Source organism: Ornithodoros turicata, chromosome 7 (assembly GCF_037126465.1).
Source record: "Ornithodoros turicata isolate Travis chromosome 7, ASM3712646v1, whole genome shotgun sequence".
Taxonomy (NCBI): Eukaryota; Metazoa; Arthropoda; class Arachnida; order Ixodida; family Argasidae; genus Ornithodoros; species Ornithodoros turicata.
This window is the reverse complement of record NC_088207.1, coordinates 28,988,479-29,060,567: the sequence shown is the minus strand read 5'-3', so window position 1 is coordinate 29,060,567 and position 72,089 is coordinate 28,988,479. Positions and strand designations below refer to the sequence as shown.

The 72,089-nt window shown below is 48.3% G+C and overlaps 1 protein-coding gene and 1 long non-coding RNA gene across 3 annotated transcripts; one reads left to right on the top strand and one right to left on the bottom strand.

Annotated features, from left to right (window-relative positions):
- The first annotated feature begins 16,029 nt into the window (after positions 1–16,029).
- LOC135399759 (uncharacterized) lies at positions 16,030–21,091 on the top strand. Of its 2 annotated transcripts, none has more exons than XR_010424408.1 (3): positions 16,030–16,101; positions 20,726–20,895; positions 20,968–21,091. It is a non-coding gene; the product is annotated as an uncharacterized LOC135399759 (long non-coding RNA). The 2 variants fall into 2 exon arrangements; XR_010424409.1 differs by lacking the exon at positions 16,030–16,101 and adding an exon at positions 19,868–19,945.
- Positions 21,092–34,816: 13,725 nt separating this feature from the next.
- LOC135400548 (uncharacterized) lies at positions 34,817–57,847 on the bottom strand. The gene is made up of 3 exons (XM_064632385.1): positions 57,817–57,847; positions 55,317–55,652; positions 34,817–36,309 (listed from the first exon to the last, which is right to left on the bottom strand). The coding sequence occupies exons 1-3, from the start codon at positions 57,845–57,847 to the stop codon at positions 34,817–34,819; spliced, it is 1,860 nt and encodes a 619-aa protein (XP_064488455.1).
- Between the last annotated feature and the right edge of the window lie 14,242 nt (positions 57,848–72,089).

Here is a 72,089-nt window from a genome sequence, read left to right as displayed (position 1 = left end):
CCAGAGCGTCGAACCGAAATGTTTTTCGGTTTGTTTCGTGTTCGAGGTCGGCCAATAAAGGTTCGGTTCCAATTCAGCTCCTTAGTTCACATTTATCACTTCGATTAACCGGTTCAGAGACTGTAAACCGGTTCGGAACCGGTTCGAAGTTCTAATATGTTACAAAATTATAGGTAGCAACTAAAAATGATACAAGATTTCTTAGTTACGGTTTTTATGCATTAATTTCTGTTTTTCGACCAACAGAATATGATTTAAGTAAAAAAAAAAAAAAAATTGAAACGGTATACCTACGTTATAACGTTAACACGTCATCCGGAAGTGGAACGTCCATGTGACTACTGACTAGAGCATGAATTGCGTGTTGGTACTTATACTTCAGATGGAACAAAGGATGTCAGAGCCACACCTAGTTTATGGAATTTTTTAATGTCACATCTTCATAGGGCACACACGCACACATAAATAGGATGATGACATGGCGATGTGGCAAGTGAACTAGTCACTGTTGCTAAAATGAATCTTCCGACGCCCCATTGAAGTTTCAAAACTTGCCTTCTTGTGCGTCACTAGGTTGCTCCACTAACATAACAACTACATTCTTTCGTATTACCGTTGTGTCACTTAGAGTGAACGGCACTTCGAGGAATGTAGTTGCTGGTGGGAACGTCCCAGCGCAGAAGAGCTCTGGGTATTTGGTCTTGACTTCCTCAGGCTTCGTAGCCAGTCGTGATGCCGCTGGCTCCACGTTATTGAGTGTCGTATCTGTCGAAATATTATCGTTCCAGTATATATTTAAACGCAACCTTTTCATATCAGGACGGGCGAGGAGCATGTCGTACTGAATGTTTGGTATTACCAGAGCTTGTACTCTAATTCGTTGATTTTGATACTGTATGACAGTTTCAATCCAAGTGTCGTAAGACGTCTTCCGTCCGTCATATCCTTGCATATGTAGGTGGAGAAACTTCGCCCACCGAAACTTGCACTCAAAACCGTGTGCTTCCTTTCGGCTTCTTTGTGTCTGCGTTCTGACAGACTGGCACAACTTCGGCCAGCGTCTACACTCTACACCTCTAAAATTGAAACAACAGAAGCGCGCCGCATACGCCGTTGTCGGCGCCGGAGACGGTGCACTTGCAAGTCGCAAATGGAAGGACTGAACTGCTGTGACTGGCGAGTCGCGCCACACTTGCAGCACCAGTACAGTGCAGCCTTATTGAACATAGTGGTTCTTTGGCAACGTTTTTAATGTTCCACGTGATGTTGTTACAATGCACTGCTGCTGCAAACTTTCGAACGTAGGAATGACAAAGCATGTTTCTTCTTTAGGCGGCGGCGAGAGGACAACTTACTTCACCCTTTGCCTTGTATGTTCCGCGGTACCGAAAGGACCACCAGATCTCGAGTATTATGTCACATAAAACGGTTTTTCGCCACCAGACGATGGGATAGATAACAGGCGTGCACACACCAATCCGAACCGAACCGGTATCCCGAGCCAGTAACCGAAATTTTCAGGTCGGTTCGGTTCCGGTTCAACACCAAGATGGCGCAAGTATACGGTTCAGTTCCGGTTCAGTTCCAGCTAAAAATAACGGTCAATTCCGGTTCGGTTCGACACTCTGCATCCTTCAGAATCTGTCACATTTTGTGACATTTTTTCCTGATATAGCGCTTCCTGGCGTGACTCGAGTTTGAATGGTACAAAATAAAAAATAAAATAAAAGTTGAGTGTGGCATGGGTTGTCTTGGTACGAGTTGTCCTCGTATGAGTTCTCTCGGTATGAGATGTCTTGGTGCGAGTTGTCCTGGTATAAGTTGAGTGTGGTACGAGTTCTCTTGGTGTCAGCTTGGTCAGCTTAGTATCAGCTGACCCATCAAGGGGATACGGAGCATGTATCGATGACTAATGGAGCTCCACAGGGGAGCGTATTGAGCCCAATTATGTTTAACGTGGCCATGGCGGGTCTTCGGGGCTGCATTGAAAAGAAACTGTCGATTTCGATCTGCGCGGATGACATCTGCATTTGGACCAGCGGCAAATCCCGTCGAGACATCCAGCGGCGCCTCCAACACGCTTTGAACACTTTTGAGCACTACCTAGCAACGGCCGGCATGGACAGCTAGACTGAAAAGTCCGTAGTACTCCCGTTTACGAGAAGGAACATGCACCCCTTCTCTCTTTCAGTTGCTGGTGTACAGCTGAGAAGTGCATCTTTTCATCGTTTCCTAGGTGTCAGGGTAGACGCCAGGCTGTCTTGGGTGAAGCACATAGCGAGCTTGGAAGCCAAGGTCCACCGGTGGATTGCGATGTTCAGGCATCTGGCAGGCATGAAGTGGGGCAGTGTCGTGGCGCCGCTTTTGGCCGTGCACCGAGCTTTGGTTCGCGGGTCACTTGCATACACCTTGCCTGTGTTGAATGGCCTTCCACTTTCCTCAGTCCATAAGCTTCAATGCCTCCTGGTGCGCAGTCTCCGAGTGTGCTTGGGAGTCCTTCGGGCGGCAGAAACCCATATGGTCACTGCTGAGGCTAAGGAAGCCCCGCATGAAGTGCCTCGCTACGGAGAGACGTGTCGGCAGTAACTCCGCCTTCTAGCTCATCATCGGCGGCATCCGCTAGTTTGGCAGCTCAGGACCCGCAAGCACAGCAGCGTACACTCATGTGTCTCTGAACTGAAGACTAGCCTACCTGACTTTGTGGTCGCACCCACAGCTCCCAGCACTCCTCCTTGGACTTTTCCGACGCCCTGCATCTCCCTGTCGGTGCCTAAGCTAACAGGGAAGAAAGGCAACATCTCTGCATGCGTGACGAAGCAGCTCACTCTCGATATGATGAGCTCGTGTTATCGCCGCAGTTTTCACGGACGGCTCAACCACGAGGGGATGTTCGCCGTCTGCCCTTTGTCATTCCCTCCGAGACAATTTCAGATGACCATCATCTCTCACATAAAACATCGTCAACCTGCGCTGAGCTCTATGCTATTCTTTTCGCCTTGAGGAAACTTACTGGCAGCCCCGTTCGCTCCTGGGTCGTCTTGACGGATTCCACATCTGCGCTGCAATGTGTGGCAACTATGGGACTTCGCGGCTTCCTCAGTTCAGTGGGCATTGAAATTCTACAAGTATACAAGAAAGTAAGCGCACAGGGCCACTCTATCGTCTTCCAGTGGATTCCAGGTCATGTGAGGCATCAGCGGAAACGATGACGCAGATCGAACAGCCGCACGCGCGCACCAGTACACCCCCGGGGGGGGGGGAATCGCCATTACGTCGTCTCAAGCCTCACTGGCCCCATGATGCAGACTCAATGGCAACGTTACATCACCACCCACTCACTGCTTTACTCCGTTGACCCCACATTGTCCCTTACTCTCCCCCGCCGAATGCCGCGTTCCTTTACCACAGTATTCTACCGCATTAGACTTAATGTGGCTTTTACACCGGCTTTCAAACACCTCCTCGGTGTCGGCGCGTCAAGCCTGTGTTCCACATGTGGTGTGCGCGGTGACCATCACGTCCTCCGGATCTGCGGACAGTACGCTGCTCTCAGTATCTGCTCTCCCACGTGTCGATCAACGCCAGTTCGACTTAGCCAAAAATATCGGGCCATGGTCGGACCGCTCACATATGATGCAAGGCCTTCGAGCAATTGATGAGTCCCTCTGCATCACTGGATTAATGGACGAACTATAATAGGACACCTTTCCATCATCATCACTTCCTCATCCCTTCCACAAACGCAATGGGGCAGTGTACCACCATAACGGCGGAGAATGACCCACCACATCATCATCCCATTTATGTGTGTGTGTGTGTGTGTGTGTGTGGTATCAGCTGGGGTAGAGATAAAAAAGGAATCCCCTTTCAGTGGAGGTCAGCAGGAGTGCAAGGCCATTTCGCAGGAGAATGCCGCGCAGTCGCAGCGGAACCAAATAGCCGGATGTGGCCGAATGCGAAGACGGCAGCTTCCGTTCATTTGGAAATGAGCCATTACGTCACAGAACAGGTTGCCTACAGCGGAGAGAACGCGTGCTTTTGCATAATTGGGAGTGGTTTCAAAACGTGTTCGCGTCTACTAAATGGGACGACACTTTGCAGAGTCCTCCTTCGGGGACATCAGACGCGTGCAACAGAAGCAGTGTTCCGGACTGTGCAGAACTCCTTTAATAGGTCAGGAGACATAACAACGTCACCGGTTTTCGAGTGGCGCTTGACTCCGAGCAGTGTCATATGATGAAGTGCTGTTTAAGCAGCGTACATCATCAGCGAGGGGTTAAACACCCCGTACTAACGTCGTCATACCTTTGTTGCTTCCCAGCTGCTAGCTACCGTTTCGCCCTGACATATGTTCATTGTGCAGATGCACAGCGCAGGGACGTGACACGATTTAGGGCCGGCGCGAACAGTGCGTCTGGGCGGGATACCAGTGCTCCGCGACGTATGCAACATCTGTGGGAGAAGCTGTGTACGAATCCATAAACTAAGCGAACACGTAGGATGTTTCACCTAACGTTTGTCATAAAATATTCTATTACACAAAAGGTACTTGTCGGAATATTATGGGGTCTGCGATGTTTATCTTCCACGAACCTTTGCGATGATTCACGGACACTTTGATCAATTTTCTGAATTCAACTTCGAGATCTGACAGGTCAACGTAGTTATACTTTTTCTGTTGCCAGAAAAATGGTACTTACCCCGCTTTGTTACACATTCCTTACTACAATCGTCAGAGCTGGAAAAGCAAGTACCGTGGTTTTGGGAGGCACAAATAGTCGGTCCCCCTCAGTTCACCGTCAAGCCAATGCAAGAAGCGATGGAAGCAAACGGTGACCAGGCTGGTTCCTTCTCACTGTTGTTTCAGATAGGTGTAACGTCGTGTGCCTTTATCGGCAGATGCATCGACAAGGAAGCAGAAGTGGAGGTCCGTGTCCTTTCGCGTCGCAACTTGAGTACACTTTGAATCACGAGACTTTGAATGATAACAACTCAATTTCAAAATGACGGTTTTCGTATTCAACCCCCCCCCCTACCCGCAGCAATTCCGATTGTAGTAGCAAGTGTAGTTTGTTATGAAATGAAGTAAATACGACGTGCGCTTTCCCCTTCTAGCACAAGAAAAAAAGTAAGAAAGAAAACACAATAACGTTACGTTGACTATAAACACGTTTTGAAGTACAACCATAGGAATTCAATTTCTCGTGGCCGAATATTGACCGAAATGCTCTTAAGAAAGACCCCGGGACAATTCGAAATTCTTATAGTGACTAGGATAGAATAGAAGTAGACATTCTTATAGTGACTGTGTAAAAAAGTTTGGTACATCCTTCAGAAATGAGAAACAAAGTTGGTTTGACGGTCGGGGTCTCGTTAGTCACCAAGAGAGCTGGAAAGCGTATATCAGAACCGAAACTCCTGAAGGCTCTGTCTTTGACCTCCTGGACCATGCGTGACGTCACAGGTAGTGTCGTGCGGGCCGTCGGCTGTTTACTTCTGGTGAATTCGGGTGATCATTTCATGGCAACACGGCCTGGCGCTCGGAAATTGCTCGGAAATTGCCCGCACTGGATTACGTGACCGTCGCAACCCGAACATGAGGTCAGGAATCTAGTGGTTTGGGCCGCTTGGATCACGGTAGGGGCATCGTGATCGCTCGCCTTCGCGTTTCGTCGTCTGCCAACCCTCATGAACTTCGATGTGCTAGCCAATGCGGGCCCTCGCCACCCTTGCAGTGCGGATGTGACGACACCGGATATAGTTAGGCATCCCACTGCTCGAGACCGGGCGAAAAAAAGTGCTGGCTGGTAAATTCCGGGCGCTCGGAGAGCGCCACGCGAACATACGAGATTGCTTAGCTTTGACTAAACGGACATGACTGCTCGGGATCTGGCAAAAAAAGTTGCCGTGAAATGACCACCCGAATTCGCCATTAGTTTCGGGCACGTACTCGATAACTTCTTCGTGCTACCTGGATGACGAGTCATGAGCTACCTCGGCTTCGTTGTAAAGTACTCGCCACTGCTAGAAAGGAACCTATAGAAAGACGCACGCGAAGAATACCTGTGAGGTGAAGCCAGGGGCGGATCCAGACCCTTGGTTGGGGGGGGGGGCGGTGTTTTCGTCGGACATCGTAGTGGGGGAGGGGGAGAGGAAAATCCAATGTATAAACTGACGTTTTGGGGGCGATCGCCCCCCCCCCCCCTTGAATTCGCCACTGGGTGAAGCCAAATGTTGCTGGGCCGCTTTTCCGTGGAGGAGTGCCGAATCACTCAAACGAAAATATTCGTTTTTTAATTATCCGTGCCAGATGTTATTGACAAATTGTTTCCACTGAAACATCGTACGGCGCGGATTGATGTCGCACTGTTACTTCAACACACTTCTGTGCGGAGTCTCCCTTTATGTCATGGTAAAAGCGCCGAACATAAATACCGTTGACTCCGTAGTTTTTAGAGAAGTATATTTTTTAACACAATATTAAGTGAAACACCCTTTATAGACGGCCGAGGACGTCACGGAAGGAACCGGTTCGAGTTTACATTTTGCTTTGTTTTGCAGGAACCAGGAAGCATGGCGCGCGTTTTGTGGTATGCATTGTCTCAAGTGGGAAAGCAGCGCTGCAATGACAAACAGAGAACCTTTCGTGCTTTGATCCATTTCGAGAACAGTGCGAGCGAACAAGTAGTACGAGACAACTACCGACGGTGGCGTAAGGCCGGGGTGCCATAGCCCCAATTTCAGCTGCAGCGCCAGAGCGGCAGCTGCAGGAGCGGTCCCATAGCTTTGGCGGCAGTGCCGGAGAGGCAGGGATTCCCGGGCGCTCCCGGATCCAAAAACTAGGTTGCTCTGACGCTTGTCTTTCCAGCCAATCAGATGTAGTGTTTACGGCGACGGCGAGCCATAATGGTGGTGGTGTATGGGGTGTAGGCGTTTAGGGTTCATCGAGCTCTGTGGTGGTGACATCGGTAGACCTGGATGTGTTTCTTTTTCTTTTTTTGGCGTTTCACGACGAATAACGCTGAATTCAAGCTGAGCCGTTCGACGATACAGGCAAGCGATCTTCTCATGAGCTTTGCAATTCTGGTCATTCTCATCGTGACCATCCACATAAAATCAATGCAATATACGCCAGGACTGATTTATTCAAGTACCCTTTCTTTACAGAATCAGTTAATGACTCGAAACTGACTGACTTCCACTATCGTGTGGAGGTCGTCCAAGGAAGTGATTTCCAGAGCTTTGTAATGTCACGCTGTAGGTGTCTTGTATTGCGCTGTTTGATGTGATTGCCTTTTATCTTCTTGTGGATGACATCAACTATCTGTATTTCCATACCTCATTTCTTTACAGGGCAATAGAAATAGAAATAGGAAGAAAAAAATGGACACGTAGGTCGCACTGGTGCCACCAGCTGTTCCAGGACGCTTGATGTGTGAAAGCGTTGAATGATTTAAAATATTATTTCAGCACGTATGTCCTTGAGGTAGTTCGTCAGTGCACACAGCGCAGGTTGCTGGTGCTGCCTTGGTCAGCTCCCCAGTACCTTCTCAAAACTAAAAGGTCGGTTGTCAAGTTTCGCGAGGGCGTTCTTCAGTGTTCGCCGACTAGAGTCGAAGCGTCGGCAGGTCACCAGCACGTGCTCCGTGTTCTCCACAGTTCCGCAAGTTTACAGCGCAAATGTGCTTGCGGTATGTGTAGTTCGTGTTTGTAGTGTGCTTGTGTGTAGTGTGTAGTTTGTGTATGTGTATGTTTTTGTGTTATTTCATATGTTTTCACAGCTATTTTGTAAATGAATAAATAACGATTTGTAAGGATGCTTCTGCTACGCATGACGAAAGAAATGTGCCGACCAAAGAACCTGGTAAGCACTTGCTTTGCCCCGGGTGCATGTCGGCCTATGCCTGACTAACCTTTCCCCGCTGTTTTTTCTCCAATAAACATATTCGCCTCCCGCCCTTTGGGTGCATGTCATAAACCTCCTCATTCCTGATGTAACCACCTTTATTTCATTGATGCATGCATGAATTACGTATGATTGAGGGTTGCAGGACAGTCATGCAGTTGTATCAATTTCTTGTAACAAGGTGACATTCACATAACAAAAGCCCGTGAGAAATCTATACCGTGTATCGAGGCACACCTATGCACATTCAGGTCCACAATACAACATTCACTATCACACTGTGTCAGACGTCCTCGGCCTGTAAACATCAACGAACGATCAGCGTAGAGGCACGGAGCACATTGCTATTGTTATATGGAAGTTCAGTACTTGTTCGAATGCACACGGCAATAAGGACCTCGGTTCCCTGTATTGCGTACAGCTACCGCGCCATGATTCTATACATAAACAACACAAGAGTTGCCACTGCTGCTGCTGAAGCTATGGGATGTCTCAAGCTCCTGCATTCTCCTGGCTGTACGACGCTGACGCTAGTGGCGCTCTGGCGCTGCAGCTCAAGAAAACCTATGGGACCATGACATCTTTTTAGGAACGGCTTTCCCAAGAGAGAGAGAGAGAAACAAAGAAGAAACACAAAGGAAATTCCGAAGGATAAGTTGGTGGATGACATCAGTGAATAACGATGGACACTTTTTAATATGTACAAGTACGCGTCCTACTGCGCCGAAACATACGCTACATTGTTGAAACGCTTCTTCAGATTAGTAAAAAGGTAAAGTTTATTTTATTTTGTATTTTTTTCGGAAGATTCCGTATGCAAAATATAAACTCCGTGAGTGCACGTCACGCGCGCTTCCACGAATTTTCGAAAGAAGCTGCAGAACTCCATATGGCGCATTTCATTGGCAGAGCTGCGGCAAAGTTTTGCCCCTGGGCGATTCCACGCGAAATGATCCAGCGGACCTGCTCGGCCCCCACAAAACGATCCCAAATTTTTACGAAAATTTTTTTAGCAGTCCCTAATAATGCAAAACGACACACCACGAAACATTTCTTCCCAAATCTCGATGTGGCGGGTGCTACACACGAGCAAAGTTCGCAGCGCTGGCGAAAACCGTGCCTGGCGTGAACGGCAACTGCGGCTCATAGATAGCACCTAGAACTGTGCGGTTTTCTTTTGTGTATAGAGGTAGCTATGCTCTACACAGCGTCCAAATCCCGGTTGTCGTGCTGTAATAGGTGCAGGTATACAAAGGCCGGAAGTTTCGCAATTTTCCTCCTACTTTGCGATTTTTTTGTGGAAAATCCAACCATTAAATTTTAATGAATATTTTTTTCCTGCCAAAGTCCCAACGAATACTTCAACAGGAAAAATCGCCAGACACGTAACTTTCATAGTAATTGCAGGAAAAAAAGAGGGAGTATGCGATTTTTCCAAAATTCCCTACAATCGAGCGTAAAACACGCAATGAAGAGGTCGGAAGAGACGCCTGAAACCAACGCAGTTTTATAGAACGAGCCTTCCTCTACAACATATTAAAAAATCTCGAGGGTGTTTTTTCGTATACAGGAGAAAATAATTTTTTTGTAGTAGAGGGTATTACGACCACAGTGACCCACGTTGCATGTGTCCAGTGGGGTGCTATATTTGTTTCTTGGGCTCCTGTTTTAATTCTATTGATTTTCAATTTTTCTCTGGTCTGGTTGGGTTTTAATGAGCAAGCAATATGCTGTGGCACAGACTTCTGCAAGGTTATCATAGCCTTTGCTTCTGTAGCATAACACGCGTACTGCAATCCTGGGTGGTTAAGTTTATGGCATTGTTTCCGGTGTGCACGGTGCCGGCAACGGAGATTGGGGATTAGCGTTGATGAACAGGTCTAAGTAATACTTTTTGTCGTGTGAGCTAAAGCCCTGCGCGGGTGAGCTTTTTCACATCCGCATCCTATCCGAAAAATCCGCGTCTCCCACGGCACGCAGCAATAGTTCAGTTTCTATGCTCGATATATCAGGCCAATTTTCCAGGAAATAACCGTTATTTCCCGTCAGCACAAAACAGCAAAAAAAAAAAAGAGGGAGGGGGGGCAACAAAAAAACTGTCACCAAACTTCATCCACACAGGCGACTTCCTCTCTCTCGTTCCGACAGTGAAAACCCCGGAGCGGCATAGCTTTTGTAGCGAGTCCTGAGCGTCCATGATGCAACCAAAGGATACACGACAGCAAGTACAGATTTAGCTTCCACGAAAGATTATACGGCACCAAGCACAGCAGCACATTTTGCACCAAACGGGATAAGTAGAGTTTATTACAAGTGAAACGCAAGATCGGCGCTGAACGCGCACCTCGACTCGAGACGCCAGCGCCAGAGATCTCTCTCCGATGCGCGAGTGGCTTTCATACACCTTGTACTCTATCTTCTGTACCTAGTGTGAAGCAAACTGATGGCGCAATCTCGCGGTTTATCCGAGTCTGACCTGCTCCTGATCCGGCGCCATCCACGTCCGATCCGCAGATCACAACAAGCGTCCATATTTCATCCGAACCCAGAAGTTTCTTGCGGATATCCGCGGGTATACGCTTCCAAAGGCGAGTGGTGCAAGGCTTTATATAGCTGTGAGCCTCACTGGAACCTAGGACAGCATGGACGATGAACCACCACCACCACGAGATTCCGTCGTTTCCAGTACTGCCATGTAAATGACTTTTTTGCACGTTCGTCTTTTCCTCTAGCGTTATAATTTGTTAGACTTTTCGTGATTAATATTTTTGCTGAATTGTTCAGCATTTAAATGTGACAGTTAAAGGAACGTTTCCTCAACTGAACCTGCATCCACGCGACTATAATATTCATACTGGTGAATTGGAACTCCACAGAGCTCAACTGGAGCCATGTTCCTTTGGTCCGGCTGGCTGTCATATTGAAAACCAACCAGAAAAAAAATCGGAAATACGCAGAATTAAAACGGGAGCCCAAGAAACAAATATAACACCCCACCGGATACATGCAACGTGAGTCTGTGTGGCCGTAATACCCTCTACTACAAAAAAAAAAAAATATTTTCTCCCGTATACGAAAAAACACCCTCGAGATTTTTTAATATGTTGTAGAGGAAGGCTCGTTCCGTAAAACTGCGTTGGTTTCAGGGGTCTCTTCGGACCTCTTCATTGCGTGTTTTACGCTCGATTGTAGCGAATTTTCGAAAAATCGCATACTTCCTTTTTTTTCCTGCAATGACTACAAGAATTACGTGTCTTGCGATTTTTCCTGTTGAAGTATTCCACGAGGGCTTCTCAGAGAAAAATATTCATTAAAATTTAATCATTTCAGTTTCCACAAAAAAATCGCGAAGTAGGAGGAAAATTGCGAAACTTCCGGCCTTTGTATACCAGGACTGACAACAGCACGACAACCGGGATTTGAACGCTGTGTAAAGCATTGTCTCCTCTATACGCAAAAGAAAACCGCGCAGTTCTAGGTGCTTTCTATGAGCCGCAGCTGCCGTTGACGCCAGGCACGGTTTTCGCCAGCGCTGCGAACCTTGCTCGGGTGTAGCACCCGCCACATTGAGATTTGGGAAGAAATGTCTCGTGGTGTGTCGTTTTGCACTATTAGGGACTGCTAAAAAAAATTTTCGTAAAAATTCGCGATAGTTTTGTGAGGGACGAGCAGGTCCGCTGGATCATTTCGCGTGGAATCGCCCCCCTGGAATGTGCAAAAACTGTTCCATTGGCAGAATCATGGCATGCTTTGAATGTTCCACTGGCGGAGCAGGGGCAGAAAAATTTTCTCCAAGGAGCAATACTTTTTGACCCAGCGATTACCCCAGTGGAACACGACCAATACACACACACACATACATGGGATGATGATGAGGTGGACGATTCACTGCCGCTGAGGTGGTACACTGCCCTATTGCGCGTTGGGAAATGATGAGGTGATGATGATGGGGGCTTTCAGAGAGCCGTCACCAGACCGATGGAACACGACCGAGAAAACCAGGCATGCGCGCGAGAAGTGTGGCTGTAAAGGAACCACGACGGAAGAGTTTTTTAGTCCTAGCGGTAACCGCATACGACAATTTTTCGACGGAAAACCGGCCACCTGCACAGATTTCCCGACGACATTGGCCGCTCGACTGCAGCCAATAGGACTGCTCCACGTCTGGACGTGGCAAGCATTTCGGATGCCCGTATTACGAACCTGGGAAGTATGCTGTCGCCCGCCGGCTGCTGTCTGCGCTGTCTGAGGGCGCTTTTGTAGCACTTCGAACATGCTTTGACCGCGATAACTTCTTCTGTGTGCCACTACAATGTTACTAAGTGTAGCAAAATATTTATCAGCTAATTGTTAGTCAGTGTTTAACGAAACGCCCACTAGGGCGCCACCATCCGCCGCAGTGGAAATCTGTGCATGCGGTTCGTCCCGCTGTTTCTCCGTCGCGTTGTCGTGCCGGTGAGAAAGTTGGCCGGTTTCCCGTCGAGAAATCGTCGTATGCGGTTACCGCTTAAAGCGGGAACCGCATACGACGATTTTTCGACGGAAAACTAGCCACCGTCACCGGTTTCCCGCTGAGCTGACGCGAACGATGGGAACGTCATCGATTTCCGGACAACGGCGATGGACAGAAATATCCCGCGAAAGGCGGAAGCGGCCGCTCCGCGTGCGGGCGTGCTGTGCATTTCGGATGCCCGTATGACCAACATTGAAGCATGCTGTCACCCGCTAGCTGCTCTCTGAGGGCGCTTTTGTAGCGCTTGCTTTGCGAATATGCTTTGACCGCAATAACTTCTTCTGTGTGCATTGCAACTTTTCTGTGTGTAGCAAAATATTTATCAGTTAATTTGCAGTCAATATTTAACACAGACTGACGTAACGTCCGCTAGGGAGCCACCGTCCAACGTAGTGGAAATCTGTGCTTGCGGTTCGTCCCGTCGTTTCTCCGTCGAGTTATCGTGCCGGTGAGAAGGATGTGATGGCCGGTTTCTCGTCGAGAAATCGTCGGATGCCGTTACCGCTTTTAAAGTTCTTAGCGTTAAAACCTTTAAGCCTTTTAATCCCTTAGTTTTAGCGTACTTAACGTTGTCCCGTTCATAGCCATACCCGCATCATGCTACGTTCACACTACGTCAGCACTACGTCAGTGAACGCCGCGAATGTCGCGAACGACGGAGATGCCAGTGAACTTGTCACGTTCACACAGCAATCCGTGAATCCCGCGGACGCCGCGAAGGTGCCGAAAGCCGCAGCGCGAGAGTAAAGATTGCTTCTACTTTTGACTTTTTAACGACTTCACGGGAGTGCCGGGAAAGACGCGAGTCTGGACCAAGCAGCGCGCTCCGCGAGCGAGAATGCTGGGACGGGAGAACAGCGGCGTAAACAGCAAGCATGGCGGATGCGTGACCTGGTCTACAAAATTCTAATCAACACTCTAAGGCAGCGCTAAATGTTGTACGACAGCAAACGCAAGAGGAGCGGAAACGTAGATATGAAGACCGCATCATAGCAGCTGAGGAAAGAAGACGAAGAAGTAAGCGTGCCAAGTGTGTCGATGTGTCGTGACATGTGTAGATGCACGTCGTCTGCTCCTCGAAGCGGGCGTCGCTTTACAGGTTGCTGTATAAAACGCAATAAATACGTATTTGGCAATTGTTATTCTCATTTATCACAACTAGACTTTACGTATTACACGTGTGGAGCTTGAGTACAGTTCGAAAAATGAAATGGGTCAGTTTTTGTAGCGGAGTACGGTAGTGCCAGTATAGTGCCGGCATTCCCGGCGTTCGGAGCACAGTCTGAACGAGAGGGTCGCGAGTGCTGTAAAAGCGGGGAATGAACTCTCCACGTTCGCGTCTTTCGATGATGTAGTGTGAACGTAGCATCACTCTCTACGCCGACGACATCTGCATATGGACTTCTGCTGCACGCCGCGATGCTCTTCAGCGTCGTTTGCAGCACGGCCTGAACGCCACGTTCTCCTATCTCGCTGACTACGGCCCCTCCATCTCGCCAAGTAAGACCATAGCGATGGCGTTTACGTGCCGCTCTTCCCGCAAATACATAATTCCGCGAAATTCGTAGAGGGCCCTGCTCGGCAGTTCGTCTCCCATGTCCGCTACCTCGGCTTGATAATTGACCGCGGGCTCACATGGACACGGAAAATTAGGGCGATTGGTGCAACCAGCAAGAAGTTTGACAATGTCATCCGACATCTTTGGGGATCATCCTTGGGGTCCGCGCGCTGACCTCCGTCAGATCCATTCTTCGTCGGTGCTCGTAAGATATAGCCTCCCAGTGTTACACTAGCTCTGTACTTCCGGAGACAGGGCATTACTCAATGCTAAAACTATAGAAGCATTCGCCTTTCCTCTGGTGTGCTCAAGACAGCAGAGACGTCCGTTTTGGCAGAGTCGCGAGAACCTGCAGCCCAGGGTCTGCGCGACAAACAAATCATTGGTGCTTACAACCGCTTCGTCAGCCGACACACCCATCATTACTGCGGAGATATCTGTGTGATTACCCGTCGTCAGCATTTAGTCTCCCTCGTCTAAATAGCTACATCCCTCACATTACCACCTCTGCTACGTATGCCTCGCACCGACGTGGACACTGAGTCGCTGCATGTCAACTTGCCCTGAGCCACGTTCGTACCTTCCATAGGCATAGAACGGCAGTGTTCACTGACGGATCAGTACAGCAAGGTGGCGTACTAAGTCCCTAACGACGCCCTCGCGCATGCGTCTCTGCTTCCCTATGAAACATCTCCTGTAGAAGCTGAGCTGTTCGCTGTTATGCCGCCTTGAAGTATGTGTCCGCTTCTCTGCCTAGAGCGTGGACGGTACTCACTGACAGTAAAGCAGCCCTAGCTGTAATGGGATTGTAGCGACCGCAGCGCCATCGCCCCGGCCTCACAGCGCGCGACCCGTGGAATTTAACACCCGGCCTCCGTGCCGGTATTCTTCAGTTGGTAGCCAGACGGCTTCAATAAACATCTTCGTTTCCTAACACGCTGTCTGCTACAGGATCTTACTCTGTCGAGATCGTCTGCGATGTGCAGTACATGATCCTTGCAATGTACAATGAAGTTCCTGTCCTCGGGTCACACTGTGTGGTTTCAATGGGTCCCGAGCCATGTCGACCTCCACGGGAACACCCGCTAGATGCCGCGGCAAAATTCTTCTCCTCTTTGCCCGACGTGTCATGTAGAAGAAGATGTGCAACACATCCTTGTCGCCTGCAAGCGGAACGTCGGCCACCGGTGCAGTCTCCGGCGCCGTGTCGCTCATCTGGGCAACCCAGAGCTTTCCTTCCCGGTACTACTTGGCCCTACTGGACAATTTGCTTGAGAATGCGCAGCGCATGCGCAGCTCTCGTTCTGGCTGAAAACAGCCGGAACCATTACTACGCCGCAGCCCCTCGATCGCTCGGAGCCGAGAGGAGCGGTCAAGGGACCGTGACTACGCCATTTTCCCGTTCCTGGAATCCTTCCATCAATGATTCAGGCTACGCTTCCCGGGTTTCGGCACCAAAAATCTAGGATGAAAGGCTCAGAAACGATGGCGAACAGCTTTAATGCTGCACTACTCAACAAGCGCAAGAATCTTCCTCTTCTCCTTCTTCGAAACAGTGGTGCACAGCTTATTGGTCTGGCATGGAATGGCACTGCGGGGTCCTTTTGCATACATCAAACGTAGACTCAAACTTCATACAAAGAGAAACTGCACAGCGCCTTGTGCTGGAGCTGTCTTCGCCTATATTTCAATATGCTTCCCTGTGTACTATGTTTATTTTTCTTCCTTCTTTTTTTTTAGAATACCGAGCCCGGTGTATGGCTAGCCCTTCCGTTTTCCCTTTTTTCGACCATTAAACATATCTCTCTTCTTTAGGAATTGCAAGCCGTCTTTTCTGGCTGACTTTTCTTTTCAGAATAAGTAGACGCTCCCCTCAGCCCCCTCCCAATAAGGAGAGCTGTCTTCCTACAACGCACTCATCCTAACGAATCTACAAATTCTTGACAAATATGTTCAATCAGGATGGCCGGAGCATAAAGCACAACTATACTTTCACTAGTAACATTATCGCTATCGAGATGATATCCACGTGAAGGACGACATCATTATGCGGTGGAATAGAGTTGTGGCCCCGCTTGTGATGCGCGAAAACTGTACTCAACAACATCCATGCAGCACACATCGGTAAGAATAGGATAATGAGCAGAATAATAATTAATCCACCGTATCTTGGCCTAGCCCGGTTCACACCACTGAGTTTTACTGATCTCTACTGTAAATGGCTGGATCGCGGATAGGGGCCACCGGCCGCCATCTTGCTGTATACCCAAAACAGTCGCCGCAGCGATCATGCCAGCTTGCTGCAATTACTGCTCTACCAACCGTAAGGGCAAAAATGTAGGGCTTACCTTTTCACGGATGGGTCATTCGTTATCAAGGAATAACTTGGCTTCATTCTGTACATTCATTTGAAGATTCAGAAATGTCTTTTGCACGAAACCAGCACTTCATGCAGGTTGTTTGATGGTTCTTCTGAGGCTCAAGCGAAGACACTTGTATTTTACTCGGCCGGAAATATATAGTTTGAGTTGCATAATATGCTTCAGAGAACATATTACACAGGCAGTGTTGTCATCGGTGTGTATGCGCACTCGGTCGCTATACTGCGTGGGTATACTGCAGCCCGGTACAGTCAGGAAGTGTAGAGTCATGTCGTTGAATCAGCTTCGCGCTCATGTTCAGTATTAAGTCGTAACCAGACCAAGAGGATCACCCTTTTTTCGTGCATTGTTTACTGCCTCATTGTTGAGTGGTGACGAAGAACTGGTGTCTCCGTTGCGGTGGTGTCGTTTGGCTGGGATAGCTCCTTTGTGTCCGGACTTTGTTGTCAGCTTATTGCAGTGACTGTCATAATAATTGGTTGCTTGTCATGCTATTTGTAAAAGTGTTTAAGACAAAAGTGGTCTCTCAATCAGGGTTGCGGAATGGGATCACCCATTCCATTCCAATTCCATTCCGAGGAATGAAGGTTCGTGATAATTCCATTCCTTTCAATTCCTCGGAATGAAAATGTATGGTCAATTCTCACTCCTGGAATGGCTTGGCAACCCCTTTCAATTCCTTTAATTCCACCAATAAAACAATTAGGACCGGTAACCGTACTAGCTAGTCAAGCAGTGCTATAGAGGAGATTGACATTACCCAGCACGGAAAAAGCACAAAGACAAGGTTATTTCGCCCTCCTCCTCTACTCCTCCTCTTCATTGGCATCATCGTTACAGGAGTTTTCCACTAAAGTAACTGGTGCAAGTGATGTGGGGTTGCGGGGCTCACACTAGTGAAGGCAAAATCTCAATTTTATTTTTTCTTAAAACCAAACCAAACCATTGCCCTTGACCGAGTGGCACCCAGACCATTACATTCCAATTCCATTCCGGGCTCTGATAAATCTGGAATGAGTCCGGAATCATTCCAACCCCGGAGTGGCAACTCTGCAACTCTGCTCTGTTGTATGCTGGCCGATATCGCAAGGATGCAATGGTAATGCGATGCCAAGTCAACAGCTCATGGCATGGCGGACACACTCGCAGGACAAGTGGGACAGTCGAAACACTCTTTCCCTTCATTTCGCCTAAGTGCCGCTAGGGTGGATCTCTTCCCGCTCCGCAGGTCGGAGGCGCGTTCAAGTTAACTCTTCTTCGAGCTGTACAACAATAAATTTATTTCATATTCAAATTGGGAATAGCAACTTTATTTTATTATGACGATTGGGGAGATCCTCTCCCCAGGGGGCGATACTCTACCCCCACACGCGTAGAAAGTTCGTTCTACTGGTGGATAAATTCCATGATAGGCAAGCCTGAGCGATGGGCAAGACACGTAAACAAACACAAACACGAAGGCTCAAGACCAGCAAGACGTTTAATTGATAACAACGAACTTCATGAACATGTAGACGGTGCGAGGGAAGACAGAGAGAGGGGAATAGGGAATTGAGGACAAAATGAGTTGAAGGAGGTCAAAGGAGGCGCTTGAAGGCCGGGTGGATACATACAGACGGCACACTAATACAATTGCCCACACTCTGTATGGCCAACGCTTCTCTCAAAAGACGTTTTCGCCTGTCTGGTTCCCACTCCAGCACCGCCGTCTGGGACCATAGGGGTTGACAATTATTACAGATTCTTAGATGATCCAACAAATTTGAATCTGGGCTGTTTTTATGCTGGCCCAACATTTGGTTAACGCATTGAGATGTTTGACCTATGTATACAAAGCCACAAGCTAACGGGATTCTATATACAACATTTTTTGCACAAGGAACAAACTTGATGGATCTGTGTTCAACATTACAGGCAGACTCTGGTTTTGAAAAAGGCGTTAAACGATCTAACCTGAAGTTGTTCCTAAAGAGGAGACGGACCCCCATCTCATTCGACATAGCCTTCAAATTATGTGAAGTCTTGTGGTAGTACGGAACTACTGCAATTTTCTTGTTTTTCTCATTTTCTTCCATTAAGCGTTTCGGGCGAGCTTGAAACTGAGCAAGTAGATTTTGCTGTATTAGCTTAAACTCATATCCTGCTCTTTGTAATTTGGCGATCTGTAGCTTGAGAGCACTGAACACAAAATGCGAGTAAGATTTGGTCAAAGCACTGGTTATCAAGGAACTATCTAACTATTTTTCACCAACTTAGAATGGCAACTCCTTGGCAGAAGGGGTTTTTTACTTGATGCACCATATTCCCAGCATAACCTACCTTTGAAGTGTAAGGTCAAATCTAAAAACTTTAACTTCCCGTCGGTAGGATGCTCTTCCGTAAATGTTAATTCGGGGGCCGACTCACGAGCCACACGTTGCAGTTCTACCAAGCAGGAGCGGGAACGAGACATAAATATCAGATCATCAACGTATCTAGCCACCAAAACAGTGTCAGGCAAACACGAATTTACAAAAGCACTTAAATGAGAGTCGAGGCAACCTAAATAGATTTCAGATAGGAACGGTGCAACAGACGAACCTATGAAAACACCATCCTTTTGGGTGTATAAAACGCCATCTATGCAAGTTACATTAAAATCCAAATACAAATTCAGCAATTCCAAAAAATAACTTATTGCAATGCCAGAGTGAGACTGGAAACGTACCAGATTTGAGTTCAAAAGATCCGAAACCCGTTTCAACAGCAAAGGTTTCCTAAGAGAATAGTACAGATCTTTGACATCCAATGACATCGCAAACATTTCGGAACCATGAAACGGCAAAAGCATTTTGACAAAATCTTGAGAGTTCCTCAGAGGTAAGGAGTTGGGTACATCTAAAACTGGCAATGATTTCTGGATGAAGGTTGAAACCATCTTCTGCCATGTGCTATTTTCATTCAGGGGTAGATTGGGTTTATGATCCTTCAATAAAAATTTTGAAGAGAAAGTGCAAGAAGCAGTTCCTTTGATACTCTTTACCAAGGCTGACATTTCGTTTTCATTCAAAATATTCAAAACATCCCTTTTCAAAGATCGAAGGTTCCCAATGAAAGGCACCAACAGCTTGTCAATCGCGTCGACCGCGTTTTTAAGAAGTCTTCTCTCGGCAGAACACCAAAACGGCCAGATTTGTCAGTTTGAAGGAAGACCAGATTTTTAGCCTGCAACTCCTCCTGTGCCGAAACAACAGAACGGGGCTTGACACTGTAGCGGGGACCCGTGCAATGGGAAAGCTTGGTAATCGAATTTTCAATGAAAGCATGTTTCTGGGAACCACATTGCAGCTTAGAAGCTATGAGGGCCACGTCGGAGATGAAGTCGAACTTTGAAGGTTTCACATTAAGGCAGAACTTTGGCGTTTTGGAGAGAAGGTCTGTGAGGTGCGACGGACAGATGCACACTTGCAGGATTGACGGGGAGAATCGATAAATGGACCGGCTCTTCACGGCGTTTTGCAGCAGGTTTGGGACCCGAGCGACGGAGGACTGACCAAAGAGAAGCGAATTCTTTTTCTTGACAACGTTGCCAATGGGAAAATTCTTGGGTATGTTGAAAGTGCGGACCGAAAAGTAGGTCACACAGCATATTGGCTGCGCAGCTCAGATAATTTATCTGAGTTCGGAGAGCATGCCTATGAGCTTGCAGAATCCTTTTCTTTGTATTGAAAGTTTCCGGGTACGCCAATGACATCAAACGCAAAAATCGAGAATTCTTTTTCATTTCGAAATTTGCAACGTTACAGCCGCACGGCATCAACGTGTACGGCGGCCCATTACAGTCCTTTATACTATGAGTCTATTGTATTTATTGTATGTGTTTATTGTATTATCACTTGTCTGCCATTTTTCACATCATACACGATGATACACAATCAGTAAGACACCAACTCCACGTTACTTTCCCAGAGTCTGGAAGCTCTTAGCCATCAAGGTGCTGTGTGTCCTCAATCCTTCGCTCTTGAGCCCTAATTCCCCGTACGCATTCTAAAGCTCTTTGTGCCAACTGGCTGCTGTGCCTATTCATGTGATGTTCATTGGTTTCCTCCACGTACAACTCCGACTCGTCTGTATGTCTGTCTGACCTTGTCCAGCCGCCTCCTATTTATTGCGTTTTGTTTTTCATTTTTGTTGATATTTGTATTGCGTTTGTAGTTCTCTTCACCCTTACCCTTTTCTCTTGTACCATGTGACTTGATTTTCGATATATGCTTCACCACTTGTAACAGGTCCTCAAACCTGAAGAAGTGCAGCCTACTGCACGAAAGTCTTGTTTTTATATATATAGTAAACAGTTAACCGTCTTTGTTATTTTTTATTATTGAAAGTTTCGAAGAAGAAGAACCCCGGAGGCGGAGGCGGTGGCTTTTCCTTGGATCGGAGACGCAAACTAAGGAAACACACGTGTGCCCTGAGTTGGACCAAATTGTGTCCAACTTTGCACAACGTCCACAGTGCATGAAGACGTGGAATCGGAAGGGACGAAGACGACACTGAGGTAAAATCCAAAGTGTTAAAGATCACAAAACTTCGTGTTTGTGTTTGCTTACGTGTCTTGCCCATCGCTCAGGCTTTTCCTATCATGGAAGCATAGATCAGTTTGGAATGGAGAAGTGGTCCTGTATGAGCCGTGACACACTACCGATACGCACTCAGCAAACAGTGTACCTTCGAAATCCTCCAGAAAGACAATAGTAAGGCATTCGGACGGCGTCACCAAATCAAGTGTCGTAGAGTGACCAGCCTCAATAGTGTGGCCTACGATTTGTTTTGTTTTCTTTTTGTTCGTTTATCTGTTTGTTTCAGGTATTTCTCTACCATTACTGCAAACTGAGCTAAGGCAAACTGAAACCGCATCCTCACCTACGTTCAGCCCCGAAGTGAAAGAGGCCGAGAAATTGCTGATTCCTAAAGGAAACACCTCAGTATTTTGGTCGGATAAGCTATTACCGTCCACAGATGAACATTCAATGTTGACGCGTTGCCATTTGGCTAGCATTTATTCAAACCCAAGATGCTTTCACCCACAGTCGGTCGTTTATCCATGTCGAGGTGCGCTTATTCTGTACGCTGATGATCATGTCCTTGTCCGGAGCTCCTTGTACGAACTTGTGAAGAAAATATCAACGTTTTCGGTGATACATGAAGAACTACGATAAACGAACAAAGGACAGACAACAGAGGCTTTCATGTTTGCAGGTACAATTTATGTGTAAGTTTCGTTGTCTAACACCTTCTTCTCACGATTTCGGTTGGATCTCCGGCTGCCCTCCAGAGCGTGCCGCAACTTCCATGGTCTACTAACATTTTCGTTTCGATCGAGAATGGACAACCCTTCATGACGCGTTTTGCACGTCTCGTCCTTGTAACGTATGTATCCTGCACTGTAATGTACCCGCAGATGGCACCCCAAGCAGCACAATGTACTGAAAGTCGTGTGCAATAGGGATGGATGTGTGGGTGGAGGGCCTTGAACAAACTCCTGAAACTAAAGAACATTGATAAGACACATACCGTCCACCCCTATTGCACTCGACTTTCGATACATTGTGCTGCTTGGGACGCTGCTAAAAGCGCCGAGAGAGGTTGCCTAGCCATACATTGTGTCAGGTCATACTACAATGTGGGAAACACGTGGCTTTTTGAGACCTCCGGCGTCCATCTTGTACAGATGCGCAGTACATAGCGGCACGTTTTTATCTTCCAGGATGGGAAGAAGGTTCCGTTCTATCATTTCGCAATATAGATGAACAGAATACGACAAGCGCGGACGTGCGGCCGAAAGTGGGTAGAGGCAGCGCGTTCATTTTCTTGTTATTCTGGCGTCGTCACTGATCATCCTCTCCCATTTCGGAACCAATCAAATCTTTCTTACCCCCCAACAGAAGATCTGACCCAGGGTTTTAAAGCGTCTAAAGGAAATTAAGTCAATCAAATCAAGCCAATCAATCAAAACACCCAGAGAGCACAGCGATATACTTTAATGGAACACTGAGGAAGCAACTGGCTCTCTGGAATGGTAGGAAAAGCCTACAACATGACCAACAGGAGAAGCAAAGTTCTTGCTTCTCCTAGCGTGTGTCCATCCTCCTCCCCTACTCAGGAAAAATACAACAGTTGCCTCATGACTTCATCGCACGCTTCCATTTCCACAGAACCACTTCATATATTGATGTTCAATTTAGTACGAATGCCCAGTATCAAATGCGTACTTCTGATACGATCTTTATTCCACAATTGAACTGCATATAACCAAAGCGAGGAAATATTCACAATGGGTATTTGCAAGTTAAGAAGTCGCGCAGTTACGAAGAAAATATATCAAAGCTTTTTCTACAGCGAAACAATAAATCACAAGAATGCTTCAAGACTACTGCCATAATTCTATATCCCGACCAGCTGCATTTCATCCAGGAATAATTATTGTTCCTCCGCCATTGCCACCTTGTCCTCCTACTCCAACTCCCGTGCCGGACCCTCCATTTCCGCCGTTGCCGAAAAAGCCTCCATTACCACCTGATCCTCCTATTCCAACTGCTGTGCCAGCTCCTCCATTTCCGCCGTTGCCGGACAGCCCTACATTACCACCTGATCCTCCCACTCCAACTCCTGTGCCGGATCCACCATCTCCTCCGTCCCCTCCGTCGCTGCCATCGCCTCCATCGCCTCCTATTCCAATTCCGATGCCAGTTCCACCATCTCCTCCGTCCCCTCCGTCGCCTCCATCGCCTCCTATTCCAATTCCGATGCCAGCTCCACCATCGCCTCCACTCTCGCCTCTGCGTTTGCTGCTTCGCCGCCTGCTACCGCCAGAGCTTTCGGGATCACTATCATCGTCCCCTCCAAAACTCAAACTTTTGCGGAGTTCTCCCTTCGTTTCCAGTTTCTTCTCAAGTTCGGCAGAACTGCCCAGTGCTATTCGTCCGCTACCATCAACTTGGTGCAACGTGAGAACGAAGCAACCTGAAAAGACGAGGTGCCATATGAGGTTGATTAATGATACGGCCGTGTTCATGCACACTGCAAACAAAGACTCCATTAAATTCAGGGGTTCGGAATCCATGAGACTGACCTGGAGGCACTCTTGCCAGTAATTGCTTCCAACATACAGGGGGTGTACGTTAGGTGCACATGCATATACACTAGGGATGCGCGATTGCTCGGATGTTTCTAATACCGAAGCCAATAATTGCGTATTCAATTAGAATTCATAATCGAATATGAAATTCTATTAAACATCAGAGAACTGATGTTCTGAGGCTGGAACAACATAGAAAGGACAACATACAAAGCCTCAAATTGCCTAAGAAATTAACGATGAAAGATGGAAGTCACTGAAAAGGTTAGCCAGCTGTAGGACTCGAACCCACATCTTCTGGATTACCGGTCCAGGGCTCTACCAATTGAGCTAAGCTAACACACCTCCCAAGCGACTTCAAAGGGCGCGTCATCTGAAGGGGCACATCAACACTCTCTGTCACTCATCCCCCTTTCACTCTTACATCATACACACATTCATACAACGGGAGCGACGCAATCGGCAACTGTTAAACATGAGAGAACTGATGTTCTGAGGCTGGAACAACATAGAAAGGACAAATACATACAAAGCCTCAAATTGCTTAAGAAATTAACGACGAAAGATGAAAGTCACCGAAAAGGTTAGCCAGCTGTGGGACTCGAACCCTAGCTAACTAGCTTCGAACCCTAGTAGGGTTCGTACACAGCCACGTTCGTTCCCTCTAACTCCCCCCCCCCCCCTTGGGGTGTAACAAGGACGAGAGGGACGACCTAAGGACGTCATAACGTCTGCGCCGTCAGTCGAGGTCAGCGCGCGCCTTTTCCTTTTTTGCCTGAGGGCTTTCTTCTTTTGCAGTCGGTAAACCTGTTCCTTCGGGGGAGATTAGGAAATGAAAGGGCGACCGTGGTCATGGCGGATTTAATTGTCCCGCAGGAGTTTCCCTGTGGGCAATGCTTCTTCAGAGCCTTGAACAGCTGGCTAGCAGACTATACTCTGAACAAATCAGCGAGCGTGGACGGTGTAGCGTAAGCGCAAGGTCACAGGCTGGCTCTCCGCCACCACTGCGCACAGTCGCTTTTTGCGGCATACTTTAAATTCAATTTCTGCGATAATTAGACTCTGCGGGGTGAATTACTGCTCATGGTGCATTTTATTGGCCTATTTAACAGAGTTATAGAAAGAAAACAGGGTGTTAAAAATGACTTCTGTGTTACTTTAACACCCTTGACCCACGTCACCACCTCATCCCCAGGTATAGCTCTGACGCCAACAAAGGCAAGCTGCCTCCAGTGTCGTCACCACCACGGCCACCGAAACATAGATAGAATCCCATCCTTCGGTAGGCGTTTAGAGGCTTTATGGGCTCGTCTCGCTCCGCAAATGTCATTGTAGACATCACCAGCTTCGTGCCTGAATGATTGAGAAGACCGGTAAGAGAGACTGCGAAGAGCGCGAATGACTTGTGCGTCCCGAAATGCTTGGGGCACCAAAATATGCTACGATAGTACTTCCCTGCGCATGAGAGAAAGAAAAGGTTGTTGTTGGTGGTGGTGATGATGATTGTTGCCACTGTCGGCCTTACAGAGGTTGAGGGCGGGGGGGGGGGGGGGGGTAATGGCTGGATCAGCACGCCGTTGTTGGTCACACAGAAGTGGGCGCCGTGATGTCTATAGACGAAAAAGATAGAAAAGAAAGAAAAACGGGGCACAGAGGTTGGAGAAAGCACGTGAACGAAGCGTCTGTTCACCCAGAAAGCAGCAATAAGGGGGCATTCGCGGACGGGCCACAACACTACGGTGATAAAGATGAACCAACGTGGTGGTTGTGGTGATGGCGGTGGTGAAAGTGCTCGCCGTTGTCGGCCTCACAGAGGTGGGCAACGTCGCGACTAACGTCCTGGGGGAATGTGCGTCCTGGGCCGACTTCTAAGGGAACTGTGGTGAATTTTATCTGAAACCGTCTGAGGAAAGCTCAGGAAAACCCCAGACACACACAGCCGGCACCGGGATTCGAACCCGGGTACCCCCCAGTCTCTACATGACATGGCCTCACATGCCCTCACGGTATGACCTGACACGGCTTCATGACATGGTGACATTACCTCACGTGCAGTTGTTGTAGTGCCTTATTTAAGAGCGACCCGATGAGACCGTTCTACGTGCACGAGGGAAAAGGGAAAAGCTGAGGGCGGCGCGAAAGGCTGACCTACTTGAAAAGCATATTCACCGGCAGCCATGCCGCTGTGGTGTCAAAGGAGCATGGAGGACACCTCGATACATGGAGTTTTTTCACCGCCTAAGATGAATATGCTACCTTCAGGAACCTTCGCGCAAAATATTTCTCTTGGGAAACTCGCATTTCCTGAAAAAAAAAAAAAAAGGAATGCGCAGCGGCGGTGAACTCTCCCAGCCTCTTCAGGCGCGTTTAGGGTGCCCTACACTAGATCCCTTTGTGTAGGGTGGAGTCACTCTTTGTAGAGGCAAATGCCGCAAAGCCACCATGTTTACGCCAACGCCTACCATACACGAATGCTCTGTTTCACCCTGTTTTCCAAACCTCCTCTGCTATGACTCAACTCCAAAATGTAATATGTAGCTAAGCGTATAGCTACACTTTTGTGAGCGCACCGCGAGCTGCGCGCTGGCATAAAGATGGCGGAAATTCGTAGCAGACGACGCGGTTGTCTTGACCCTATGCAGAGGGAGCTGGTATTGAGGCACCCTAGGCACGTTGTGATGACAGCTCTCCGCAAACTTTGATTAACTGCTGAGAGTCTGTAGCAGCGCGGGAGCAAGACAATCTGTCGACTGTTCTGTGTATGATACGGAACGCGCAGAAAGAAAAAAAGAAAGAAAAAGAGCAGGAACGAAAAACGAAAGCAAGCACCGCCCTGTTGGGTGGATGAAGTGACATCGTACTGCCTGCGGGAGAGGGTCTTTGCTGACCTGCGAGACTGTAAGCTATCTTACGGACCAGCATAGCACGCTACACAGGTAGGTTTTTTTTTTTTTTTTTGTGTGTGTGTGTGTGAATTCATGGGATTGTTATCTCAATCCTTACTCCTTCTCACATGTTCTTTTGAGCCCTTCTATGAACAAAAAAACGCAGTTGGAACTGAGGGTGCAGTCGGGATATATAGTGGGTGCCTGACATACACGTAACTGGGATATTTCGTTTCGAAACAGTCGCAAACATTAGAAAATGAATTTAATCGGATTTTGCAGGCGGTTGTGCGCTCCCAGGTAAACTCGGCAACAGTGTTCGGACCAACGTCACTGGAGTCGGTTATGAAGGGAGGATGTGCGTCACAAAATGCGGCCTTCCGACTCGCAATCTGCTGCCGAACGGTCGCTGGACACATCTGCGTTCACGCTTTCGGTAGTATCGGACCGCAATCAGCCTGGCGACGCCGTCATCTGAGCGATTGGGGATCTCGCCGGCAATGCCAGTTACGTCACCGGAAGAGGCGAAGTAGGGAAGTGCCGTTTCAAGCGGAAGCCGGCAGTTGGTTTCGAAATCGATGTTTTTGATGTTTTATGAAAAAACACGAACGAATTTTGGGAAACTTTTTTGGTGTTTTCTTCGTGGAAGCCATGTCCAAGTGGATATCACATTAACGTTAGAATTTCGTATTCCTCGCGGACACCACCTGTAAAGCCGTAACCGCATAGGGGTTTTCTCGACGGAAAAATGGCGAGAGCTCATCGATTTTCCACTCGGCTTACAGAAGCACTGAAGTGATTCCCCCCATTTCTTTTAGCTGTGACGTATTCTGAAACGAATAAAATGAGCTCCTACGAACGAACGACGAGTCCAGGTAAGCAATTTGATGAACGCCACCTCGCGTGAGCGTAAGACACGTCGGGAATAGACCTCTCCCTGTTTACAAACAAATGACGTCAGATGGTACAACAGCGCCGCCAACTTGGTAGACTGGAAGTACTGTAGCAAAAAAATCAATATAGTATAAATATAATTTTTTATATTGTAACGTTTTTGTGCAATTCCTTGCATATTATTAGTTGCATGGCCTTGTTCTGCACCATTCTATCGGTAGCCCTATCTTTTCGATGGCCCTTACTAAAGATGGCTACCGGGCTTTTCCATCTTCAGGAGCCTGAAGGGCACGAGTTTCTCTCTGAGTGCACGTGGTGTCTCTATACAAAGCAAGCGCACACTAAAAGTCATTATAACAAACCACATTCCGCACAGGATTACGAAGTTGACTTTGGAGACGATGCAACCAACCCTGGGTGGAGCCTTCTTTTCTTTCCGTGACGGATCGGGAACACGAGTGAAGACACCAAAGATACTAAAAAGATGACCATATCTGTGTGTATCACTAATACAAAGAAGGAACCCTTGACCTTTGTGAAGGAATACGGCTTTCTGAAACGGCGGTGTTCTCCGTCCGAGCTGTTTCGGTTTCGTTATGCCTACCAACGTCATGATCACGTCACGGTGACGTTTCTTCGGTAGAGGTCTATTCGCGCTCGCCGCTGTTAAGGCGCTACACGTGGTGAATGTGCGCGGAAGCACGAACGCGACGTAGTAAACTCTTGCCACGGGGTGGGAAAAATGGTCTTCGCTTTCCGCTTTTTCTTTTTGGTGGACCGCGCAGTGATGGTGCTAATGAAAGAGCTCGCCCTTGTCGGCCTCACAGAAACGGGCAACGTTAGGACTAACGCACGATTTTTGGTGGTGGTGGTGCATATGCCGCACATCCTCGACCAATCAGGACGCCAACGGAAGTTGCGTCACATTCTTCTTTACTTGCGGCCTTCCGCGCGGAGATCATCACCAGCGTCGCGGATTGGGAAGGTATGTCACAACGAGGCTCGTATTATTCATCCAGCGAATTTATGGAGAAAGACGATGTCATCATCGCCTACATTATAAAACGTTGCTGCGAGAACACGCCATTAAAATAACTTTTGGGCCAACATTGGAATAAAATTTGGGAGTGCACGTAAGTAAAGTGTAAGATAATAGTGAGTTTTAGTATAACGTACGCTGTCATCTTTGCAGATGTAAAGGATAGCGTGACGGTTCTGCGCAATGCGCAAAGCTCTGCTTTTGTTTTGTGCGGGCGCAGAACCACCAGTGCTATCTCTTACGTACGCCAAGGCGATGCACCAAAACTAACTATTGATGAGGACCCGACTTCACTGTCGTTCGGCATGTTGTCAGACGCGGGGCCTCAAAGGCTCTCGCGTTTAAAGTGCCACTCCGGACTCGGAAAACAGCGTGTAATTTATTTAGTCAATAAATATATATCCCCCCCCCCCCATGGAAAGAAGAAGCCTCAAGGATTCTATACGCGAACTTTCAATCCTGTTCACGAACGCTGTGCGTTTCTGTCAATTTTTGAAGATCTGCTGAGCCTCCACAAGTTTCGGTGACGCAAGGTGCGGGGACGTAATCATACGCCCACAAATTGCAATGATGTCATGTTCTGGAGAGGGCACTCGTCTCCTAGGAACGACGCCGGCGTCCGGGCAGGGTACGTAATGGAGAAATCACGTGACGCTGATCGAAAGAGGGGAAAATGGGAAAGTTGTCTTCTCCTTCCTGTGTGTTTTCCCCAAGGTCGGAGCGTGGGGCTCCGCACCGTGGTGCTCCGCCTACGGAGTGCAAAAACTGAACCCCCAGAAGACGCGAAGGGCAACAACGTTGCCAGATGAGAGCAGGGCGCTCCGTCGGAGCCTAACATGACGTCACAGTTCTCAAAAATAAAAATTAATTTTATCTAGCTTTCGCGTCACGTAGAGGCAAAATATTTTGGAGGAATATAAAGTGAGACAAGAAGATTTCAGCAACATAACTTTGGTGGGATTCTGAGGACACGAGACTTAGTCCGTAGTCGCGGGCAGAAGCGGCATACGTGCGCCCGGCAACCGCATGCGGCTCCGCACATCTCTACCGCATGTATGTACGTGCCCTCACGTCGTTCTGTATCGCGTTTACTACCTTCTGTGGAGAAAATGTATTCGTTCAATTCTACGCCCGAAACATTAGGTATCCGTCGAGTGTGTTCCCCCAGGTCCCAAGAGAGGTTCGTTACAAAGCTTGCCGAAAGGGCCTCGGACGACAAGCATCGCGCTGGACTGCAAAATCCCATTGAGAAGTGTCTGTCTGCGATTTCCCGTCAGTCTGACATCACGACCGTGGAAATCGCTGTCATTCCGCCGAGAAAAAGCTGTGTGTGAATACCGCGTAAAGGTAGCATCCCCAACCGGAAGTCAGAACGGTGTATAGACTCGAGTCATTCGCCAGTACACATCGACTTTTTCGCGCCATACATGAATAAATAGCAACGATCCTTGTTTAAGTAATACTCACAAGTAGCGGCCAACAAAATAGCTCCCCAATGCATACTGCTTGCACTTTCCGTGTGTCCCGCCGAGTGTCAAACGGGCGTGTGTTTGTGTGCACGGTGAGGAGCTGAACGGATGGTAAATACCTGTTGAGAAAATCAGGTTGGTGATTCCGTGACCTCGCAATCGCGTCCCTATTGGTACGTGGGTCGGCACACATTTCAACAGGTGTTGTGGCGCTTCGTGGGCCTTGGTGGTGTTCCCTTTACAAAATTTTCCAGTGCGCGTGCGGAAACAATGCCTTATTTTATCTTTGGGGAAATGCCTGCTATACGATGAGGCGCTTGAAGCGACATACGCATAGCTTTATCTGGAGCACATTGTGTTATGCTGATTTTTTTGTAAAGAAATGTGGCGTCTGTTGCTCCTCAAATGTGGAACCGGGCACTGGATGATAGCACAGCTCACCAGGGGTTGGTGGGGATGCTGACGTGATTGCAGCACAAACAAATACATGTCAAAAATGATTATGAGGCTAGTAAAGTAGGTCATGGTCTGGTTAGGCGGGGTCACAGCCGTAGCGTCTACTGTTTAGTGCTGATACCACCTCGATGATACCCCACAGCGCCGAATGCTTGATGCCTGACTTGGGGACCCACCACCCCGGAGTTCGATGGACTGATTTTGCACGCAGATGAAATGCGTCAGAGTACGGACCTCTATTGCTTCTAAGTCAAGTGAAATTATACCTGACCGTCATTGATGTATCCTTGGTCCATTAACATCCCAGACGGCGTTGTTTCGTTCAGGGATCGGAACCGAAACTGACCCGGAACCGAAAACCGCTACAAACCCGTATTTTTCGCTGAACCGGAACTACAACAACAACTTTATTGTGAAATGATGAGAACCGGAACTGAAAACTGAACCGAACCAAAATACTTCTTTCTCGCGTTGAACCGAAATAAATTTGGGCGGCTACCGGTTCGCAAAACGGTTCAGATGTAGTGTGCGTTTTGAGAGGTCGGAACTACGATTTACACAGCGGACTCCGTGTTGCAAAACCAATTCGACATCGAAACTGAACAAAACTGCAACCCAAGTGCAGGAGGTATTTCGTCCTGGTAGCTATTACGTTCATTCAGTTATATTAGTTTTGAGGTCATCCTTTTGGCAGTTGAACCGGTTTAAACCAGTTCTAACCGATATTTTGCGCTGCTGCGTAGCTGAACCCGAAACGAACCAATATACATGAACCCGAACTCGAACCGAACTGAATAAAATAACGGTTCCGATCCCTGGTTTCATTACCACCTCTCGTGGTTCAGTGGTTAGCGTGCTTGCCATTTCACGTCGAGACTTGGAGGTACCCGGGTCTGAGTCCCGGTGCCGGCCGTGCTGTCTGGGTTTTTTTCCCCCTTAGTTTTCCTCAGACGGGATGTCAAAAATATGTCGGCACGGTTCCCTTAGAAGTCAGCCCAGGATGCACATATACCCCAGACCGCTAGTCGTGATGTTGCCCACCTCTGTGACACCGACAACGGCGAGCTCTCCCAGCGCTACCACCACCGCATTGTTTCATTTTTGTGACATGTTAGTATATATAGCATCGTTTCCCTTCTGCAGTCTTTCTGGCCTGGATCTCACATTCACTGCAGAACATACCTCTGCAAGCTCATTACAGTTTTTGAACCTAACCCTTCTCATAAATGACGGGTTATGTCGGGAACGTGGCAGGGGGGTGGAGTCGAATGCCTTGCTTTCTACACTGAGTTACCACCCGAAATGTGCGAAGAATAGCCGTTTCGTAGAGCTCACATTCTATCAGGACATGTGCGCCCCGACGCCACATTTGGAGCATAGGCTGCTATCAACGGTAACTGATCGGGTGCTTGAATTGTGGAGTGAATGCTATGTTGAGACCAAGCCTGCGCGGGAGGGACGTAAAGTAGCATGGTAAACGGTCTGGAACTGAAAAAGACAAGTTTAGATCCACCTTCCACGTTAGAGAGATCTGTCAGTGATGTCCCAATTCCATTGCTCCCTATGTAGTCGCTGTTCTAAGACCTGAGACAAAAGTAACCTCCTGTTCTCTCTCGTAAGCACGATTCGCACGACCCTCCGAGGCTGATGGGCGGCTATTGCCGCTCTGTCCGCCTCTTCGTTCCCGCTCAAACCACAGTGACTCGGGACAAACTGCAGGGATATACGGTGACCTTCGTCACTTATAGGCTGAGCTTGGTGGACGATATCTGTGACGACTGGGTCGAGCGATCCTCGAATCCCCATGTTCGTAATACATTGTATAGAGCAGCCTTCGAATCTGCCCGCGAACTCTCATGCGATATCTTCCGCAGAAACAATAGGGTATCGTATAGCTCAGCTACCGTTAGGGTTGCCACCAGGCCGGTATTATACCGGCACGGCCGGTTATTTGCGCGCTCTGCCGGTAGGAAGGTGATACCGGCAGCCTTTTGCCGGTATTTCTGGCTGAAGACCTTTAATGAGGGCTTTTACGGGGTTTTCTCTTCAACATTCTACTACATCTTGAATAAATCTGAAGCACTGACCCATCTCCGCAGTCACCAGTCGTTTTCTTAGTTATTCATTGTTACGATTATTCATTGTTATTATTATTATCATTATTATTCACAACGTCTTGTGTTCAGAGTGGACAAGAGCAGTGGGTGTGCAAAGCTGTTGCTGGTTGTGTAGAGCCAGCTAAAACGTTCGTCACCCCGACTTTCCCTTTCCCACGACCCTTTCCTCCTTTCCCACTATTCCACCTCCTCTACCTCATCCGGTATTTTTCACTCCGAAAGGTGGCAACCCTAGCTGCCGTTGGTGATGTGCGTTGGTCATGTGGTATCCATATGGCATCTGTTGGGGTGACTAAAGCAGTCATAAGCATACTCCGCGACATCGGTTTTTTTCCCCAACGCTTCGTGTTCTTTACGAAAACTAGCATCCTCCCAGAGGTTTCGCGTTGCACATTACTATGTAAGTCACAGTCTTTCAAATTTGACGTCATTCACGCGGCCGTCGTCTAGAAAGAGCTGTGACTTAAAGGGGTTGAGACAGGTCATCCCACGTTATCCCAGACAAACCTAAAAGGCGGTTTTTGGCACTAGTGTGAACTTGCGTTGAAAGTGTCACAACGAAAAGAGTAATAGACGTGAAGAAAATGGGCACTGCGAATACCGAAACTCCTGCGGTGGTGACACCGTGGTGACGCCGCTGCCAGTGAGGCAGCGCACGAGAAGTCACGTGCTTACGGCTGTCAATAGGAATGGACGCAACACTGAGCTCTCGTCGGCGCTTTGCGCGGGAGTGTGTTCGAGGGCTTGTATCTCGCTAAGTAAGATATGTAGAAGGATAATTATTTTTTCTTCGGTATTCTGGAGTGCAGTACAACGCGTCCATGATGTAATGAACCACATCTATGAAAGTGTCCCAACCCGTTTAAGGCATTTAAAAACATTCGTTCCATCCAGAAATAAAATGCACGTATATTATGCAAAATCCTACGTATAAAGATCGTCCTTCTTGCTATTTTCCTGGTACCACGATCTTAACTAGGCCTAACGTTAGCGACGAAACATCCCATTTTCACGTAAATAATGATGTCGGACCGAAAGTTGCACCGAAAGACCGGGCAGTGCAGCCTTTATTGTTCATTAACAACAATGTTAATTTAAAAAATCCTATGTCTCCCAATAAATCAGGAGGGCGAATGATAACACTTGGTCGGCTAGGATCCGTTTCATCGGCTCTCCAGAACGGTTGCTGTATTTTTTGGCACACGGAACCCCGCGGGACCATTGTTTCCGCCCACGCAACCAGGGACCATTTTTTTCGGGAACCGAGAATGCCCCACCGGGTACAAGGATCTGCCGTTTCCCACCAAATCCACACGAAGTGGGTAGGGGAAGAAGATGGGTGTCGGCCGTCAAACGTACGTGTCACAAAATAATCTAGTCCGTGGATTCTATCTGTCTTTTTTAGGCCAAAGATCCTACTTGGTTGACGTAATCAGACCGTATAGCGTTCGCGTTGTGTTGTGTGATGTGTATTCTCAATTCAGACATGAACTTCCAATTAGCTTGGACCTTGTTGCTTTGTCCGACTCAGGTAATGAGACTTCGGCATCCCTTTGGTGTAGGTTAAGAAGTATAAAAGAAAACACACGCGAGTGCGGTGCGCACGAAGAAAAGCTCAAAGAATAGTAATGACGCTGACATGCCTGCTTCTGCATATAGTCCTACGCTCTATTGACCGCTGAGGACAGAAATTAGTCGTTCGGAGTTTAAAGGGATTGAAATTGGCAAAGTTACACAACCGATTCATGCATTTTTTATTTTCATGACGCCCGCCACATACACCTTTGACCGGTTTCAATATCGGACGACTCACACAAAAAGTTCGCCTTCCCACCGCCACGTGACCACACAAAGCGCCACCTTTAGTCATTGCACGAGGCGTATACTTTAATGGAACACTGAGGAAGCAACTGGCTCTCTGGAATGGTAGGAAAAGCCTACAACATGACCAATAAGAGAAGCAATGTTCTTGCTTCTCCTGCCGTGTGTCCACACTCCTCCCCTACTAGGGAAAATACAACAGTTGCCTCGTGACTTCATCGCACGCTATTTATTTGTAATTACAAAGGACATCTGACTTGCAACACGTGCGGTAGTCGTCACAGCAGTGCACGATGCTTTCTAGAGACACGAGTTGCAAGTCAGATGGTATGCTAGTGTGTGCACGGCGTAGGGACCGTTGGATATCCACCAGGGCCTCCCACTCCAACTCCTTTAGCAGGTCTTCAATTTCCACAGAACCACTTCATATATTGATGCTCAATTTAGTACGAATGCTCAGTATCAAATGCGTACTTCTGATACGATCTTTATTCCACAATTGAACTGCATATAACCAAAGCGAAGAAATATTCACAATAAAGTTAAGAAGTCGCGCAGTTCCGAAGAAAATATATCAAAGCTTTTTCTACAGCGAAACAATAAATCACAAGAATGCTTCAAGACTACTGCCATAATTGTATATCCCGACCAGCTGCATTTTCATCCAGGAATAATTATTGTTCCCCCGCCATTGCCTCCTTGTCCTCCTATTCCAACTCCTGTGCCGGACCCTCCATTTCCGCCGTTGCCGAAAAACCCTCCATTACCACCTGATCCTCCTACTCCAACTGCTGTACCAGATCCTCCATTTCCGCCGTTGCCGAAAAACAATCCATTACCACCTGATCCTCCTATTCCAACTGCTGTGCCAGCTCCTCCATTTCCACCGTTGCCGTTTAACCCTCCATTGCCACCTGATCCTCCTACTCCAACTGCTGTGCCGGACCCTCCATTTCCGCCGTTGCCGAAAAACCCTCCATTACCACCTGATCCTCCTATTCCAACTGCTACGCCAGCTCCTCCATTTCCACCGTTGCCGTTTAACCCTCCATTACCACCTGATCCTCCGATACCAACTCCTGTGCCGGACCCTCCATTTCCGCCGTTGCCGAAAACCCCTCCATTACCACCTGATCCTCCTACTCCAACTCCTATGCCAGATCCTCCATTTCCACCGTTGCCGTTTAGACCTCCATTACCACCTGATCCTCCCACACCAACTCCAGTGCCGGATCCTCCATTTCCTCCGTTGCTGGACAGCCCTCCATTACCACCTGATCCTCCGATACCAACTCCTGTGCCGGACCCTCCATTTCCGCCGTTGCCGAAAACCCCACCATTACCACCTGATCCTCCCACCCCAACTCCAGTGCCGGATCCTCCATTTCCTCCGTTGCCGGACAGCCCTCCATTACCACCTGATCCTCCGATACCAACTCCTGTGCCGGACCCTCCATTTCCGCCGTTGCCATTTAGTCCACCATCACCACCAGAACCACCTACTCCGACTCCTATGCCAGGTCCGCCGTCGCCTCCGCCGCCTCCGCTGCTGCCAACTCCACCTGGACCTCCGATTCCGACCCCTATACCAGCTCCTCCGTCACCACCATTGCCATTCAGTCCGCCATCACCACCGGAGCCACCTACTCCAACTCCTACGCCGGCTCCTCCGCTGCCTCCATTGCCGCCATCTCCACCTCGACCACCGACTCCGACTCCTATACCAGGTCCTCCATCGCCACCGTCGCCATTCAATCCACCATCGCCTCCATCGCCTCCTATTCCAATTCCGATGCCAGCTCCACCATCTCCTCCGTCCCCTCCGTCGCTGCCATCGCCTCCATCGCCTCCTATTCCAATTCCGATGCCAGCTCCACCATCTCCTCCGTCCCCTCCGTCGCTGCCATCGCCTCCATCGCCTCCTATTCCAATTCCGATGCCAGCTCCACCATCGCCTCCACTCCCGCCTCTGCGTTTGCTAGATCGCCGCCTGCCACTGTCAGAGCTTTCGGGATCACTATCGTCGTCCCCTCCAAAACTCAACCTTTTGCGGAGTTCTCCCTTCGTTTTCAGTTTCTTCTCAAGTTTGGCAGAACTGTCCAGTGACATTCTTCCTCTACCATCAGCTTGGTGCAACGTGAGAACGAAGCAACCTGAAAAGACGAGGTGCCATATGAGGTTGATTAATGATACGGCCGTGTTCATGCACACTGCAAACAAAGACTGCATTAAATTCAGGGGTTCAGAATGCATGAGACTGACCTCGAGGCACTCTTGCCAGTAATTGCTTCCAACATACAGGGGGCGTACGTTAGGTGCACATGCATATACACTAGGGGTGTGCGAATGCTTGGATGTTTCTAATACCGAAACCAATAATTGCGTATTCAATTCGAATTCATAATCAAATATGAAATTCTATTAAACATCACAGAACTGATGCTCTGAGGCTGGAACAACATAGAAAGGACAACATGCAAAGCCTCAAATTGCCTAAGAAATTAATGATGAAATATGGAAGTCACTGAAAAGGTTAGCCAGCTGTAGGACTCGAACCCACATTTTCTGGATTACCGGTCCAGGGCTCTACCAATTGCTAAGCTAACACACCTCCCCAGCGACTTCCAAGGGTACGTCATATGAAGGGACAAACCAGCCAGTCTCTCGTCCTCCTCTCACTCTTCCATTTTTGCTCACTCATACATACGACGGGATCGACGCAAGCGGCAAACATGAGAGAACTGATGTTCTGAGGCTGGAATATCATAGAAAGGACAAATACATACAAAGCCTCAAATTGCCAAAGAAATTAACGATGAAAGTCACTGAAAAGGTTAGCCAGCTGTAGGACTCGAACCCTCATCTTCTGGATTACCGGTCAGGGCTCTACCAATTGAGCTAAGCTAAAACACCTCCCCAGCTACTTCAACGGGCGCGTCATCTGAAGGGACACATCAACACTCTCTGTCACTCATCCCCCTTTCACTCTTACATTTTTGCTCACTCATACACACACTCATACAACGGGAACGACGCAATCGGCAACTGTTAAACACGAGAGAACTGATGTTCTGAGGCTGGAACAACATAGAAAGGACAAATACATACAAAGCCTCAAATTGCTTAAGAAATTAACGATGAAAGATGAAAGTCACTGAAAAGGTTAGCCAGCTGTAGGACTTGAACCCTAGTAGTGTTCGTATACAGCCATGTTCGTTCCCTCTGACTCTCACCCCGTCCCTTGGGTTGTAACAAGGACGACAGGGGCGACCTAAGGACGTCATAACGTCTGCGCGGTCAGTCGAGGTCAGCGCCTGCCTTTTCCTTTTTTGCCTGAGGGCTTTCTTCTTTTGCAGTCGGTAAACCTGTTCCTTCGGGGGGAGATTAGGAAATGAAACCTTGGGCGACCGTGGGCATGGCGGACTTAATTGTCCCGCAGGAGTTTCCCTGTGGGCAATGCTTCTTTAGAGCCTTGAACAGCTGACTAGCAGACTATACCCTGAACAAATGAGCGAGCGTGGACGGTGTAGCGTCAGCGCAAGGTCACAGGCTGGCTCTCCACCACCGCTGTGCACAGTCGCTTTTTGAGGCGTATTTTAAATTCAATTTCAGCGATAATTATGACTCTGCGGGGTGAATTACTGCTCATGGTGCATTTTACGGCCCTATTTAACAGAGTTATAGAAAGAAAACAGGGTGTTAAAAATGACTTCTGTGCTACTTTAAAGTAGCACAGAAGTCATTTTTAGCACCCAGTTTTCTTCCTATAAAACTGTTAAGTAGGCCAGTAAGATGCATCATGTGAAGTAATTTACACCACAGATTCATAATTATCGCGGAAATTGAATTTAAAATACGCCGCAAAAAGCGACTGTGCGCAACGGTGGTGAAGAGCAGTACCGGCCTGTGATCTGCCTGAAACCTCGCGCTGACGCTATAAGGAGAACGCTCGCTGATTGGCCTAGAGAAATGTTGTCTGCTACTTGGCTGTCGCCTGCTACTCGGCTGTCCGGGGTTCTGATAAAGCCTTTCTCCTTGCTCGGTAATGCTTCGGCCGCTCCTTCTATCCCCAATTCTCCGGGAAAACTGGCAAAACTGGTTTACGGCGGCAAAGGGACAAGGCGCTGACCCCCACTGACCGGCAAACCAGAACGAGTCTCCTTATGCCATCATCGGTGACGTGCCATCATACCTCCTCATCCTCGTTATAGCTGGAGTGGCGAGTTAAGGGTGAAGGCGCGGAGCTACGTTTATGTGAGTTTTTTTTTCTGGGAAACAAATTGCACACATCAAAACCTTTCGCGCTCTTCGCTATAATGACACACACACTTTCATCAGATGTTTTAATCTGTAATTTTTTTGGATGGCCCCCTGTACTCCTTTAACACCCTTGAGCCACGTCACCACCTCATCTCCAAGTATAGCTCTGACGCCAACAAAGGCAAGCTGCCTCCAGTGTCGTCACCACCACGGCCACCGAAACATAGTAGAATCCCATCCTTCGGTAGGCGTTTAGAGGCTTTATGGGCTCGTCTCGCTCCGAAATCGTCATTCTAGACATCACCAGCTTCGTGCCTGAATGATTGAGAAGACCGGTAAGAGAGACTGCGAAGAGCGCGAATGACTTGTGCGTCCCGAAATGCTTGGGACACAAAAATACGCTACGATAGTACTTCCCTGCGCATGAGAGAAAGAAAAGGTTGTTGTTGGGGGTGATGATGATGGTTGCCACTGTCGGCCTTACAGAGGTTGAGGGGGTGGGGGTGGGGGTAATGGCAGGATCAGCAGGCCGTTGTTGGTCACACAGAAGTGGGCGCCGTCATGACTATAGACGAAAAAGATAGAAAAGAAAGAAAAACGGGGCGCAGAGATTGGAGAAAGCACGTGAACGAAGCGTCTGTTCACCCAGAAAGCAGCAAGGGGGCATTCGCGGACGGGCCACAACACTACGGTGATAAAGAGGAAGCAACGTGGTGGTGGTGATGGCGGTGGGGAAAGTGCTCGCCGTTGTCGGCCTCACAGAGGTGGGCAACGTCGCGACTAACGTCCTTGGGGAATGTGCGTCCTGGGCCAGCTTCTAAGGAGACTGTGCCGAATTTTATCTGAAACCGTCTGAGGAAAGTTCAGGAAAACCCGAGACACACACAGCCGGCACCGGGATTCGAACCCGGGTACCTCCCAGTCTCTACATTACATGGCCCCACATGCCCTCACGGCATGACCTGACAGGACTTCATGACATGGTGACATTACCTCACGTGCAGTTGTTGTAGTGCCTTATTTAAGAGTGACCCGATGAGATGACCCGTAGATATAATCGGATTTTGCAGGCTGTTGTGCGCTCCCAGCTAAACCCAGGCAACAGTGTGCGGACCAACGTCACTGGAGTCGGTTATGAAGGGATGATGTGCGTCACAAAATGCGGCCTTCCGACTCGCAATCTGCTGCCGAACGGTCGCTGGACACATCTGCGTTCACGCTTTCGGTAGTATCGGACCGCAATCAGCCTGGCGACGCCGTCATCTGAGCGATTGGGAATCTCGCCGGCAATGCCAGTTACGTCACCAGAAGAGGTGAAGCAGGGAAGTGACGTTTCGAGCGGAAGCCGGCAGTTGGTTTTGAATTCGATGTTTTTGATATTTTACGAAAAAACACGAACGAATTTTCGGAACCTTTTTTTTGTGTTTTCTTCGTGGAAGCCATCTCCAAGTGGATATCACATTAACTTTCTTTCGTATTCCTCGCGGACACCACCTTTAAAGCCGTAATCGCATAGGGGTTTTCTCGACGGAAAAATGGCGAGCGCTCATCGATTTTCCACTCGGCTTAAAGAAGCACTGAAGTGATTCCCCCATTTGTTTTAGCTGTGACGTATTCTGAAACGAATAAAATGAGCTCCTACGAACGAACGACGAGTTCAGGTAAGCAATTTGATGAACGCCACCCAGGCTGCGCAAGACACGTCGGGAATAGACCTCTCCCTATTTACAAGCAAATGACGTCAGATGGTACAACAGCTCCGCCAACTTGGTAGACTGGAACTACAGTAGCAAAAATCAATATAGTATAAATATAGTTTTTTATATTGTAAAGTTTTTGTGCAATTCCTTGCATATTATTAGTTGCATGGCCTTGTTCTGCACCATTCTATCGGTAACCCTATCTTTTCGGTGGCCCTTACTAAAGATGGCTACCGGGCTTTTCCATCTTCAGGAGCCTGAAGGGCACGAGTTTCTCTCTGAGTGCACGTGGTGTCTCTATACAAAGCAGGCGCACACTAAAAGTCATTATAACAAACCACATTCCGCACAGGATTACGAAGTTGACTTTGGAGACGATGCAAACATCCCTGGGTGGAGCCTTCTTTTCTTTCCGTGACGGATCGGGAACACGAGTGAAGACACCAAAGCGACTAAAAACATGACCATATCTGTGTGTATCACTAATACAAAGAAGGAACCCTTGACCTTTGTGAAGGAATACGGCTTTGTGAAACGGCGGTGTTCTCAGTCCGAGCTGTTTCGGTTTCGTTATGCCTACCAACGTCATGATCACGTCACGGTGACGTTTCTTCGGTAGAGGTCTATTCGCGCTCGCCGCTGTTAAGGCGCTACACGTGGTGAATGTGCGCGGAAGCACGAACGCGACGTAGTAAACTCTTGCCACGGGGTGGGAAAAACGGTCTTCGCTTTCCGCTTTTCTTTTTGGTGGACCGCGCAGTGGTGGTGCTAATGAAAGAGCTCGCCCTTGTCGGCCTCACGGAAACGGGCAATGTTAGGACTAACGCACGATTTTTTGTGTTGGTGGTGCATATGCCGCACATCCTGGACCAATTAGGACGCCAACGGAAGTTGCGTCACATTCTTGTTTACTTGCGGCCTTCCGCGCGGAGATCATTACCAGCGTCGTGCACTGGGAAGGTATGTCACAACGAGGCCCGCAATATTCATACGGCGAATCTATGGAGGAAAGAGGATGTCATCATCGCCTACATTACAAAACGTTGCTGCGAGAACACGCCATTAAAATAACTTTTGGGCCGACATTGGAATAAAATTTGGGAGTGCACGTAAGTAAAGTGTAAGGTAAAAGTGAGTTCTGGTATAACGTACGCTGTCATCTTTGCGGATGTAAAGGATAGCGTGATGATTCTGCACAATGCGCAAAGCTATGCTCTTGTCTTGCGCGTGCGCAGAACCACCAATGCTACCCCTTACGTACGCCAAGGCGATGCACAAAAACTCACTATTGATGAGGACTCGACTTCCCTGTCGTTCGGCATGTTGTCAGACGCGGGGCCTCAAAAGCGCTCGCGTTTGAAGTGCCACTCCGGACTCGGAAAACAGCGTGTATTTTATTTAGTCCATGGAAGAAAGAAGCCTCAAGGATTCTATACGCGAAGTTTCAATCCTGTTCACTAACGCTGTGCGTTTCTGTCAATTTTTGAAGATCTGCTGAGCCTCCACAAGTTTCGGTGACGCAAGGAGCGTGTGACGTAATCATAAGCCCACAAATTGCAATGATGTCATGTTCTGGAGAGGGTACTCGTCTCCTAGCAACGACGCCGGCGTCCGGGGAGGGCATGTAGTGGAGAAATCACGTGACGCTGATCGGAAGAGGGGAAAATGGGAAAGTTGTCTTCTCCTTCCTGTGTGTTTTCCCCAAGGTCGGAGCGTGGGGCTCCGCACCGTGGCGCTCCGCTTACGGAGTGCAAAAAGTGAACCCCTAAAAGACGCGAAAGGCAACAACGTTGCCAGATGAGAGCCGGGCGCTCCGTCGGAGCCTAACATGACGTCGCAGTTATCAAAAATAAAAATTAATTTTCTCTAGCTTTCGCGTCACGTAGAGCCAAAATATTTTGCAGGAATATAAAGTGAGACAAGAAGATTTCAGCAACATAACTTTGGTGGGATTCTGAGGACACGAGATTTAGTCCGTAGTCGCGGGCAGAAGCGGCATACGTGCGCCCCGCAACCGCATGCGGCTCCGCACATCTCTACCGCATGTATGTACGTGCCCTCACGTCTTTCTGTATCGCGTTTACTACCTTCTGTGGAGAAAATGTATTCGTTCAATTCTACGCCCGAAACATTAGCTATCCGTCGAGTGTGTTCCCCCAGGTCCCAAGAGAGGTTCGTTACAAAGCTTGCCGAAAGGGCCTCGGACGACAAGCATCGCGCTGGACTGCAAAATCCAATTGAGAAGTGTCTGTCTGCGATTTCCCGTCAGTCTGACATCGCGACCGCGGAAATCGCTGTCATTCCGCCGAGAAAACGCTGTGTGTGAATACCGCGTAAAGGTAGCATCCCCAACCGGAAGTCAGAACGGTGTATAGACTCGAGTCATTCGCCAGTACACATCGGCTTTTTCGCGCCATACATGAATAAATAGCAACGATCCTTGTTTAAGTAATACTCACAAGTAGCGGCCAGCAAAATAGCTCCCCAATGCATACTGCTTGCACTTTCCGTGTGTCCCGCCGAGTGTCAAACGGGCGTGTGTTTGTGTGCACGGTGAGGAGCTGAACGGATGGTAAATACCTGTTGAGAAAATCAGGTTGGTGATCCCGTGACCTCGCCATCGCGTCCCTATTGGTACGTGAGTCGGCACACATTTCAACAGGTGTTGTGGCGCTTCGTGGGCGTTGGTGGTGTTCCCTTTACAAAATTTTCCAGTGCGCGTGCGGAAACAATGCCTCATTTTATCTTTGGGGAAATGCCTGCTCTACGATGAGGCGCTCGAAGCGACATACGCATAGCTTTATCTGGAGCACATTGTATTATGCTGATTTTTTTGTAAAGAAATGTGGAGTCTGTTGGTCCTCAAATGTGGAACCGGGCACTGGATGATAGCACAGCTCACCAGGGGTTGGTGGGGATGATGACGTGATTGCAGCACAAACAAATACATGTCAAAAATGATTATGAGGCTAGTAAAGTAGGTCATGGTCTGGTTACGCGGGGTCACAGCCGTAGCGTCTACTGTTTAGTGCTGATACCACCTCGATGATACCCCACAGCGCCGAATGCTTGATGCCTGACTTGGGGACCCACCACCCCGGAGTTCGATGGACTGATTTTGCACGCAGATAAAATGCGTCAGAGCACGGACTTCTATTGCTTCTAAGTCAAGCGAAATCAACCTGACCGTCATTGATGTAGCCTTGGTCTATTAACATCCCAGACGGCGTTGTTTCGTTCAGGGATCGGAACCGAAACTGACCCGGAACCGAAAACCGCTACAAACCCGTATTTTTCGCTGAACCGGAACTACAACAACAACTTTATTGTGAAATGATGAGAACCGGAACTGAAAACTGAACCGAACCAAAATACTTCTTTCTCGCGTTGAACCGAAAGAAATTCAGGCGGCTACCGGTTCGCAAAACGATTCAGATGTAATGTGCGTTTTGAGAGATCGGAACTACGATTTACACAGCGGACTCCGTGTTGCAAAACCAATTCGAAATCGAAACTGAACAAAACAAAACTGCAACCCAAGTGCAGGAGGTATTTCGTCCTGGTAGCTATTACGTTCATTCGGTTATATTAGTTTTGAGGTCGTCCTTTTGGCAGTTGAATCGGTTTAAACCAGTTCTAACCGATATTTTGCGCTGCTGCGTAGCTGAACCCGAAACGAACCAATATGCATAAACCCGAACTCGAACCGAACCGAATTAAATAACGGTTCCGATCCCTGGTTTCATTACCACCACTCGTGGTTCAGTGGTTAGCGTGCTTGCCATTTCACATCGAGACTGGGAGGTACCCGGGTCTGAGTCCCGGTGCCGGCCGTGCTGTCTGGGTTTTTTTCCCTTAGTTTTCCTCAGACGGGATGTCAAACATATGTAGAGGAGGTGGTGTCCCTCTACATGAGTCCGGCGATGATGGTATGCCACGGAGAGGCGATGACGGTGGCCTATCTCCATGGCCGCGCATGTGGAACTGAGAAGCGTGTGCTCCAGGTGCGTGTCCATCCTCGTCGTTGTCCACCGGCCGCTACACATATGTCGGCTCGGTTCCCTTAGAAGTCAGCCCAGGACGCACATATACCCCAGACCGTTAGTTGGGACGTTGCCCACCTCTGTGATACCGACAACGGCGAGCTCTCCCAGCGCTACCAGCACCGCATTGTTTCATTTTTGTGACATGTTAGTATATATAGTATCGTTTCTCTTCTGCAGTCTTTCTGGCCTGGATCTCACATTCACCTCAGAACATTCCTCTGCAATCTTATTGCCGTTTTTGAACCTAACCCTTCTCTTAAATGACGGGTTATGTCGGGAACGTGGCACGGTGGAGTCGAATACCTTGCTTTCTACACTGAGTTGCCACGCGAAATCTGCGAAGAATAGCCTCTCCGTTTCGTAGAGCTCACATTCTATCAGGACATGTGCGCCACGACGCAGCATTTGGAGCATAGGCTGCTATCAACAGTAACTGATCGAATGTAACTGTAATTGTGGAGTGAAGGCTATGTTGAAACCAAGTCTCCGCAGGAGGGACATAAAGTAGCATGGTAAACTGTCTGGAACTGAAAAGGAAAAATTTAGATCCACCTTCCACGTTAGAGAGACCTGTCAGTGATGTCCCAATGCCATTGCTCCCAAGTCGCTGTTTTAGGACCTGAGACAAAAGTGACCTTCTGTCCCCTCTCGGCAGCACGATTTGCACGACCCTTCGAGGCTGATGGGCAGCTATTGCCGCTCTGCCGCCTCTTCGTTCCCGCTCAAACCACAGTGACCCGGGACAAACTGCAGGGATATACGGTGACCTTCGTCGCTTATAGGCTGAGCTTGGTGGAGGATGTCTGTGACGACTGGGTCCAGCGACCCACGAATCCCAATGTAGATGGGTAGAAATCCAGCGAACCGGTAGAATGTAGGAAGGGAGTTGCCTCAGGACAGAAGCCGCCGATATTTCGAACAGAGACTGTTCTTCTTCTGGCCAGAAGAAGAACAGTCTCTGTTCGAAATATCGGCGGCTTCTGTCCTGAGGCAACTCCTTTCCACGAATCCCAATGTTCGTTATACATTGTATAGAACGGTCTTCGATTCCGCCCACGGACTCTCATGCGATATGTTCCGCGGAAACAGTATGGCTTCGTATAGCTCAGCCAACGTTGATCATGTGCAGTGGGAGAGACGGTATCCATATGGTATCCGTTGGGGTGACTAAAGCAGTCATAAGCATACACCGCGACATCGGCTCTTTTCCCCAACGCTTCGTGTTCTTTACGAAAACTAGCTTCCTCCCAGAGGTTTCGCGTTGCACATTACTATGTAAGTCACAGTCTTTCAAATTTGACGTCTCCGCGTCTGACGTCTCAAAGCGTCATTCACGCGGCCGTCGTCTAGAAAAAGCTGTGACTTAAAGGGGTTGAGACGGGTCATCCCACGTTATCCCAGATAAACCTAAAAGGCGGTTTTTGGCACTAATGTGAACTTGCGTTGAAAGTTTCACAACGAAAAGAGTAATAGACGCGAAGAAAATGGGCACTGCGAATACCGAAACTCCTGCGGTGGTGACACCGTGGTGACGCCACTGCCAGTGAGGCAGCGCACGGGAAGTCACGTGCTTACGGCTGCCAATAGGAATGGACGCAACACCGAGCTCTCGTCGGCGCTTTGCGCGGGAGTGTGTTCGAGGGCTTGTACCTCGCTAAGTAAGATATGTAGAAGGATGATTCTTTTTCCTTCGGTATTCTGGAGTGCAGTACAACGCGTCCATGATGTAATGAACCACATCTATGAAAGTGTCCCAACCCCTTTAAGGCGTTTAAAAACATTCGTTCCATCCAGGAAGCCAGCAGTTCATTTCACTTGAGTGCGGCTCATCTTACGTTGGCCAAACTAAGCCATGCATCAATGATCGCTTAAGGCCCAACCGCATGAGGCGTTTTTTAGAGGCAAATATGCCGAACTTTTCGCAACGGCAAGCGTCGCTGCCTAAAAACGGTCTAACCAGATCGACCATCGCCAAGCTCTTGAGTACTTCCATATTTTTCTGCGGGACACCGGATCTCCTCTCTACTCTATGATGTGCCTGCGTACCTGTGTTGTGTGTGTGTGTTCTTGTGTGTTGTGTTTTTGCCCAGCATTCTGTTGGTGTTTCACTTACTCCACTTACTATCCACCCCTATTCATCATCGTTCATCACCTCATCATCAGGATACATCTCATCCTGCCCATTGTGCCTTAGGATAGTTTGCCGCACCTCATGTGGAGAATTTCCCAATCATTATCATTAATTTATCTGTTGTTGTCGTTGCCTAAAAACGCCAAAAGATAACCGACCGCATGCAGCGTTTCTACAACGGCGGGTCGATGCACACGTTTCAATGCTCTCTGAAGGAAAGAAATCCCACATCACTTGATTAACACTTTTATTATAAGTGAAATAGTCTCAACCACAGGTACTTTTGAGGGAAACACATAACTTGAATATGCCTCTCCTATATGGGACCATTACCAAATCACCTACACAGAAGCGTTAGAAGCTGTCCAGAATAGAGCGGTCCGGTACATTTGTAATAATTTCAGTCAAGAGTCCAGCATCACGAGTATGAAAGCCCAGCTCTGCTTTCCTTCGCTTGAAGCACGTCGCACCATCGCTGCATTATCACTTTTTCATAGTATCTTTCATTACAATTCCATTAATTCAGACATGCTTACCAGGGCTACATTTATCTCCCAGAGGGTTGACCACCTGTACAAGGTGGGCTCGGTCCACTGTCACCGTAACTACTCCCTTCATTCTTTCATTCCTCGCACAGCCAAACTTTGGAATGCTCTTCCCTCGAACATAATCCTGCTTCACGATCCACAGAAGTTCAAAGCCGCCCTCACAAGCCATCTCCTAGGATAGTATGTGCGTAACGACTCGGTCTTGTAAATCCAGTCTTCCTCCCACCTTTTGCCGTTTTGCAGTTATGCATACAGGTTGCAGTGTAAACATGTAGTGTGTATACATGTGTACATGTGTGTATATATATAGATATAGATAGATAGATGTATAGATATATAGTGTGTATACATGTATACATGTGTAGTGTTGTTAGATATGTGCACGCGTTTTTTATATTATCTTTTTGTTGTTATTTAATTCTTATCAGGGTGATACACGTTTATTAGCTGTGTGCATTATTTCTCGTATAACAGCAAATCGCAGTTATGTTACGCCTATGTCGTGCCTCCCATTGTGTAATGACCCTTGTGGTCCCTCAACGTATAACCAAAATAAATAAATAAATAAATAACGAACAAGATACTGCAGCAATGCGCACTCACGAAGCCATTTGTTGTGAATGCCGGTCCCGATATTCACGAGGCACCCAAATACTCGAAGCGAGCACATCATTCCAGTTGACATCTTCATTAATCTGTTGCACACTACTCTTTGCGTTTTGCGTGTTAAATACTCATACAAGAATTGCGTTTTTAACATCCGCAACAACCCTCTGATCTTCTCCCCAACTCAATCCACCCGAGCAATCTTGGGAATTCAGCGTCCCACCATCTATGGGGTTTCCCGAAAACTGGCTCGACCTGATGGACCTAACCTGAGGCTAATTTCTGATTGGCCACTTGCGCACGCCGCTTCCCTCACCCACCTCCCAGAGCAGCCGATATTTGCTCGCCTTGGACTTCGGGGGCGGAGGCGGGGTTTGCCAAACGCCGCTTGCGGTTCGGCGTTTAGCGAACATTATTCGACGTTGAAAAAATCCTGATTTTTCTGAACTAACTAAACAGACACCTGTGTCCTTGTTCCAACTGTGTCCCCATTTGGACTCCATGTCAAGCTGTGTACAGTCTAAATGATGTCAAATCCCGTGTCGCTTTGGAGGTCGTCTAGTTAATCCGTACCCGGCTTTGGATTAGCAGGCCCTCGGTACAAACGCATCACATTAGCGTAGCAGATTTGTGCTTCCAAAGCGCCTGTGGTTCCTTAGGTAGATACCAGTCCGCGTGGCTCAGTGGTTAGCGCGGTGGCCATGTCGCGTCGAGACTGGGAGGTATCCGGGTTCGAATCCCGGTGCTGGCTGTGCTGTTTGGGGTTATTCCTGGCTATACGTCAGACGCTGTCGGACATATCCCTTAGAATTCGTCCGCTGTCGACACAGTTCCCTTAGAAGTCGGTCGAGGACACACATTCCCGCAGAACGTTAGTCGTGACGTTGCCCACCTCTGTGAGGCCGACAACAGCGATCTCTTTCACACCCACCACCACCACCCTCCTTTCGATGCTGGCTACATCAACACATCACTTTGACGGCGCAATGAAAATTGCATTAAGCGAAGCACGTTTGCGTATATTTGGAGCGATATCTAAAAGAACCGTTTTATGCACTCTTGACCGTATTCTTAAATGATCCTCGACTTCCCGCCTCAGCTCCAGTGAGTGGCGGAAGGAAGCGTCCCTCTACTCGTCGAGAAGGAAATAGCGGCACTTACTCGAGGCTACAACGGATTTCCTCTGTCTGTGGGGCGTTCCAAGTCAAAGTCGATTTTTGAAGCACAAAACCACTCGAGAAGCTTCTAGAACGGAAGATGATGTCGAGAACCGTCCAAGAATGCTCTGTATTTTAAATTATCCCCAACTCGACCTTCCGCATTCACTATATAATTATGGTTGTATAGCGTTTGGTTTAGACAACAGTGAGTTTTAGTATATCGTACGCTATCGCCTTTGCGCACGTAAAGGATAGCGCGGTGGTTCTGCGCAATGCGCAAAGCTCTACTTGTGTCTTGTGCGTCTGCAGAACCACAAACAGTATCCCTTACGTATACAGGGGCGATAGCGTACGATGTGCTGGAACTCACTAGGAATGCACGCCTGAGAAACTATCTTGGTAATACAATGCAGCCGCGGTGGCTGCCTCCCTCTCCCCCCAATCACGTTTATGACACGGACATGACTTTACTTTCTCGTGGTGGTGGTAGATAAGAACATATACTGAGTGCTTCAGTGCATGATTTGCGCATGTGAGCAACAGGCAAGAATAGGACATGCTGCGAGGAGGCAAGTCGCTAAGTGACTGATTTTGGGGTGTCAATTTTTTGTCGAAATCTTGCAAAAAAAAAAAAAAAAACGTGATTTTGATTGGAATAGTGTGTTATCTCCATCATCATTTCTCACTATCTACAAATGGCACTGGAGCAGCGCCCAGCCTGCTGGGCGACACCAGCCCCATCTCATCATCGTCTCTTTATGTGTGTGTGTGTGGCATTAGGCTTCCGAATTGTGGAAGAAAAATGCTGCTTTTGCTTGGCAATTTTTCTAGTTTAATTACGCAAACTAGCTTAGCGTGACACGAATGCAAACGGCCTTAACCTGTGGCGAAAGTCTGTCGGAGTGTATTCCAAGTAGCTTTATAATTTTTTGAAGTAAAACCTACTTTTAGGAAATTAAATACCTCCTCACGTGGAACACCGTGTATGAAGAACAAGATACGAGGGGTGTTCAACTCAAACCGGGACTTTTCATTTTTCGCAAAAGTAAAATGAACTTACAGACAAGAAATTAGGTTTATTTTTCAACCTAATCTCCAGCTGCACTAATACATTTGTCCCAGCGTTTCACGAGGGCTTGGATGCCAGCACCGGCGTAGCAGCCATGATCGGACCGCATTCTTGACCTCATCGTCGCAGCTGAAGTGGCGGCCACCAAGGAACGCCTTCAGTGGCCCGAAGAGATGGAAATCGCTGGAGGCGAGGTCTGGACTGTTAAGGGGATGTGGCAGCAACTCCCAGCCAAGTTCCTGTAAGGTGCGTGTCGTGAGATGCGCGGTATGCGGGCGTGCATTGCCCTGTAGGAGGAGGACTCCTTTGGTGATGAGGCCCGGCCGCTTTTGCTTCAGCGCCTTACGCACATCCCTGAGAACCTGGCAGTGATATGCACTATTGATGGTGGTACCATTGGGCAGAAAATCAGCATGAACAACGCCAGCCTTGTCCCAGAAAACCGTGGCCATTACCTTACCCGCAGACGGGGGGCTTCGGAACTTCTTGGGAGCTGGCGAGCACGGATGCTTCCAGTGTTTTGATACGCGTTTAGACTCAGGAGTGAAATGATGCACCCACGTTTGATCTCACGTGATGATCCGATCAAGGAACGGCTGTCCTTCAGTGTCGAAACGGTACCTTAGCTCTTGGGAGATTTCCAGTCTTCTCTGCCGGTCAAACACGGACAGCTGCCTCGGGGCTCAACGGGCACTAACCAAGGTATATCTAAACAGATAGCGCAACTCCCATAGGTCCCTGTGTCTTCAAAATGACGCAATGATAGAGACGGCCAGCGCCATCCATCCGTTGCGCGGACTACTACAATTGTAAATAAATGACGTCAGAGATGATGTCAGTACTATGAATAATAAGTAGTGCATAATTGGCCATGGCACGTTTACATTCGCGCACTTTGTTTCCGTTGTACTCCCTTTTCCTCACCCAGGCAACAACACCAGACGAGAATACGGAAAAATAAATCATAACAGGTTTAATTAAACATATCAATTCGAAATACATACAGTTATCACAGATTGAGACAACTCCAAACTGAAGGGCATCGTGACGACCACACAGAAATTAGGAAGGTTCACATAAGGTCCATTTCTCACTTAGAGCTACACGTATACACGTAGTGATTGGACGTTTGCATTTATTCAATGAGTGGCCATTATAGGTACATTGCAACAAAACATGGCATCGTTGGTGCACAACTGATTCTAACTTTCCAAAACTGGAGGTGTTCATGAATGATAGCGTCCGTCTTTTGAGCCAGTTCGAGACATGTTATCCGTCGGTCCTTGAGGATCAGGTGCGGATGTAGTTCCGCATCGGGACCAGTGGCTTTTTTTTTAAAGAAAACAGAATAGAAACAAAAATCAACCGCTTTTACGTGAAAGAGGAAGTAATTAGTAACGAAATTAGACAGGAATGAATCTTCGTGTATTGCGTAAAACGTATAAAAAATTAAATTTTATCGCCGGTTTCTTGATGGCGGTCCGCCATCTTGGCTGAGGACCTTCTGGCCTAACCCGAGGCACAGTCTAGACGCCCGCAACCCCGTAATGCGTGCCTAGGGGGTGGCGGCGCCCCCCCCCCCAAACCCATTCCTCCCAATCTGTAGAACCTAACTTAACCTAACCTCACTAAAGTGAGGTGATTTAGCCCATTTCAACGACCCTACCTTTTGCAAGACGGCAAGTTTCGAATCCGTAAGGCTTAGCATTCCCGTGTTTCTCCTGCGCTAAAAGTGAATCAGATGGGGTTGTTTAAATGCATATAAAAAACTTCTAGTACACAGAATTTTATAATTCTTACATTTTTAGATTCAGTTTATGATCTTCTTCCACTTCTATGCAATATTTACTTTCCTAACCCTTTCACTAATTTTTAAAAACGAGTGATCCCGATACGGAACTACACCCTCAGGCGCTTCACAAGTTGCATGTTCTCACGAACTTTGACACTTGGCTCTGAGCCGCCCCGGCCGGGATCTTCCTGCACTAATATACGGCCGTCTCGGAACCGTTTGCACCACTCAAACGCTTTGCTGCGGCTAAGTGTCTCGTGGCCATACTGAGCCTGAAGTCTTCTGTGAATTTCAGATGACTATACGCCTTCATTCAAGAGAAACTTCATGACAATTCGCTGTTCAATGTGCGCGCTCACCTCGTTGTTAGCCATCTTGTCCAGCAATGTCAATTGTCAATATGTGTTGTTAAATTTGAATTCGTTGTGTACATCGTGTGTATTTTTATCGCCTTTATAAACATGTGTGTTCCCGGCGTTTGGTCAGTCTTCAATCTTGTCCAGCATGTGTCTTCTGTTTTGCACAAACTTTGGAGCACCACGTGGTGAACGCGGAGGTCTGTCGCGTGTGAAAATGACAAAAAAGTAGTAGCGCGAGCCATTTGTACACTCAGGAGACAGAAAGTCCCGGTTTGACTTGAACACCCCTCGTACTTCCCGAGTACTGCGCGTTTGCGCACTTTATCTTACAGAGCTCCTGTTGATGTCGGAACGGTGACCGCATTTTAATTTGTGGATATTTGTGGGAATGTCTGCCGTTTGCCTGTTGTGTTGGACAATATACACACTAAAACTACAGCATTAAAACTACAGGGTGGCACCCTATAGAAGTCCACCATCCTGGCCATCCAGTGCTCGGCAGTTACTGAATGTACGTGGAACATTTTGTTATCCACATACAGGGTGTTTCCTTTTTAGTCTTTACAGACTTCTTATTAAAAAAAAAGCTATGAGAGCAGCATATATGTCGTTTTTGCAGTTAAGTTCTACGGCCAGGCGGACATCCCCTCAAAAAAGTGCAGCCGGTCCTCGTGGTTTAACAAAGAGCTCAAGAGGCTTAGAATTAAGGAAAATTGGCTGTTCCGCAGGGCACGTAGCAGTAACGATTGCGACCTGTGGGCTAGATATCACCACAGCGCGAATGATTACGAATGATGTACGGCCGTATAGTGTGTTAACACGTATAGTGTGTTAACACTATATAAACAGTCTGCACAGTCTGCTAAAGCTACGTACTTCAATACGATACTGCCATCACATCTTCGTACTAACCCTAAGCTATTTTGGAATTCCGTTCGGCCTCATCATAGGCATACAGTAAACCTCATGGTCAATGATACTGCTGTATCACCTGATTTGGGCGCGTGTGTTCTTAATAATGAGTTATCAAAATCGTACACTGTAAGAGATCCTCAGGCTCTATTACCATCCATAAACGACGCATTCACTGCAGCTTTTCCTATGGACCCTCCTATCATCGACCCTGTTGGAGCATTTTCACTCATTGACAACCTAAGGCTATCATTCAGCTGTGGAACCGTCAACATCACGTCTAAGTTTCTCAAGAGTACGAAGGAGACGATTGGCATTTTACTGTGCCAAATATTTTCGCAATCTATTGAGTACTGTAGGATTCTGGACGACTGGAGGACTGCGAAGGTGGTTCCTGTCTACAAGTCTGGTAGCAAGCAGGATCCGATTAATTACAGACCGATATCGTTAACTTCCGTCCCCTGCAAGCTTCTCGAGCATATCATTAATTGCAACCGTTAGTCCGTTACACAGTTAGTTAGTTGGCACATACCGCGTATGTGCCAAGACTTTGGAAGCTTTCTGGGTCCCCAGCTTTGTTCTCGAGCCAAGGTCACTGCGTTGTCGAAGTCAAAACTTTCTGACTTCGACAACGCAGTGACCTTGGCTCGAAAACAAAGATGGAGACCGAGAAAGCTTCTAGAGTCTTGGCTCATACCCGGTGACACCTCGGTTCGTAACAAAAACCGTGGCCCCCTTCCCGAACAATACTCCCATCCCCTTAAATAGCGACTGGTTGTGTAACCTCTCATTCAGTTTGGCACTGATGATGTCCGTCGCATGAAGGACGAAACGTCTGAGTAAACCTTGTTACTTTGTTATGTTAAGTCGGAGTCTACTTTTTTGGCTAACTTGGCAGAGAGTTGGGGACCGACGTGTTAAAAGAATTCCAACGCCCACTATGAACGGTGATGCACTCAGTCGGCACAGGGAACGTCAGTTCCATTCGACGAGCCAGTTGACTTAGTTAGGGAAACCATAAACAAACGTTCTTCAGGTCAACGGTTTGTAGTCTTGAAGAATCATTGTTTGCGGGCCCCATCCTCCAGACAATCTTTCTGTCGTCGTGATACTTTGTGTCACCTTCGTCTCTACATTGTGGAACGATCCGTCATACGTGGCACACTAGCCTGACATGTAGTAGAGACAAATAGAAGAGTACAAGCTAACTGTTGTTACATTGTCAGCATACATTTCCCCGAATTTCGGGGAAGGCAAGTTTCGTCGACTTTTGTGTTTTTGTCCCTTCTGCATTCCACAAAGCTCGGGAACATGTATGCCAATAATGGCGAAGTAATGACTTTGTAATGTCATTACTTTTTCGTAGTAATTGTAATGTTATTTCATTACATTTCAGTTGCAGTAATCGGTTTAATTAAATTCTAACTGGAGTAATAAGTAGTGTAACGTAATTACATTTTAGAAGTAATTTACCCAGATAGGATGTCGGGCAGTTGGTGCATAGCTTACAAGTAGTAGTTGGCCTCACCTTCCCCCCTACATCACACCCCCCCCTAACATGTAGAAACCAGCGAAGAGATGTGAGCACAAGGAAAAAGGAGTGGACAGGACAATTAACCGCTATGTGTATATAGAATGTGTGGATGTACATAAAAAATAATAATAAAAGTGGACGACGACACGCTCTGGTTATTTAAGTCCTGAGCACGAAATTCACAATTATTCTCGCTTGTTCGTTAAATAAAGCATCTCGACAAAACCATCACAAGTCCCTTGAGCCACTTTCAATGTGATGGGAGAGCGTCTCACAGTCGCGTTCGTCATTTATCTTCAGCTGCACATAGCCGTGAAGTACCTTGTATGTGACTACGGAAGACACGTACCAATGGACCGTGGCCGTACGTAGCCAGTAAGGATGCATCCTTAGAATGGCCCAAACATCGATCAAAGGGAGAGCACGTTCTCCACACGTTTCCTCCACTGAAACATAACTGTTAAAAAAATAATAATAATAATAATTGGGGCACTCCCTGCGTTGAAGAAGTTTTGGGCGTAGAATTTTGCTTTGGCGACTTCCGTGATAATCACGTTAATGAGTTGATGACTTCGACAGAGTTGCAGGACTAGTTGCCAGTTGAAGAAACTCTCGTAGGCGACACTAACAGCCGTTGCTTGGTGATCCCCCCTTGGTGTTTGATCCCGTTGGGACGAAATTGGCGGAGAAACCTTAGACGTATAGAAGGTTGCTCTTGGACACGCTATGCTGCGTAACGCCAGCACCTTACATGTAATATCTTGAGTGTCAACCGCGGAAACGATAGGAAAGACGTGAATTCTAAGTCAAAACTCTGCAAGAAGAAATCGCGTGGTTGTCCCGACGCAACTTCCAATGCCTCTGCGCTGTCGCAGCCTACTTTACAGGCACAACAAAGCTTATGCTAGTTAGCTGCAACAAGCGCTGAGAGGAGAATGAAATCATCCTGCGATCTCTTATAATTTATTTGATCGTTTTTATTGACGGAATGCACGGAATGTAGCAGTCCAGCCGTCAATCCTGTCCTTATACAGCTCACCAACCTCCGTCGCCTCCATCTCCTCCATCTCCTCCATCTCCTCCATCCCCTCCATCCCCGCCGTCTCCGCCGTCTCCCCCGTCTCCTCCATCTCCTCCGCGCCCCCCATCTCCACCAAACCCACCAAACCCTCCCATTCCGCCGTCTCCTCCGTCTCCTCCATCTGCTCCATCTTCTCCGTCCTCATCGAAATCGTCACCGTCTTCAGGGTCACCGCTGTTTATTCCGAAGTGAAATCTGGAGTTAAGCTTGCTTGCCAATTCGGCTTTTTTCCTGAGCGAAAGTCCAATACCACCATCACCAAGGCCTTGTGCTTCATGTAAGAACACAGCAATTACACCTGAAAAGAGAAAGGAGGAAGGAGGATTGACATGTAACACTTACTAAGGGCGACTCCTTTTTTCCTTGGGTACAGAATAAATCTTTCTCTCCATTACATTCCTTTCCTAACAAAGGAACAAAAATAAATGATCAAAATAAATAAATATCGAATTTGTTTGCGTTTATCCGAGCACTGTCCTACTCTTGCGATTAATGCCATTGTAGCAGACACTGGCTTGCAGGGCAAACTGTCACTACACTTACTGCAGAAATGGTATTGCCGTAATCATGTGGTACATAATTTCATCATAAGAAACACCAGGAAAAATGTAAATCAAAGTAGGATTCCATCACGGAAATGCACTAAAATGGGGCATTGAGAGGGAGCTAAATCACGGAGTTCAGTAAGGACATCATGTATTTCACTTGGAGTAGAAAATATTCACTTGGAGCAAAATTTGGTTGGACTTGGAATCCGAATTGAACATTACAGAACATGTCATGATCATTTGGACGAGAGTTATGCAAGGGCGTTGTACGCAAGACATGAACCAGCTGGCCCTGCCCAATAGGTTTGCGCAAGGTTAACCCCTTGAGCACGTTCTGCCAGAATTTAGAAATATGCAGTCTGGCCTTATGCACTTAGTTAAGAGATTTGCTCACACAAATAAAATAAGAAGTCCGTCTCAATGGATCTATTATACTTGTCAGTGCGCACTTGCGGATGTGACAATTCAAGCATCTCGCTGTTTTAGTTCGAATTATTGTACCGCGTATTTTTAACATACATCTTTACTTTTTATAGCTTGCAATTGACACTTTGCCGATGTGAAGCACTCTGTGGGCAACCTGCAAACGCGACGACAGACACGGCTATGGCGCAAGACTGTATTGTTAGTTCATGAGCACGACCGCACATGATCACAGTTGTCCCACGACGCAACATCAGGAATTGTCCTTGATCGCTTCAATAGATAAGACATAGTTTTGCATTTTCTACTTTCTATTTGCCACTTCGCGGAAGTGAACACCTCTGTGGGCATCTTGTGGCGCCAGAGCTCCGTTGTCACGAACACGATATACTACTCATGAGTCATTACTATATACAGGGAGGACGTTTTTCTTAGCTGGACCAGATTTTCTAGAAGAAATCTGTAAGAGCAGTTTGACAGATATCGTTTTTGCAGATGGGTTATACAGCCAAGGACACACCGTCTCGGAGACAGTATACATACAGTTAATGAATGACTAATTACCTAGTAAGTGAAATAGTTGAATGAGAGACAATCCTCGTTGAAAGCCATTCTTTTTGTTTAAATTCTGAGAAGGCATGTGCGTTGAGTGCGCCGAATTTTGATGTGCCCATGAGACGAAACCGAACCCGCGCGAATCAGACGCGAATCCTGCCACCTGCTCAGTTCTCGGTAATAACCGAAACCTGCGCTCGACAGGGCGTTTATTTTTATTCGTTACAGAATTTTCATTAAAAACTAGCAGAGCAAAATAGATGCCGTTTTTGCAGTTGAGTTATATGGCCCGGTGAACATTCTCTCGAAGAAAGTATGTAACTACAAGATCACTAATTACCTAAGCTTCATTGATTAACTCTTTAATTAGGGGATTTCACGCAAAAAAAAAAGAAAAAACAGAACGGGACATATTTCCCGTTGAAAGCCATTTCATGTTTAAAAACCCTTAAACGCGCACGTGCGTGGAAATATCCATCGCTGAGTTTCGCTATGCAAATGAGCCGAAACAAGAACTAAGCACTTTTCGAGCGCAGAAAGAGCGACAGGCAAACCACGTGAGAGGGCTACATGCTTCGGAGGGATGGAGTTCATTGGAGTAGGAGCTAATCTGTTGGCAGGATAGACCGCTCTTCAAGATGAGGCGTAGGCCCTGCCATTTCTGCTCTCGAAAAGTGCGTATTCCTTGTTCTTGTTAGAGAGAATGCTCCCCGGCCATATAACTCAACTGCAAAAACGGCATCTAGTTTGCTCTGCTACTTTTTAATAAAAATTCTGTAACGAATACAAATAAACAACCTGTAGAGAGCACATTTCGTAATCTAAACGATGACCTGCACTCCCAGGTTTATTGACAGGATAAGAGGCTACCGCAAAACTAAGTGCAAGACACATATGTTCGTAGAACTCACACGCACATTCAATACCGATACTCACAGGTGGTCAAGAACACAACACCCCAATGCATCTTGTCTCCAGATGATACCGAACGGATGCGAACGTGTAGGATTATTGTTTTGCGCAGGAGGGGAAGCGGATCTTAAATAGGGGACACAACACGTCGTGTTAGTGCTCCCACGACCTCGTCCGAGTGTTCCCATTTTATCCGTGGCAGCACATGTTGCCATACTTTTGTGTAGGTGCTGCGATGTTCCATGAGCGAGCACGTGCTGTTCTTTTTCGAAACTTCCTGGGACGCGTACGGGCTTACGCGTAAGGTCAGATACGCGTCTCTCGATTGTAATCCGCTGTCACAGTGTGGGCGTTGTTTCATGTTTACGGTGCTCCCGTTAAGCTTGATTCACATTACTCCGTTTATGGCTGCGTGCAGCATCTTACGTGTACCTTCGTACCATACACTGTGTATTCACACGAGCGACAACCTGAAGGAATATTTTAGTGAAGGAAAAAGCGAAAACACTGCGCACAGAGCCGAAGTTCGGTCCCGTGTTATGTTGAGTATTCACGCGATGCGGAATATCGGGAGTGGCGTACTGCGCATTTAGCAGACGACAGCAGACTCAGCGTGTTTTCCTGTCGTCTGCTACGAAATATCTTGTGGCTGCGTAGCAGGATATTCCCCACGGTTAGCAGTGTACGTGAAGACACGACGTTGAGCGCTCGCGCTCACGTGACAGCAGAAAGCTATGACGCTTTTCGCATCTTCTGCTTCTGGGGGAGTGTCGCTCGTACGAATACACGGACAGAAGGATGTTCCGTTGCAATGATTCGCTGGCAGCGGACTTAACACGCAAGCGCGACCATAAACGCAACCGTGTGAATCGGCCTTTACGCTTCCTACGAGATACGAAGAAAAAAAAAGTAGACCGATACACGTTTAGGAACGCGGTGAAGACATGGACTCTTCAGGTTCTTAAAGGGATGGTAGCATCCGTTCTACAGTCGAGCCCTAGCCCTACGCGAAATAGTGGCGTGGTTTGACGGTTAATCGATGGAATACGTGGCAAGAGCAGACGCCGGATGCTGAGAGTATGCCAGAATTCCCTCTCTGGAAGAGCGAGAAAACGTCACTCCCTCACAACCAATGAGGTAGTCTAGACAGCGCATTTCTCAACTGAGCGCCATCCTCTCACTCCTCCGCTTCGGGAATGACGTCACGCCGTAGCAGCCTCTCCATCTGCGGAAGCAGCGCTTATCTTTAAAATTCGTTTATTTAACATATATAAGCACTTTTCGGACAAAATAATTAGCCAAGTATATGGTCAGCCGATGTCGAACATCGGCTGCGATGGGCACATTTTCCGGATGCGACCGCCCCTTTAAATATCTTCTTCTTGAAACGCCGCTGCAGACTGAATCTCATGTCTTCCGAATCTTACCGAATTGATGCCATTGCTATCCAAGTGTCTCATACTGTATTCTACCAAAATATTGTTTCTCTATTTGAAGCCGAAGTACCCTAAAATTATTATTTTAGATGCATGACGTCATGTGGTGGAGCTGCCATGCTGCTGGCAACGTTGCTCCCGGAAGGTCGATTTCCGTCCCTTCACCACAGCTGCTTGCAGGTTTCCAGCGTTGAATGCAGAGCGAAGATGCTCGCGGTGTTGCGAGGAGAGAGACCCCGATTCTCGATGACGTCATCTGACGTCTGGAGAATCCGAAACTATATGAAGCGTTGCGGATTCTTTCGAAAAATCGTAGAAGCGCGCAATGCACACTGACGACATCTAAATTTTGCGCACTGTGTCTCTGAGTATGTCTTTTGCTCTCTCTGGTTGTGTGTGTATGTGCCTGTACCTTTGTTGGTTTATAGTACGAAGAGGTATTTCAAGTACTAGTCAGCATTCAAGACGCACAACCACAATGAAGTACACGCAATGCGCTGTGAACGGTCACACAGTGAACAGTCCAAAGCTTCACTGTGTGTACTTCATTGTATTTACAATACGAAATAAAATAAGCATAATTGCTTTAGCAGCGTTGGCACTTTAAGGACATCGCGTTTTTCAACATGTCTCAGTATAGCCAATAAGCTCTACTGGTCCTATGTAGCCTAACCGACGCCAAGCATTTCTTCACAGTCTGTCCACGATAAGCAGCAATAACACCATGGTACCGAAAGCCTTAGTAGTCGGTACCGGGAATGAAACGACGATCTGCACGATGTGTATCTTATTAGCAACGTGTGTGTGTGTGTGTGCCCCCCCCCCCACACGGGGTAGTTGATATCTTGATAAGGTTCGCATAGCGCAGCAAACGTCTATGATGTCGTGCTACGTCTTCCTCTATCTTTGTATCCAATCTATTTTGCTAAGCTATGCCAACTGTATCACATTGATTTCCACTCTTTCGGTGCCGGGTAAAGAAGAATTTACAAAACCGGAATATTCATAGAGACGATGGAATAGAATTGGGAAAAGCAGAAACGTGGAGATGCAGGTTCTATTAACAAGGACGCTGGCTAAACCATATAACCTATATGTGCGTGCTAATGAAAGGTAATGAAGCAAAAAGAATAGGATATAGGTGAAGAAAGATGTATGTGGCATGGCGACAAAGTGACTCCATCCTCTTCACTGTCATTTTATTCATTCCACATGTAATGCGGTGTGGGCTGTGACTTGCTGTGACCGGATATGTGTGTGAAACGCGCCCTGTCATTATCATACGTGAAGTGGACTAGGTCAAAGCTGGGGACAATACGTTTATTCCAACGCTTCGGTAGAACTAAGGCAAGTGCGAAGCGCGAGTTCCTTAAAAAAAAAGGTGGTGGTGATGGTGAAAGGGCTTGCCGTTGTCGGCCTCACGTATGTGGGCAACGTCACGACTGACGCCCTGGGGAAATGTGCGTCCTGGGCCGACTTCTAGGGGAACTGTGCCGACATATGTCTGAAAAGGAAAACCCAGGAAAAACCCCAGACAGCACCGGGATTCGAACCCGGGTACCTCCCAGTCTCGACGTGACATGGCTAGCACGCTAACCACTGAGCCACGGGAGCACCACCCGGCCAGAAACACCCGGCCAGAAACACCCGGCGTAGCTACGCGCCATCGAGCCAATCGCAGGCTCAGGGGCCGGTCGTCGTAGTCTTCTTCTTCTTCAGCCACAAAAGAAATGGCCCTTAGCCTAGCCACACAGCGCGATTGGCCAGGAGTATGAGAGGGGGGATAATAGTTCCAGGGGGACGGGCGGCCGTTGGAGAGACTGGGACGGTGGTGGGGGTTAGGTGCTCAGGCTACACCAGCAGCGGGCAGGGCGACTCACAAGCGGTCGCAGGTAGCTAAGAAGGCAACGACGATGGACGCCACTTCGGGGATCCATTTCTTCCTGCGTGAGGCTCCGAAGGAGAGTAAGGACAACAAGGAGAGAGGGATTTCTTGTCTGGTAAAGGGCAAGATGAAATAGTTGCGGCGGGGCCGGTCGTACAGGCGACAGTGCAGCAGCAGAGGCTCAGTGGTCTCGTCCTGCCCGCAGTGAGGGCACGCTGGCGATGGATGGGCACCCGCGCGGTGAAGGTAATAGTTTAGAGGCAATGCGTGGCATCGAAGGCGCGTCAGCAGGACTTCGACGCGGCGCGAAGGACAGCGGTCAGTGTGCCACGCGAAGGAAAGGTGATCGTAGCGGGGGTCAGGCAAGCGGCGTCCAGACTGCTCCAGCACCTCCTATATCTGGCCCGAGTTACTGCGGGCAATGGAGGTAAGAGGTCGATGAATGGCCCAGCGAGGGATGCCCTGGCCAGGTTATCAGCCAACTCGTTGATAGAGAGGCCACGATGTCCTGGAATCCACGTCAGGACGAAGTCTGTGATATGACTCGGAGTAAGGGACAAGAAGGTCTTCCAGGCGTCGGCAGAGGGGTCCGACAGAGCTGCGACGCGCAGTCCTTACTTCCGGCCACTACATACGTTTTCGTTGTCGTCGCTTTTGTTAAAGGGACGGTCTCGTGCAGCCGGAGCGATTCCGAAACTTAGCCTAAGCAACCTTCAGGAGTACTGTACACATACAACCGTCAAAGTTTCGTTCGGAATAACCAAGTCGTTTTCGAGTAATTTGTCGAAACATGCCTTAATAGCAGACGACGAAACCTGCGCTTCTATCATGCATACGTAACGCATGACGTCGGCCTGCGGATACGTCGTCGTCATCATGGTAATTGTAACTTCCAGTTCCAGAAGTACCTTGGGTTGAGTCATCCACTTGCTTTCGAAATAGGGACACTGAGGCATATATCTCCGAGAGCGCAGAATGTAGTTCGAGCATTGACTGTGGGGTCTTCTATAATGTGGCGCATAATCGGATACGTGGAAGCTAAGTCACGTGTTTCTTTTTTTGCGAGTAGTTAGTGCGGTTTTCAAATAAACACGCACTCCTTCTCCATGTACGTCGTCAGCGACACTTCATTTCGAAACATGATCAGTGTACAACGGGGAGTGTAATGAAAGCGCGCGTAATATATTTTTGGTCAGAGCTGTAATGCGACCGCGCGCGCCGATGGCCGGTGACTTCACATTTGTGATTGTGGGTGGGCTTGTCCAGCGACTTTTAACTTGTCTCTGAGGATTAACATAATTGTTCTAAAACACCATGTCTGCCACTTCTTAGAATGTGCGATTTTCACCTGAGAACTGAAAAAAAAAAAGAATGTACGAGGGTTGCCGCGGTCCCCAGTAACTTCTGAAAGTCGTCTGCTCACGCCGATGCACTAGCGCGCGCAAAAGCAGACGATTTCTATACCCTAGCACGGACTTTCCCGCAGGGCGACGTAGCCGTTCTTATTGTTGCCAACACAGATCGCGGCATGCTCTGCAATCTCTATCAATGAAATTCGGTTATTTAATAACTGTGATGTGTTTTCCCGGCTAAATTCGCAGTATTCGATTTTCAACAAAGAACAATCGAATGGTAAAGTTTATCAGAGGGGCAGGGGGTACGAGACCGTCCGTTTAAGAAAGCCCATGCAGGTCATGTTCAGAGAACAGCTTGCTTACTGCTTCGCAGATAATGTACACACATTGTTATTTCCAATATTGCTGGGCCATTTTTACGAAACATTATCTCGTGTAAGAAATTAGTGAACCGGTGCCTAGTCGCTGTGTCTAAACGGTGTTCCGTGAGGCACGAAATTTCCATTTGATAATCCAGCTGCAGACTGCAAGGTCGTGTTTTAACTGAACCGGGGCTTTCGCGCCATTTTAGAGCAAAACACCCACGCTGTGCGCTAAAGCCTTGCATCGGTTGACGGAACGAGGTGATCTAGTTCCTCGTTCCATTTGTGGAGATGCGTCGACATCAGGTTACCCACACCACTGTGCATAGCACTTAACAGATGTCTGTTTCACAGCAATCTGGGGCACGCAAGGTCTGTACACTGCCAGAGTGTAAAGCTCCTCAGAATGAAGTACGGCACGCGTGTAACCGAGTTAACGTGAAATAAAACCGTTTGGTGGCTAAATTGTTGGATGTGGCTAAACTGTGTTGGAGATTGTATATTAGCTTAAAAAGATAGATTTATCCATCTATAGCTTTGTGCATAAGATCCTGGTCACACGGTACAACATTCCCGTTTGTATTCCAACGCCCAAACTGCGCAACAATGTATGAACACTGTCTCGGTAGCTCAGTCGGTAACGTGTTGGCTTGTTGAGCTGAAGATCGCAGGTTCAGTCCCGACCGAGGACGCTGGCAATTTGGAGGATGTAAACATTGCTCCCAGCACCGTGTGCCGGAGGTTTCCGGCGCACGTCAGATGAACCCCGGGTGGTCGAAATTATCCGCAGTCCTACCCCGCGGCACGTGCAGCATGTCGCCACATATACGGGCAGACAAACCTTATGTGTAGTACGCATTACCATTATTATTGTTAAAACGACCAACAAATATACGCACAAACGACGAAAAAGAAACTGGCGCGTTAAATAGCAGCTCTTTTTCTCCTTCTCGGGCGCTCCGAGTTTCGTGCTCCTGGAGCAGCTGTTAAAGTGGGACTCCGCAAGGGAATCACCACAAAGGTTGTGGTATATCCGTAACCTATGGGATGTCAGTAAGATGTGCACGAAATATCTCGTTCCAAAACTGCGCAGATTTTATTCAAACTAATTTATGACGAATTCGTAATAAATTAACCAGTACTCCAAATATGTCCCAACAATATCCTGGAGAAGAACTGAATTTTACATTTGGACATCCCAGGGATGTTAGTGAGCGATCCGTTTACGTCCGTGGGGCATCCAGCGGAGCAGACTTTCTTCTTCATTTTGCAGTCCGAGTGACGTCTCATGAATGTGTGTGTTGGATATCTGGACGTTAATGGGACATTTACCGTTTCATATCAAATCAGCTTGTATACTGAGCCATTATGCCTTGTTTTTCAGTTTTGTTTATATGTCCACGTTTTAGTAACAGGTTTGGATAAATAGTCTACATCAGTTATTTGGAGAACGGTATGCGACCGCTGTATACAACACTTATGGGCAACACCACGTGACCTGCGTATCCCATTGAGGGTGGGGGGAGGCAGCTCGCACACACACACACACACACACACACACACACACCTATGTGATCATCGAGTAAGAGCACTACCTATAGAGGCCTATGGTAACCTCTTTTGGCGTACTATATGGAACATATATGAAATGACAGTTCTTGGAGTACGTCCATTAAGTGTACAGTGGGGTGAACTACGCAAGTAACGGTGAAGACGACTTTGGAATTAATTCGTTCGTCTTCCAACAACGCCGGAGTATAACAGCTGATCTTCCCTTCCTCAGAAATATTGTGTTTTTACCTCAAACTATCTTCCATGATGTGATTACTCTGCAAATAAGGGTGTAATACCAAAATGTTTCTCTCTTTGCTTACGTCATTCCAGTGAGTATCGCGTGTCCGAGATACGTGCCCACAATATCACGCGCTGGGACAATTTTTTTTACATCTTGCAGTTGTCCCTAGGAGATACAATGTCAGACAATTTTCAACGTCACATTGTCAACGTCCAGACAACGTCTGGTGGACCTCTCGGACATATGTGACGTGTGCGACTCTTCTGGGACGTCACTGGGATATTTCTGGTCTACTGGGAAGCGAGAGCTTCGCCTCTGTGACGCGAGAGGGCACTGAAAGCAACACGCTGCTGACATCATCCGGCATATCCGGCAAGGGAGAATGCAGGTTCCGACCGAAGCAGATGACAATGCTGGATGACGTCACGGTATCCTCCTCCGGGCCAACCGCCGTAGTATGGAGCTTTGTTTTCTGCTCCTCGCATTTCGGTTTCCTATTGTCCTCCTTTACGGATTAATTACTGGAGCAAAGTGAATGCGAATAGTGTATCGAGGGGATAGTTTGTGTTTGGTATGATGCTCACGTAAGTTTTTTCGAATCCTTGCGAAGTCTCCCTCTAAACGGCACTTGGACGCTTCAACACGCTCGATGTGCAGCCGTTTATCCCCTTCTCTTTTTTCTACATGTTTTTCTACCGCCACACGTCTAGCGTTCTTTTTCTTCGCTTTCGTGGAGGGGAGAGAGAAGAGAAGAGATGAGAGGAGAGAGAGGAGAAGAAGAAGAGAAGTATAGCACCTTTAGCCGAGCACTCCTCGCCATCTACTACGCTGTGAGGCACTTCCAGCATTACATCGAAGGCAGGTGGTTCTACGTTCTCACGGACCACAAACCTCTGACGTTTGTCTTCAAGTTCAACCGTGACACATACTCCCCGACTGATCTCCGTCGTCTCTCGCTCATCTCGGAGTACACCACCGACATCCGCTTCGTTCGTGGTGGTCAGAACGCTGCGGCCGACGCACTGTCACGCCTCGAGGGTGCCACGTGTTCGACCGGCATGACCTTCGACACTCTGGCCGCCGCGCAAGCAGGTGATCACATTGTCTCAGTCACCTACTCTCGGACACGACCAAGCTATCCCTACAGCTTCAGAAGGCGCCTCTACCCTTTTCGTCGTCTGACATATAGTGCGACGTCTCCGGCCCCGTCCCCCGTCCCTACATACCGCCTTCCCTGCGCTTCCCTACCTTTCAAGGTCTTCATAACATCAGCCATCCTGGGATCCGTGCCACGCAGCGACTATTGTCATCTCACTTTGTGTGGCCGGGAATGAACACGGACGTTCGGCGTTGGACGAGGGCTTGCATCGCTTGCCAAAAGGCCAAGATCGCACGTCACACCAAGACACCCGTTCATCCCTTCACTTTGCCTGACGCACTGTTTCAGCACCTTCATGTCTACCTCGTTGGTCCATTACCCACGGCCATCGCTGCCTCCTTACTATCGTGGACCGCTATACCCGATGGCAGGAAGCAGTTCCCGTTCCCGATGCGACTGCAGATACCGTGGCGCATGCCCTCCTCTCCGCCTGGATCGCACGGTACGGCTGCCCCGCCCGCATTACCACCGACCAGGGACGGCAGTTCCAGAGTACCCTCTTCAGGCGACTCATAGTGCTCCTCGGCATTCACCATCTGCGGACCACAGCCTACCACCTTGTTGCAAACGGTCTGGTGGAATGTTTTCACCGCCAGCTGAAGACCGCTCTCATCGCTCGCGCGGCCGGGACCCATTGGGTCGACCCTCTGCCCCTAGTCTCGCTGGGCATTCGCTCCGCCCTGAAGCACGACCTTGCCTGCTCTGCCGCAGAGTTGGTTTTCGGCACGACCCTGTGTTTCCCCGCTGACTTCTGGTGCCCCGGTCAACCTGAGCAGCCTGTTTTTCCCGGCCGACTACGTCCACGGCCTCCGACGCTTCTTCCATCAGCTTGCTCCGACTCCTCCGAGCCAGCCCACCACCGTCCCGGTTTTTATTCCTCAGGACCTCAAGTCCTGCACACATGCCTTCCTGCGTCGTGACGCCGTTCGCCGTCCCCTGGCCCCTCACTGCGACGGCCCCTTCCGTGTGCTGTGCGGGTCTGACAAGACGATTACCCTCGACATGGCCGGACACAAACAGGTGGTGTCGTTAGACCGTGGGAAGCCCGCTCACATGGAGTCCGACTCTCCTGCGCCATTTCCTTGCTCCACTGTACGACCTCTGCACCCGGAGCCCATGCTTTGTCGGCCAGCTCCCTCAGCCTGTCTTCAACTCCCCCCTCAGCCAGTCGAAGGGGAGGGGGAGCCCTGTAGCGAGCCGCCCAATCGGCAACGCCATCAGCGTTCGTTCGCATTGGTCGCGCTAATAAATGCACGGCGCACGGGCCGCTCGGCCAGATGTTCCCGTGGATTAGTCAGAACGGTCTCTTTCCTAGAACACGCAACCTACATACCTAAGGTAAAGTAGAAAGTAATTGGCAAAGTACTTTAAGGTACTGGTAAAGTACATTGCAGTTGGTATCTCCCGACCTGTCACTGTTTGAGGGTGACAAAAAGTGAGAAGTGTTTCCAATGTGCATTTTAGCAAGTGAAGTGAAGTGAAGCTATGAAGCATGGCCAATTTATTGCTTAATCACGAATAAGTAATAATACAGATAGAATAAGTCGTATCTAAATGTGCGCGAGCCTGTCGGTCACCAATAGCCGGCCAAACACGGAGTTCTGCAGTTTTCGATGTCATGTGACCTAACATCCTCTGAAGGCACCGTGTTTCTCGGCTGCTGTCCTCAGGACAGCAGCCGAGAAGCAGCTACTATGTAGCCTATGCCTATCAGAAACATCATCTATGTACCCTATGCAGTGCGTTGAGGGCTATTGGTGGCATACGCGCTTCGGAACCATTGTCTGGTCAAGTGGACTCATTCATTAGATGGCTCCTGCCTGCGTTTGTTATGCCTTTTGGATATCTCGAGGTTGCATTTGTTTCGTTTTTCTACCTTCTTTTCTGTTTACGTGTTCTGAAGTAGCCTGCCCCGACTTTATCCGTACTCACCTTTCCATTTTTTTTCTTTTTTCAATGAGTGAATCAATCAAACGTGCACGAACAATCAGATCTGCTAGTGCAAAGTATTTCGTGTTTCCCATTGTCCCAGTGCACATAGCTTGAATCTCAGGGCAGTGCGGTATCGCTACAGTGGATGCCTTCCTACAAGGGTATAACAGGGAATGATCACGCAGACGCTGTGGCTAAAACAGCTGCGAGAACCAGGCCAAAAGTCAAAACTTCCCCAAGCAATTTCTGCTGCTCGAAATCAATTACGGGGCATGTGTAGAGGTTACACCCCTAACAAGCACACGAGAGACGGATCTGCACCACCACTCTGTGTAACTGGTGACCTCTCCTGGGCCGAGGCTTCCCTCCCTCCTTCGCATCCGTTCCTACTGTGCCTACTGCGCCAACACACGCGCCCACGTCTTCAAGCTCGCCCGTATCCCGAGCCCTGGATGCCCACGCTGTGTGGAAACAGAAACGAATGAGCACATTATCATGGACTGCCCAGACACATCGGATGCACGACGCAGGCTGCAGCAAGCTGCGCAGTCCACCTGCACATCTGAACCCCAACTCGAGGAGATTGTCTATCCTCGTAGCAACCTCCATCGTCGAAGCTCGTCCAAAGAGCTCTTCTGAACTTTCTCAACGTCGTCGACGCACAAGGACGGCTATAGGAACACATGCTGCTTACCAGCAAATAATTTAACTGTCCTTCCCCTCCCTTCCTCCCTCGCTTTTCCGTCTCCTCCTAACAACGTGCCGCCAGCCTAGGCAGGCAGACCGCTTGTCCACCCCTCCCTGGTTCCCAGCACTGGGTGCTGTTCCCTGGGTACGCGCTTCAAGCAAAAGAAAAACGAAGAAAAGAGATCGAGATTGTGCATTTCCTTGCACTTGACGATGCCATGTGACATATCAGAGGCTTTCTTAAACAAGAATGGAATGCAATGAAACCGAAGAACAGGAGCGCAATGCAAAACTTGCTGTCTTTCGTGTATTTGTCGTTCGCAACAAAATTATCTGTACTAGCATTTACGAAGGTTGAAGGGACTATCGCAGCCGTCCCTGTGGATTCCGAAACTATAGTGCCGTTTTACTCCGCGTTCATCACAGATAATAACGCCGAAAATCCCACGCGATTTGGTTGCGTTGTTCCTGTGCAGTCTGATGTAACACACGGCAAGAGCAGACAACGCATATTGAGAGTACTCCAGGATTCCCTCTCTGAAAACGTCACCCGGACAAGGCCAATCAGTGAGCGCCCTTTGGCGCGGACGAGACCAATGAGGGATCGGCTGCAGGAACCTTGGTAGCCTTGGCGACCGACCGACCGACAGGCGGGCGGGCGAGCCGGATACTAGGGGACGGCGTCTCCTCTGTGATCGGCTTGCAGAATGTTGTTTCTGGTTAGCGTCGGGCGTGTTCGCACAGCCAGGAGCGTAACACCGTGTTCCACGCAACATGGTCACGTCAGAACTCACACTGATAAGCGATAGTCGGCGTATTTACCGAGGACATCTCACTTAGTATATTGTATATATAGTATGGCCCCATTCAAATAATAATGGTACCGTGATGTTGCACGTAAGATTTATCTGCGCAGTGTGACGACATGTTGCACGTGCCCCGCACGTGTCGCAGATGCCCCGTCCAGCCATCCGTGAAATCTCATGAAATATCAGTAAGCTATCAAGGAGAGTTCCGGAAACTAGAACAATATGGATGTCTAGAAGAGATTTCACATCAATCCCCCATGTAGCGCCAGCAAAAAAAAAAAAAAAAGCGTTTCACCTGGATCCCCTGGGTCAACGTCATTCGACATTTTGTTAGCACTAGAAGGAGAATTGACCTGATATGTCTTCTCGTCGTCTACATCGCACAATTAAGGAGGAGATACAAGCCAAATTGTGCTTACCGGGGGTGTCCCACGAAATTGCGTGCTAAGTATACGGCCCCATTGATTCTCGTTGTGGCAGACGTCAAACATTATGGGCTCCAGGGGAGTGGAGGGCCGCAATTCAGCAACACACTCGCAGAATGAAAACTATTTGGCTAATGCTGGTAGGGACATCTCGGCTGAGAAAAACAGTAGTCTTCCCAATCATTTGGAAGCTCACATGCAGGAAAGGTGCAATTGCACCCGTGACAGGCTTCAGTCATGGGTAACCCCCTGCCATGCAATTTATGGCATGTGGTATTCCGAAGAAAAACACATGGGGACTCGCGCATGCGCTTCCCTATGAATGGGAGGACAACTGTCTTCTAGGCAGGGGTGTCCATGCCACCATTAAGAAGTACTGAATCCCTGCACCTGCTGTACTGTCTGAGGCTTTCCGTCAGACTTTCAAGACGAATGTCGGTACAGTTCCCCCTTAAGTCGGCCCAGGACGCATACTAATCCCCCTGTCCCCCACCCCTTCCTGCTATCCTCTATCTATCTAACCACATCTGTACACCGCTCATAGCCACAGTTGCTTCGCGGCGCTAATACGGAATTAGAAAGAAGAAAACTAGTTCCCATTCTTATCCAGTGAGTGCAGAATACATTGTTGAATTACCAGATTGGATTTCCCCGTGGGCTGCCCCTGGCTTGGTTCCGCGTTCTTTGGCTAGCCTTGGTTCCGCGAGCCGCGGAACATAGCGGAATCGCGGTTGAGGGCCACCGCTCTATACCATTGCTCGCGGAAACGGGGACATCCGCAAAAGTCAGGTTTGTCATACAGAATAATCCAGACAGAACACAACCAGGTAATTCCTTTAATATTGCTCTTTCCAGCTCAAGCTCTGCTCTGCCGAACAATCTTCCATTGAGGGCTGGAACCAGAGAGACACCGAAGAACAAAATTAATTTCTCCGACACAGAGAAATTTCTAAATTTTTAGAAATGTCAGAGAAATTTCTTTTGTTGTTCCATGTCTCCGGTGCCAGGTCCCAGAATGCACCAGTTTGTCTGCATGCGCTCTTTCACTTCAGTCAGTCTTCCATCTCTGGGATTCACAGTATTCACAGCTCGCCAGTGTGGTAACCTATGGCGAATTCGGGTGGTCATTTCGGAGCAACTTTTTTTGCCAGATCTCGAGCAGTCATGTTCGCTTGGTCAAAATGAAGCAAATCCCGCATATTCGCGTGGCGCTTTCCGAGCGCTCGGAATTTGCTAGCTAGCACTTTTTTTGCCCGGCCTCAAAACGATCGAGCAGCAGATTGCTCAACTGTATCCGGTGTCGTCACATCCGCACCGCAACGGTGGCGAGTGCCCTCATTGGCCCGCATGTTGAAATCACGTGGTTTAGCAGACGACAGAATTCGAAGACTTGCAACCGCGACGCCCCTAGCGTGATCCAAGTAGCTAAAACCGCTAGATTCCTAGCAATCATGTTCGGGTGGCAACGGTCACGTGATCCAGCTCGGTCGCCGAACTAGCAATTTCCGAGCGCTCGGCCGTTTTGCTACGAAATGACCACCCGAATTCGCTACTAGAATCGCCACGCCACGACTGTCCGTCGTCGTCGTCATCCTTCATACTGTAACACCAAATATAATGATCTGTTAATTGTACCCGTTACCGAAATATGGTATCGCGATACCGATACTACTTGAGTAAAAAGCTGGGAAATGCCCATATCGACACTTCTTTTTTAAGGTAACAGAGTACTGCTATACTGAAAAAAAGTAACGCGATACTTTGTCTGATACCTTTGCTGGAGATACTAACAATATGCAACATCGAAATCTGGCTTACGTGAACACTCCATTTGTAATAGCGAATTGGGAGACGTGCTAAGCTAAAAGATAGAATATTTATTATGTATAGCTCGGAGACTTTGGTTTGGTTTGGTTGGTAGCAGTTCCTGAAAGTTTCCTTCATCCTAGCAGGCCGTGGTCTCTCCGGCAGCTGACAAAGGCCGATATGAAAATTGCGTTAGTGTCAGGTCCACATTAACACCGTGGAGTCCAATGACCAAGGAAACCTATCCGAAGTTAACAATGCCACAGTATATGTGAGCGTGACTCAGTGCGACACGGCAGCTTAGCAGTGGAATCCAGAGCGCACTGTCAAGTGCTTGACCTCTGTTCGCCACCTAAGTTTCGATAGCTTCCCATCAAAGCTCTCCTCCAGAGGCCAATCCCTCCAGAGCTCATGCTGTGGCGGCCCGCGGACGACGACAAAGACGTGCCTCTGCTGCCACGCTACACTCCGCCTGCCGGCCACTTCTACCGGCACCGTCCTAGTGGGAGGCCACGCACGTCTGCCCGCTATGACGTTGCATCATCAGGGTCAGGGCTCATGTAGAGGAACACCACCTCCTCTACACAGGAAAGAAGTAGAACGTATCTCAGGTATAACGCAAGGGCGTATCTACAACCCTATTGTT

Coding starts and splice junctions, on each gene's coding strand:
- LOC135400548 (XM_064632385.1), bottom strand. CDS start 57,847: ATGCATTGGGGTGTTGTGTTCTTGACCACCT. Junction 55,653..57,816: donor TGTTGTGTTCTTGACCACCT/GTGAGTATCGGT, acceptor TTCTCTTTTCAG/GTGTAATTGCTGTGTTCTTA. Junction 36,310..55,316: donor AGGAGATGGAGGCGACGGAG/GTTGGTGAGCTG, acceptor TCGTCTTTTCAG/GTTGCTTCGTTCTCACGTTG.